The sequence below is a fragment of the Humulus lupulus genome, chromosome 8, assembly GCF_963169125.1.
Source record: "Humulus lupulus chromosome 8, drHumLupu1.1, whole genome shotgun sequence".
NCBI lineage: Eukaryota > Viridiplantae > Streptophyta > Magnoliopsida > Rosales > Cannabaceae > Humulus > Humulus lupulus.
The window spans coordinates 50,159,625-50,231,713 of record NC_084800.1 but is presented as its reverse complement, the minus strand read 5'-3'; the positions used below and the strand labels follow the sequence as shown (position 1 = coordinate 50,231,713).

Here is a 72,089-nt window from a genome sequence, read left to right as displayed (position 1 = left end):
CGCGGCCCATCAGGGGAGTTTTGACCAGAAATAGGTTTTTGACTTTGGGATGCTAGCCATAGGCCTCGGGATTGATCCTACTACCCGGTTAAGTGTGGATTGATGTCCCGGAGGCTAGATATTGGTTTGGGAAGCTATGTTGATCATTTTTATTGATGGTATTCTATATGTTTGGTTATGACTAGGTGACCGCTAAATGAATAAAAGTTGATCGTTCTCAAGGGTCGTTCTTTTAATCATTCTAGCTCGAATCTGAGGTAAGAAAACTGCACCCTATGTACATGTGACATGCATGACTATTCTTGATGCATGTTGGTTGGTTATTAAACATGACATGCATGGCTATGATTGGTGCATGTTGGATTGTTAAGCATAATGCATGTGATGTATGAGAAACATGTGATTAGGACATGCTTTGAGTACTGAGTATGATATTGTTTACAGCTTGTGCCTCTGGGTTTGTGCATGGTCCTAATTGTACTAGTAACTGATAACTAAGCATGTTGAATACCTTGTTTATGGATATTGAACATGTGATATATGTGTTTGGTGGCATGGCTTACTTGTGTATGGCACTGACTTATTAGTCAGAAGCGACAATGGTGTCGGATCCGTCTGTGAGGCTGTGAATTATTAGTTAAGCTCACAACGGGTTGAGCACTGGTCATGTTTCACTGGCCTAAGGGTCAGAAACGGCATAAGCTCGAGGACGTAGGGCCGAATGAAGATTAGATCTAATCGATATCAGCATTGAATGACTCCATGGCATTAATGCTGGACCGACCCTAAAGTCGATGAACTTGTAAGCGCTTGCCTGGTCTAAGACCAGATGTTCAGAGCCAGGACATAGGGCCCCGGTGACTGTTTGTCACATGGCTAGGGAACGTTGTTCCACAGTTACGACTCTAGAGTCGGGAGGAAGGTTATGTTGGTGACCAATCACCATGCACCTGTCCTGCTAAAGCTAGTGAGATGCTCACTTACTTATTAAGCCCTGGTGATCCTATCGTCACATGACTAAAGGGTGCTGTCCCCAGGTTATGACTCTATGGTCATGAGGAAGGTTATGTTGGTGACCATTCACCATACACCTATCCTGATTGAACTTATGAAAGGATAACTTATCAGTTAAGCCCTGGTGACCCTATCGTCACATGGCTAAAGGGAGCTGTACCCACTTTTGTGACTTTGGCTACTGTCACCTACCTGTTTTGGACTGATAGTCCTGAATGATTATAATGATAATTGTTGATATTAAATCATGCTTTATTGTGTTTTCTTGCTGGGCTTCGGCTCACGGGTGCTATGTGGTGCAGGTAAAGGCAAGAGAAAGCTGGACCATCCTTGAGTTGGAGAGCTTAGGTGATGACGTGTACATATGCAACTGCTCGTCCGCCACGACCGAGGTTTAAAGAGGAACTAGAGTTAAACCCTGTTTTGCCGCATAGAACGACCTGTTGTAAATATCTTTTTGTAATAGACTCTGAAATTATATTTTCGGGATCCCAACGTATATATTAGACGTTCTAGTGAAACGTTACTGTTGACGCCGTTTTTCGTCAAACAGTGAAAGAAGAGCACATAAACAATAGTTGATAATGACCAATTGAAATAAAACAATGTAAACACACGATTTTTACGTGGTTCAGCAGTTAAATCTGCCTAGTCCACGAGTCTTTGTTATTAAACTCAAGATTATCTCTAGGAATTCTTCAGGAATGAATTCTCCAGAGTTTTCTCTCAAGGATCAGAATTTCGGTCCTTTACAATGGTGCATGACCTCTCTATTTATAGAGAAGGCTGCAGAATACTATCCCACATATTTTGGGTAGTTACTCTTTTTGTATAAATAAAATAAATGGCTTTAAATGCCAATAATCAGATATAAAAGGAAACGTCCCCTGAAGACCAGGAGACGTATAACTGACCAAATAATATCCCACGATTCTAGGGGATTTACAATAATAAATGAGGATTACATCTCATATTTATAACACTTGTAGATATTCAAGGTGGTTATCGCGTATCTCTAAGGCTTTAGCTTCCCAGGTTTCCCGTCATCTATCGAGCTAGAAACATCTCCCGAGGCCACATGGCTTTCGAGATCGTACGTGCGTCGAGCTCGGGACCCCTGATCCGAAGTTGTCCCTGAAGATGAGTGTGTTCCCAGAGCTATCTTTCGAGATCATGAATACTTCGAGGTCACCATACTCGAGGTTGTCTATATCCTGCAAGCTCGACATACAATCCTGGAGCATGTTTCCAACCTTATGAGTCTACTTATTTGCGAATCCAACTTTCGAGGTCATAATTAACATAGCTCGAAATCTAGGTGTAACATCTTGCCCCCTCAAAAGTATTTGTTCGAATCCTAAGAGAAGGAAACTTTTGAACTACTTTCTTTGAGAACTGTACCGTCATACACTCTTGAAAATGGACACGCGTCAATTGGGTATTGCTCATTTTTGGTACTTGAGTACCTTGGAAACACGCCCACGATCGTCCGTCTGACACCTTTTCGGTGCCATCTTGTCATTGATCTCTGACCGTTGGATTTTGCAAGGATTTTGTTCAACGTTCCAGATTAATTCCTTTTTCCCACCTATATATACAAGACCCCACTCTTCCTCTTCTTTTTCACTTTTGTTCACCATAAGCAAGAAAGGAAGAAAAAAGAAAACCAGAGACCTTCCTAAAAAGCTTCTGCCCCGCGCATGTTTTCTCGGCCAAAGAAACAAAGAAATCTTGGTCTGTTCGAGTCAGTGAGTTCTTATTTGCTACCTCTTCTTCAATCGACAATCTCTCTGCCGTCGCCATTATTGTGTAAGTAAGCAATCTTTGTTTCCCATTTTGTCAGTTTTTATTCAAACTGTTCTTGCTGTGTATGTGTATATACTAGTTTACATCCTTAGCATAATACGATAGGAGGTTTTGATCCGATAGACTCTTATGCTTTTTAGACTTCCGTACTGGATTTACATCACTGGCTTATACCCAGCTTTCATATTTGAGTGAGGTTCCAATTTTCTGGATTTTGAAAAATTTTTAGGCGACATTTCTTGTACACTAAGTTTTCGGGTAAAAAACATGGGCCTTGATAAATGCACGAAACCCAAGGTTGCCTTTCCTGGTTAACCGCCACTTTCTTTTCCCTTGACTTTCGGGATTTTCAAAAAATTATCCACGCTCCTTTCTTTTTTCGTGGAACGCACGCCCTGACTCTTCAATAAGGGTCTTGATATTTAGCTTGTTTCGCTCCTAAACCCCGAGCTCGTAAGTTCGAGCTCGGAACTCTTGCATGCCTGGCCCTCACCATTTTTCCTTTCTCGCTAGATGTCACAGAATCTGGAAAGACGGTGGGGGTCGTTGCTGGCACTCCCTTACGAACCAAAATCTCCGAGCCCAGAATCGCTATTCGCCCGTAATCAACGTCGGATAAGGGAATACGAGCTTGCGCGCGAGCAAGAGGACATTCGAGCTCACTACCGCCGCCAGATTGATGAGGTCATAGAAGGGAAGATGAGAGTTCTTCGAGAGGCCCTCTATCCGGAATCCAATTTAGGACCTAGGCCGATTCCTCTCGATCCTTCGTTAAAGGTTACTGTCGCGTACCATCCGGGGGAGCTCAAATTCTCACTAATGGGGGAACCTTCCTCCTCGCAGCCGGGGAGAGAAATGTTTGAGGCCGAGCACTACTGGAGCTCGGTTACCACAACTAGCCAGATAAGTGACATCGTGGCTTTCCACGGCCTTAGCCTGTCAGGCTCCTTGAAGTGTCGACCTCCGGCCAACCATGAACGAAGCTGCTTCGCCCCTGGGGGCCGTGACGCCAGTGTGAAATACGCGGCCTGGAGCTAGGAACATATGAGGGCAGGAGCTCTATTGCCCTTGAAGTCTTTTTTCAAGGACTTCACGGATTTCGTTGGGTTGGCTCCGTTCCAACTCAACACCAACTCTTACAGGGTACTGTCTGCCCTGAGGTCCATATACCACGAGATGGGGTGGAAAGGACCTTCGCCTCAAGAGCTCTTGTATCTCTTTTGTCTGAAAAGTAACCCCTCCCGAGCTCGGGGAGGGGATGGCTTTTATTACCTTTCGAGCTATCCAAAGGAGAAGAAGGTCTTTGAAGATCTTCCTAATCATCTGCCCGATTTCAAAAGGGCCTTCTTCTGGACAAATGGTCTGTCCCCGTCTCGACACTATTCGTTCAGGCGGATTCGTAAGTATTCTTGTTATCTTTATTTCTATGCTCGTGACTTTAGCTCTTAGACCCGTACTTAGTAGAAATATGTTGTCTTTCAGCCAATTTTCAGCGTCCCACTCCCGACGATACAATGAAGGAGCACAGAGAGACCATGCACCAACTCCCATATGGCAGGAGGTCCCTCTTATACCTTCTACACGAGGATAAGCTCCGAAAGTGCAGACTTTTGGGGGAGGGCCAGTCCACCTTTGACTGGTCCAATATAAAATATGAAAACTGGGAGCAGGTGCCACGGCCCACAGGCGCCCTTCCTTCGAGGAGAGAAACGAGGCCACCACTTCCAGTTCGCCCAAGGAGCCCGCTGTCTGGGAATGAGGCTAATGATGAAGCCTCGAGCTCGGATTTGGACGAAGGTAAAGTCCTTCCTACCTCGAGAATGTGGTCCTCGACCTTACTAAAACACAGGCCCAATAGGTTAGCCTCGTGCCCACAGGATAGATACCACTTCTACATATGGAGTTGGGTAGATGACTGTGTCCATAGGTTTGATAGTGGGCTCGGGAAATACGACACCATGTACACCACAGACGAGATGTGGAACGGGATAGCCGTTCAGTATGGGACCAACGATTATAGGGACCTCTCGATGTTATCACCCACATATAGGGAAGGCACTCCCCCCGCCTCCTCTGAAGACGGGGGAATTTCATGGTCCCCAAGTTCGAGCTCGGGGGAGAGTTCCAGTTAGGTTTTTTCTTTACCTGGTTTCCCTCTCTTTCCAAACTTATTATCATTGTCTAACTTATTGGAACTGCGCAGGTGCCATGAATCCCGACCTCGACGCTGTGCTCTTTAGCAAATGGGGGAGCTGGCACCTAGAAGAGAAAACGTCCGAGAATACCACGGAGGTCCGACCGACCATCCAAGGTACCCAGACGCCACGAGACGACCCCCACGGCCCAGACTACTGCGAGCACAGCCAAGGAACTGACTGTCCAGGTTGATGCGTCTGGCTCGACCGCGCCCATCTCGCTACCTTCGACCGAAACTCATATAACAGTTGTTCGGCCTCCGAAGAAACCTTCTATCTCCAAGGTTCAGTTGCCGACGGCCTGAACTCATATTGAGGAGTTCGTGCTCGATGGCGCCGCTGGGACAGAAGGGGCTGTGCTCAGCTCGGATGTCCTTTCTCGAGTGGGTCAGAGCTTTTCTGGCTTCGACGCCGAACACTGGGACCTCGTGCACAAGGCCTCGGACTGCAATACTTTTTATGATAAGAGTATCGAACTCACCGCCGCGGTAGCCTTCGCAACTCTATTTTATATATTTGTGCCTCAGTTCGCAATTCTGATTCGTTCTTTGTGTTTCAGGCCCTTGTCGTTTCAGCACAGCTCAACTATAAATTGACCAACGAGGTGCAAACAAGCATGTCTCTGGCCCAGAAGTCGAAGGATCTCGAGCTTAAGATGGCTGACGAGCTCAAAGAATCGAAGTCTGAACTTGAAAAAATGAAGACCCGTCTCGAGGAGCTGGAGAAGTCGAATGCCGAGCTTGAGCAGGCGAAGACTTGTCTCGAGAAGGCCAATGCCAAGCTCGAAGAGGAGAAATCTGCCACCTTCGACTTCATGGAGAGCGAGAAGGCCCGCCTCTTGGACGAGTATAAGGAGCAGAAGGAGAAGGCGGTCGACCAAGCCATGTACAAACTTTGGGCTGATAATGCCGACTTTGATACCAGCTTCCTGGGCCCTCTCGAGGCCACATATGTTGAGCGGTGGAATGTCCGTCTTGAGGCAAGTGAAGCTGCTCGAGAGGCGGCTCAGAAGGATAGTCATGCTATTTGTCCTGGGGGGTCCGGTGCTACTGATGCTGAGAAGGCCAAGGAGACTCCTCTTCCTTAAATCTGATCTCGGGGAAATCATTTATTGGGGCTGCGTCCCCCTATTTTGTAACTATCTTAATTTATGCCCAAGGGGCTGATACAATTTCTTTAAATATTACTTACATGTGCTTTACATTTCTTGGCTCGAAATATTTTGCACATTTTTTATGGATGAATCATTTATGTTTATTTTTTCATACAAACATATCGTGGATTTAGGTTCGAAGCTCAATGCATTCATGCATAGTTTGTTCAAATTATCCGTTTCCGACCTCGTTATTTTTCAAAGTCGGGTATTACTTTAACCATGAACCCAAAATTACTTGTATGGTATGTAATGTAAATGATTTGGTTATATCTTTTTTTGTTTAGTCACTTTCACTCATCCTCAGTTTTTGTTCCGAGGTTAAGAGTTCGAAACTATTTTTCTTTAAGATATTCCAGCCTCGATCTCGACTTGTTTCGCAATAGGTTTAGGTTCCTACTTATCATCGATTAATTTTTTGGCTGGTTTGTTCCAAACCTGTTAAGTTTGCACATCTGGTTAACTCCAAACGTTTTAGGTTTTTGGTAGTTCGGTTATGTCAAAACTATCTAAGCTCGCATACTTGGTTATCTCCAAATACTTTATGTTTTTGATAATTCGGTTATGTCCAAACTATCTCAGCTCGTGTATTTGGTTATATCCAAATACTTTATATATTTTTGATAATTCGGTTATGTCCGAACTATCTAGGCTCGCGTACTTGGTTATCTCCAAATACTTTGTTTTTGATAATTCGGTTATGTCCGAACTATCTCAGCTCGTGTATTTGGTTATATCCAAATACTTTATATATTTTTGATAATTCGGATATGTCCGAACTATCTAGGCTCGCGTATTTGGTTATATCCAAATACTTTATATATATATTTTGCATATGTTATTTTATTTTTTAAGCTGATGGTATATGTACCAATGATGCCCCCTTAATATCCTATGAGTGTGACCATAGGTTATTAAATTAAGAGAGATTGCAAAAATGAAAAGAAATAACATATTTGAACGAAATGGAACTTTTATTTGATGACATTAAAAAAAAAATAAGCTAATACAAATAGAAACTCATGGTTATAGGCAACACTTTTCCTATACTACTGATAGTAAGGTCTAAGGTGTTCGCCATTCCATGCTCGCGGTACTAGGCTCCAGTCCAATCTCGCAAGTTTGTACACACCAGGTCGGATGACTGACTCTATCTGGTATGGTTCTTCCCAGTTCGGCCCGAGCACTCCAGCTGCCGGATCTCGAGTAGCCAAGAATACGCGTCTTAACACCAGATCTCCCATTCCGAATTTTTCGATCTCGAACCCTCTTGTTGAAATATCTGGTAGTTCGTTGCTGGTAGGCAGCATTTCTCAGCTGGGCCTCTTCTCTTTTTCCTTCGATCAAGTCTAAGGTTTCCTCGAGCTGAGTATGGTTTGAACTTTGGTCGTAGGTCTGAGTTCGGATCGTTGGGATTTCGACTTCTATGGGCAACATTGCCTCGCAGCCGTATGCTAGAGAGAACGGGGTATGTCATGTCGAGGTTCGAGCCGTTGTCCTGTATCCCCAAAGGACTTGGGGCAATTCTTCAGGCCACCGTCCCTTCGCTTCCTCCAACTTTTTCTTTAGTGAACTCTTGAGAGTTTTGTTCACAGCTTCGACCTGGCCATTCGCTTGAGGGTGGGCCACTGATGAAAAACTCTTTATTATACCGTTTTTCTCACAAAAATTGGTGAATAGGTCGCAATCGAACTGAGTTCCGTTGTCGGATACGATCTTCCTCGGTACTCCATATCGGCACACGATGCTCTTTACAACGAAATCAAGGATTTTCTTTGAAGTTATAGTTGCCAATGGTTCAGCCTCCGTCCATTTTGTGAAGTAATCCACGGTGACTACAGCATATTTTACTCCGCCTTTGCTAGTCGGGAGAGAGCCTATGAGGTCGATGCCCCATACTGCAAAAGGCCATGGGAACGTCAACATGGTCAGCTCGGATGGTGGAGCTCGGGGTATCGTGGCGAATCTCTGGCATTTGTCGCATTTCTTCACATACTCGAAAGAATCCACTTTAATGGTTGGCCAGAAATATCCCTGGCGTATGATCTTCTTGGACAGGCTGTGCCCCCCAGTGTGATCTCCGCAGAACCCTTCATGAATTTCTTCGATGATTTTCTTAGCCTCGGGAGGGGTTACGCACCTGAGTAACGGCATGGAATATCCCCTTTGGTACAGCCTTCCATCCAAAATTATGTAACGGGGAAGTTGGTACATCAACTTTCGAGCTTGGTTCCGATCTTTTGGAAGAACTCCATTTTCGAGATAATCAACTATCGGGGTCATCCAAGTCGGCTCTGTTTCGATCATACACACATCATCCTCTTCTGGCTCGTTTATGCTAGGTGATGATAGGTGTTCTATGGGTACAACATTCAGCTCTTCATTTTCGGTGGATGTGGCGAGTCGAGCTAAGGCATCTGCATTTAAGTTCCGTTCTCGGGGGACTTGTTCGATTGCATAAAACTCAAAATACTCTAATGCAGATTTTGCCTTCTCCAGGTAAGCTGCCATTCTTGTGCCTCGAGCCTGGTATTCTCCCAAGATTTGATTAACCACGAGTTGGGAGTCACTGTAGCAATGTATAGCTTTAGCCTTGAGCTCCTTTGCTATTCGTAGTCCCGCGAGTAGAGCCTCGTACTCGGCCTCATTATTCGATGCTTTAAAGCCAAACTTAAAGCGGAGTGAAATTTACTCCCTGCGGGGGTGATCAGAATAACCCCTGCCCCTGCTCCATTTTCATTTGACGAGCCGTCGACGTAAAGTTTCCATAGCTCGTGGGCCGTGGTTATTACCTCGTCGTCGGCTATTCCAGTACATTCCATTATAAAGTCCGCCAGTGCCTGTGCCTTAATGGTCGTCCTCGGGTGGTAGGTGATCTCGAACTATCCGAGCTCAACAGCCCATTTAAGAAGTCGACCTGACGCCTCTGGTTTGGATAGGACTTGCCTAAGTGGCTGATCAGTCAATACATGAATGGGATGTGCCTGAAAGTAAGGGCAGAGTTTACGGGATGAATGAACTAAACTGAGCGTGAGTTTCTCCATCAGTGGATACCTTGACTCTGCCCCCAGTAATCTTTTACTGATGTAGTAAACGGGTCTCTGCACCCTCTCTTCTTCTCGAATGAGCACTGCGCTTATCGCGTGCTTGGTGGTTGAGAGATATAGGTACAATACTGTTGGGGTTTTATGCCCTAATTAAAACCCAAATTCTTTGTAATCTCATTTTATTATTAATAAAAGAATAGAAATCATTTTTTGACTTGGTCAATTACTTTGCTTACATGTTTTATTTTCATGATTATTTGTTTAATATAAACTTCTATTAAATCCTGAGCATATAGCTAATCTTATTTATAGTGACGTAATTACAGTGGAATATAAATATGATTATATGTTCAAAATAAGTTAGTCCTAAGATTAGTCAGTGCACCGGATTTACACTGACTTTCCAATCTACGATATGATCTACTTACACATTACAGTGTTATGTTCTTTCCAGAACATTAGCAAAGTAGATAAGATCAGATGTATTTGTTACATCGGACAGGACCGATATTGACAGTTGATAAGATAACTAAACATACCGTTATTATCTATTCTAGTCATATCATATAGTTGACCATAGGTCAATTCAATCTCAATTCTGAGTGGTTAGTATTCTAACTGATTGTAATATTTGAGTTCTTTGACTTGTTCGTTACCAGCTTACCCTACGGACTAGCCCATACTTACATCTTGGGAACTCGGTAGTATAATTGAGTGGGAGTGTTAATCATAGATATGAACTTCTATAGCTTCTGATGAAGAAGTGAAACGATGGTTTCCTTTTAGTTTGGTTCAAGGTGTTAAATGATAGAGATCTCATTTCAGCAATTAAATTAGTTTACTGAAATATCATTTACAAGGAACTAAGTGTTTTAAGGATAAAATACAATGAGGGGTAAAACAGTATTTTAGTCCGATCTCATTGTAGACCGTCTATAGAGGATTGAGTGACAATTATGGTTGTAACAATGGATAATTAATAGCGTATCTATATTTGTTATAGAGCGTTCTATGAATTCAAGAGTGCAATTCCAAGTCTATAGTGGAGTCACGAGGAATTAATAAGTTAGTAAATTTATTTGTTAAATTTATGATAACTTATTGGAGCTTGATTTCATAGGCCCATGGTCCCCATTGTACCTTGGATAAAATCATCTAGATAGTCTCAATTAATTGATTTAATCATCAATTAGAATTATCAAAGTTGACCAGGTCAATTTTGGATATTTTCACAGAGTTGTGTAATTTTGAGAAGAAAAGAGAAATTATGGCAGATTTATTAATTAAGATAAATTGGTATCTAAATTAATAAATAAGTTTAAATCAAGGTTCAAATTATAAATAATTAATTTGATAAATGATTTAAATAATTATTTAATCAATTAAATCAATAGAAAATAATACAGGCCTTGATTTTAAGTCCAATGGGCTTATAATCAAATGAGAAATTTCACGGGCCTATAGCCCATGATAATTTCAACCTAGGGCTTCAAAATGGCTGTTATTTCATTGATTTTTTAATTAAATTAAATGGCCTAATTGAGTCTATAAAAGGAGTGCTTAGAGAGAATATTTAAGAGACGACAGATAAGTCACAAGTCAGATTTTCTGATAGCTTTATATTCTCTCTAAACACAAGTCATTTTCTAAGCCACTTTGTTATTTTCTCTTCTTCTCTCTATATCTATCTCATATATCTATCTCATGTGTTGAGAATTGCCCACACTAGTCTAGGTGGTTCTAAGGATACATTGGAAGATCGTGAAGAAAATAGAAGATCGGTTCAGTTTCTTGGTAATACTCTGCGACAGAGAGGATACAAGAGTTAAAGAAACTGAAGGAAGGACTCTTTAATTCCGCTGCATATACTGTAAGTATTATATTATTTGTTTCTCTTTGAATTTAATTTTAGAAACATGTTTTAGGCTATCTCGTATTAATTTGTTTAATATTATATATACATGAAAATAAATAAAGATCATGTATAAGCTTTTTCCAACAAATACTTCTCCCATTTCAGGTTTTGATAGGATGGGCGGTTCCGCTAGGTGCTTTTTGAGCTCCTGAAAGGCCAGCTCGCATTCCTCTGTCCATTCAAATTTCTTACCTCCTCTTAGTAAGTTGAAAAATGGAAGACCACGATCCGTAGATTTCGAGATGAATCTGCTTAGGGCTGCCATCCTGCCAGTCAGACTTTGGACATCCTTGTGCCTTCGAGGCGAGGGCATGTCAATCAGGGCCTTGATCTTGTCGGGATATGCCTCGATTCCACGGGAGTTCACAATAAAGCCCAGAAATTTTCCTGAAGATACCCCAAAAGTGCACTTCTAAGGATTTAGCTTCATGTTATACTTTCTGAGCACGCCGAAGCACTCTTCGAGGTCATCAACATGGTTCTTGTTGAGTTAAGACTTTACAAGCATGTCATCAACATAAACCTCCATGTTGTTCCCAATTTGTTCCGAAAACATCATGTTTACGAGCCGTTGGTATGTGGCTCCAGCATTCTTGAGCCCGAATGGCATGACATTATAACAATATAGGCCTTTATCCGTGATGAAGCTCGCATGTTCTTGGTCTGGGGCGTGCATGGGAATCTGGTTATATCTAGAATAGGCATCCATGAACGATATCAGGCCATGCCCCGCTATGGCATCCACGAGCTGGTCAATCCTTGGTAACGGAAAACAGTCTTTTGGGCAAGCTTTGTTGAGATCTGAGTAGTCAATGCAGGTTCTCCACGTCCCATTGGGCTTTGGGACTAACACCGGATTGGCTACCCAGTCAGGGTAAAAGGCGTCCCTAATGAAATGGTTTGCCTTTAACCTGTCAACCTCCTCCTTCAGTGCTTTCTTTCTGTTTTCGTCCAGCTGCCTTTGCTTTTGTTGCTTTGGGGGAAAGCTTTTGTCTATGTTTAGAGCATGGCTTGCTACATTCGGGCTTATCCCCACCATGTCGGAATGCGACCATGCGAAGACATCCTGGTTTTTCTTCAGAAAGCAAATTAATTGCTATTTTGTCTCATCTGGGAGGTGTTTCCCGACCTTCACCTTTCTCAAGGGTTTAGCTTCCTCGAGCTGAATTTCTTCGAGCTCCTCTAGAGGTTCGAGGTCAACTTTCTCCTCAATCCTCGGATCAATCTCCTCGTCGATTTCTAAGACCGTTCCATCTTTATTTTGTATGATAACGAGTGCCTAGGCGCTCGTTTGCTTCTTTCCCCTCAAAGAGATGCTATAGCACTCCCTCCCTGCCAGTTGGTCCCCTTTTAATGTCCCGACTCCGCTAGGAGTCGGGAACTTAAGGGCCAGATGCCTTACTGATGAAACTGCCCCCAGCCCGACCAGGGCGGGTCTCCCGAGCAGCACATTGTAGGCAGATGGCAAGTCTACCACCACGAACTCCATTATCTTGGTCACCGAGACTGGATAGTCTCCCAAGGTCACGGGGAGCTCAATGGATCCCATGCAGGCAGTTCCTTCTCCTGAAAAGCCGTACAAAGTAGTTGCACATGCCTTCAGGTCGCGAAGGGAGAGTCCCATTTTCTTGAGGGTTGCTTTGTAAAGAATGTTGACTGAGCTCCCATTATCTATGAGAACTCGGTGGACTCTTTTGTTGGCGAGCTGAAGAGTAATAACCAGCGGATCATGATGTGGGAATTGAACATGGGAGGCGTCCTCCTCAGTGAAGGTTATGGGTTGTGATTCAATCCTCTGGCTTTTAGGTGCCCTAGGTTCGGGTTCATAAGGAGACCCGTCCCCTGTCTTAAGCTCGTTAACATATCTCTTTTGGGCATTCCTGCCCCCTCCTGCGAGATGAGGCCCTCCCGAGATGGTTATTACGTCCTCTCCATCTATCGGGGGGGGGGGGGGGGGGGGCTGTCCTCTTCCTGAGATCAGGGGTTATTATTTTGTGTTGTCGGAGGCGCGGCTACTCTTTGGCTTGCGGCCGTCTGACCAGTATTCTGGTTTTTTACATACTGCCGGAAGTAACCTCTCGAGATCAACCCTTCGATCTCGTCCTTCAGTTGTCGACATTCATCAGTTGTGTGCCCGGTGTCTCTGTGGAACCAGCAATACTTATTGGAATCCCTCTTGGATTTTTGATTTCTCATTGGGTCTGGACGCCTGAAAGGGACCTGGTTTTCATTAGCCAGGTATATGTTTTCCCGAGACTCGTTGAGCTCGGTGTGCACTTTATACATGGAGAAATACCTCTCTCCTTTCTTTTTCTTTCCTCCCTCAGCTTCGGGATTACTTCCTTCGTTCTTTTTCCTCTTGGATGGGTTCTTCGAGGCAGGCTTTGGTGCCGCTGGGTCCGCCGAGGTTGAGGCAGATTTGATGTTTATCGTTGTAGTTTCGGACTGGGAGGTCGCTTTGAGCGTCGACCTCGCTTCCTCTACATTGACAAACCTCTGCGCTCGTCTGTTAAACTCGATTATTGACCTTACCGGTTTCCCTTGCATGTCGTCCCAAAGGGCACTTCCCGGTAATACGCCAGCTCGGATTGCCATTAGGTGTCCACTGTCATCCACATCCCGAGCTCGGGCTACTTCCAGATTGAATCTTGTTAAGTAACTCTTCAATGTTTCACCCGGTTGCTGCCGGACGTTAGTTAAGGTGGATGCTTCTGGTCTGACCCCTACCATTGCTCTGAACTGCTTCTTAAAGTCTTTAGACAACTGCTCCCACGAGGTTATTGAGTGTCTCTTGTACTTTTCAAACCAACTTTTGGCGGGTCCTGCCAATGATGTTGGAAACAACATGCACCTGAGCTCATAACCCACGTTACTGGCTCTCATGATAGTGTTGAACGTGCTCAGGTGACTACATGGATCGGTCTTTCCTTCAAACGTTGGGACGTGTGGAATCCGAAACCCTTGAGGAAATTGAGTGTCAGAAATATGGGGAGCAAACGGTTCGAGCTCCTCATCAGAGTCCTCATATCGACTCAATCCTCGTTCATTCTTCAAAAGCCTAAAGGCTCTTTCGAGCTGATCGATTCTTTCTTGGACTGGGTTAGTAGGAGGTGCTGTCTGGAATTGACTGTCATTGATCGTGATTCCAGGCTCGCGTCTCCGCGAGGGATCTCTACGCTTATTCAAGCGATCTCTCAGGTCCGGATTTGTTTGATCTCCATTCCCCTGATTCTGATTCAGATGATTGCGCAGGTCGGGACGATTCTTGCGATTTCTAGTATTCTTACGACCTCGGTCGTGTTTGCTGACGGACCTGGTCTCTCCGGATTCGTCACTGGTGAGACTCATTGCTCGGTTGTTTTGCGATGGATTCTTTCCACGTCGCCTCGTCTCCGCGGTGCGAGACCGAGACGTCTGGCTTCTCTCAGATGGAGCGCCTCTTCGCTCCTGGAAAGTCTCCCTGTTTCCTTGTCCATCCCCTGCACGCCCTTGATCCTGATCTCGAACAGGTTGAGCGTTTCTGCGGGGTGGCGAAGGATATCTTATGGGTGACGGAGGGAACTGTATAGGCGACGGTGGCTGCCACCCTTGTCGCGGCCTAGAGGGTCCAGAATTTGCCCGAGATGGGTCAGTCGCGTTCGGTGCGCTCCCAGGTACCTGAGTCCGAGCCTCTGCAGGGGTTCGGTTATTCTCAGTTCCTGCAGGCACTTCCACAGGCGGGTTAGGCGGGACCCGAGCTCGGGTACTCCTCTGGGGCCTAGGAGGAGCAGATGGCTCTGCTGGCGCCGAAGGTTGAGTCGGCCTCCTTGTGGCAGAATCCTTTCGTGGACGCCCACGGGGCCTCCGAGGAGGAACATGCACGTCCTTTGGAGGAGGGACTTGGTTTTCGCGCGGAGGCGGGGGCTGAGCCACCTGCGCCTCTGCAGCAATCCTAGTCAACTCCTCATTCCGTTTGTTGGCCTCTGCCAACAGCTGTTTCAACTGCCGGTTTTCCAGTTCTACAATAGGAACGTAACGCTCAGGATTGTAGTACATATCCTCATCCCTTGGTGGAGGCGGTGGTCCCTGGGAATCAGAAGACCCACTCCTCTCCTCAACATCCGGGTTCTCCATTGGTTGTTTTCCACGACGTCTTGGGTAATTTTCTTCAGGGGTGTTCTGATTGTTTGTGGCCATGATTTTCTCAGGGATGAATGCTTAAGGCTCTCAATGAAAGCACCAAACTGTTGACGCCGTTTTTCATCAAACAGTGAAAGAAGAGCACATAAACAATAGTTGATAATGGCCAATTGAAATAAAACAATGTAAACACACGATTTTTACGTGGTTCAGCAGTTAAATCTGCCTAGTCCACGAGTCTTTGTTATTAAACTCAAGATTATCTCTAGGAATTCTTTAGGAATGAATTCTCCAGAGTTTTCTCTCAAGGATCAGAATTTCGGTCCTTTACAATGGTGCATGGCCTCTCTATTTATAGAGAAGGCTGCATAATACTACCCCACATATTTTGGGTAGTTACTCTTTTTTTATAAATAAAATAAATGGCTTTAAATGCCAATAATCAGATATAAAAGGAAACGTCCCCTGAAGACCAGGAGACGTATAACTGACCAAATAATATCCCACGATTCTAGGAGATTTACAATAATAAATGAGGATTACATCTCATATTTATAACACTTGTAGATATTCAAGGTGGTTATCGCGTATCTCTAAGGCTTTAGCTTCCCAGGTTTCCCGTCATCTATCGAGCTAGAAACATCTCCCGAGGCCACATGGCTTTCGAGATCGTACGTGCGTCGAGCTCGGGACCCCTGATCCGAAGTCGTCCCTGAAGATGAGTGTGTTCCCGGAGCTATCTTTCGAGATCATGAATACTTCGAGGTCACCATACTCGAGGTTGTCTATATCCTGCAAGCTCGACATACAATCCTGGAGCATGTTTCCAACCTTATGAGTCTACTTATTTGCGAATCCAACTTTCGAGGTCATAATTAACATAGCTCGAAATCTGGGTGTAACAGTTACATCTTAACCAAAAATTTTAATCCCTAAACCGCTAATTATACTTAGTTCACGATTTTGGCCAAATGACTCGATTAGCGAGCTTAGCACTGTTTACAAGGCACACCGTAACGGTCCCTGGAGTTGGGGCGTTACAGTAAAAGTAACGTGCAATGCACGTTCACTTAATTTTGTTTAGAAAATATATTAATTTATTTTATTATGTTTTTTTTATTGTCATATAAATTTTAAATAAATAAACGATTTCATATATTATACAAGAATGACATAAACATATTTTTTAAAAAAATTATACCAAAATATTGTCTATAGTTTTAAAAAAATAAAAAATAAAATACTTTTTTAAAAATATAAAAAATAAAAAATTGTTAAACAAAGAATCCATTAGATACACACTTTTTATATATACTAGGTAGAAGCAACGTGCAATACATGCTTGTTTAGTTTAAAAGTTGTAAACATTGTCTATAATTTTAATAAAAATTGATTCACTGTTTTTTCAAGTATATATATATATAATAAAATGAATTATATTTCTATAGTATATATAAATAGTTGTATCAATAATCTCTACATATATGACATCTAAACACAATATTAATATAAATATATATTTATATGACTACATGACATATATATATAATACAATAATATTTAAAAAGAAATTAATATTAGAAATAAAATAATAATAGAAAAAATCATAATGTAAACAATAGAATACATGCATCAACTATTTTTAGTTTCTAATGTATCTTACAATGTCCTTTGGTGAATTTGATGAATAAAAATAGCTACAATCACTTGATAAAAAACAAACTATCACACAAATTTATAAGTAAAAAAGATATGTATGTCTTTATTATTTTTTTAAATAAATATGATTTAATTATTTAAATTATCATAAAATATCTTAAAAATATTTTATTTTAATTAATTAATTTATTTTTGTTTAAGTTTATGTTTATTTTTAGTTTTTGAATTTGGCAATGACAACAAAAAATTATATATTATATGCTTATTTATTTAAGTTTAAGCCATGTTTACAATCTACGTTAAATATAAGAACATTCTGTCAAATATAAGAATATTCCGGTAAAGTTAACGAAAAAAAACCGTTAAAATCAAGAATTTTCATTATCTTCAAATTTTTTTATTCTAGTTTATAAATTAAATATTTTTTTTCTAATTTTCTTTTAGAAAAAATATCTATGAATTTTTATACAATAAAATATTAAATAAATTCTAAATTAAAATTATGAATTTAAAAAGTTTATTGGATCAAATTTTAATTATTTAATTTAAAAAAATTTAAAACCAACAAAAAATTATATATATCATTTAATTAATGACTAGAAGAAGTCAAACAAGTAACTTCACATTAAAAAAACTAAAGAGCAAAATAAGAAATAATATATATTTATGTATTATTATACCATCACATATATGTTTGCATAAATAAAATAAGTTAAATGACAAAATAAATATTTAATAAAAGAATGAAAAATATAAAATTTAAATACATAAATATTTTTCGATTATAGTTTTAAAAATATAATTGATAGATTAATTTAAATATGTGATGAGAAATTATTATTCATTTATTTTTTTTTAGTTTATTAACTTTATTTAGATGATTTTTTTTTTCAATTTATTTACCTTATTTAAAAGATTTTCTGATTTAAAAAAAATCATTTATCATATTTAGATGACTTTAAAACTAATAATGTTAGAAAATAATAAAAAAATATTTAACTCTAACATAGTAGAATAATTTTTATTAAACTCACAATTATAATATATAAAGATAAAAAATTTAGTTTCATTTCCTATTTTATTGAAATTAAATTCTTGGTCATTCTTCTAAAAGAAAAAAGCAAAAATTACATTCTTCAATCTATTACTAAAATTACATAAACTTTTCATTCAAAACATTTCAAATCCAGAATGACAAGCGCAGGACCTACTTGCAACCAAACAGGGCCATATAGCAATCCATAATAAATAAATAATAAACCTCAAAACGACTTCGTTTTCGCTTCAAGGGTGACAGAATCATCAAACCGTTGATTTAGTTTGATTGCTGGGCCCATCACACCATAAACCAATCAAGTGCGTGCCACGTGTAAAAGAACGACTTAAAAGTCGACGTAATAAAAAGGCAAAGTACCTTCCCTTCTCTACTTCTTCTTCTTCTCACCCAACGCAACACGCCTAAGAAATCCCAAATTAATCCATACAGAGGGACCAAACCTAATCGCTCTCCACACTCTCTCTCTCCCTCTCATAATTCATAGATCCATTCCAATCCCATATTTTCTCCAAACCCTAAATTCCTTTTCTCTTCTCTCTGATAATTTCTGCCATCAATTTCGAGGTACGGATTATTCATATTGTGTAATTTTTTTTGTGAGATTTTGTAAAGGTTACGATCGTTGATCAACGGATCGATTGTGGATTTTTTAGGTTTCTTTTTGGGCGTTAATTTTGTTCTGTTGAAGATTGAAGAGGGTTGAATAAGCGCGGAGAATCAATCAACCATGTTGAATCGCCTTTTTGGAAAGCCTAAACAGGAAACCAATGCTCTAACCACGTTAGACAAGTTAAACGAGGTATAATTGGTTACTATTAAAAAATTCAGAATTCTATGTTTGTTTCATGAGTTTGGTAGTATGATTGGAGTTATATGATTGAAATTTTTGGTCGTGTATTACTCTGCAATGGCCTTTTGATTGGTTTGCGTGTGGGGTTACTCCACAATTTAGTGCTGGATGAATTAAATGATCAGTGTTTATTTTCTTGTGCTTTTATTGAGTTGTTACTGGGATTACTTGACTATTTAAAGAAGTAATTTTGAATCGTGGACTGCAAAACGTATTTACAATTAAGTATTTTTTCTGGCTACAATGGAAGACCGTTTGGTAAACATAGTGAGGGACAAAAATCAAGTAGAGGTTTTTTTATTCCACCTTGTTGCTTGCTTTTTAGTCATCAGTGTTGCATTTTCGGCAATCTTTTATCTACTTGAACCAAAGTCTCAACTTTTTTTTAAATCTTTTATGCAGACACTTGAAATGCTGGAGAAAAAAGAGAAAGTATTACTAAAAAAGGCTGGTGCAGAAGTTGAAAGAGCTAAAGAATTCACTAGAGCAAAGAACAAAAGGGGTAATGACGATGAAATGTGGTGATAAGTATTCTTTAGCATTTAGGTCGAGCATGATTTTCATGGTTAATGGACTGTTGTTTTTAAGTCCTAACTTGTGATCTTGTTACTTGCTAGTCCAGATTTACTCTGTGATTGATATAGATCGCATGACTAGACGTTTATTGACGTATTATGTTAGAGTCATTTGTACTGCAAGTAGAAAAATTTATCTATTTTCTTTTCTGGCTCTTGCTTTTCAACCTTGTTATTTTTTTGAGTAAGGAACTTCTATGTTGGTGGTAATATCCTCCATCTCTGCTTTCACCGTTAATTGAACTACCAAACACATCACACCGTCGTTTTGTTATTGTAATGAGTTAATGGATATATATGTCTATATATTTTAAAAATAATACTGTGTAGTGTTATGCCTAGTTCTGCTCAGTTTTATTTTTCAATTCACTTTTAATTTGTGAATGGGGATTCAATTTTATGTCCTGTTTGCGTATCTGCTTTCATTATTTTTTTTTGCCTATTCTTCATAGAAACCTCTACCGTTTGATTTGGATATTATACTTTTAAGCTTTTCATTATGGTGCAATTTTTTAGTTGTTTGTGGTTGGACTAACTCATGGTGCTGTTTACAGCGGCCATACAATGCTTAAAAAGGAAGAGGCTTTATGAACAGCAAATAGAGCAACTTGGAAATTTCCAGTTGCGTATTCATGATCAGGTGATCCTTGGGGTTTCATGAGCCTGATGGTTCCCACTCCTTCTAGAAGAATTTTAAGTTCTGTTTTGCTATGATGATTCATATTTGATGTCATTGTTGACGAACTATATATATATATATTTGCAGATGATAATGCTAGAAGGTGCAAAAGCCACTACCGAAACTGTTGATGCTTTGAGGACTGGTGCTGCTGCAATGAAAGCAATGCAGAAAGCAACGTATGTGGCACATTTTCTTTATTTGGTGCTTTGAATTTTAGAAACCCACTCTAATGATATGTATGCTGTATTTTCTGAACAGGAACATAGATGATGTGGACAAGACCATGGATGAGATTAATGAGCAGACCGAGAACATGAAACAGATCCAGGATGCATTGTCAGCTCCATTTGGTGCCGCAGCTGATTTTGATGAGGTCGTGATTTTCTCTAAGATTTCTTTCTTTAGCACAGTTTTGATCGTCATAGAGTATCTGCTGGTTAAATTTTCATTTTCTGTACTATTCTAGGCTTTATTAATTTGGATGCTGAAAAGTGTTGCATACTGTTATGATTGCAGGATGAACTGGAAGCTGAGCTTGAAGAGCTTGAAGGTGCTGAGTTGGAAGAGCAACTTCTCCAGCCTGCTACAACAGCTCCTGCTGCTCCAGTGCACGTCCCTGCTGGCCGGCAACCTGCTCGTCCTGTTCCTCAGAAGCGCACTGCTGAAGAAGATGAACTGGCTGCTTTGCAGGCTGAAATGGCTCTTTAATCAGGTCATTTATCAGTTGTATATGAGTTTACATTTCCATAACGGCATGTTTAGTGGGCTTTATCAGCTTGGGAACTTTTTTTCTTTGTCACTCGTTTGTCATCATTATATTTTCTTTTTAATGAGATTCCGAGCCTTAAAAGTTTAAAGTTTGTAATCTTCACAACACGTATTTACAACGAATTTTTCTTATATGTAGTTAGCATTATTTTTCCGTGGCAATAGTTTTTTGATCGTAGTTGCTTGGAGTGTTGCAGGTATTGCTGGGCACAATTAAAAAAGGCTATGTAAAGAAGTGGCCTGATTGTATAATGGAGATTTCTGCGCGTTTCAGGAAAAATCTAGATTTCCGTATGGGGTTGGGGCTATTGTTGAACAGATTCTTACACTTCTTATCACATATATGGAGATTGAATACTTGTTTTTACATGGTTGACTTAAGCCATAGACCAAACCAACTGCCTTATTTTGGTTTTCTGTGTCATATCTACCCTCGTTTTTTTTTTCCTTTTTTTTGGCCACTGCGTTGTCAATATTAATAATATATACTCTTCTCATTGCTTTTGTCATCTAAACATATTTAAGTTATTCTGGTTATTATAAGTTTGACCAGCTATATATATTAAAGAAGATTAATGTACAGTTGAATTTGGTTTATTATTTTAAAATATGTCAGTACTCAGTAATATCAATATATTCTCATAATCAAACAAATTATTGAAAGGAACAAGCCTACGAATCGAAAGTTTCATTTCATGTGTGGTCAAACTATGTACTGTTATTTTTATTCATAATTATTCTAATCATGAAGGAAAATAAGAACTCGTTTTAGTTAGCCAGTAGGATATACGTCCTCAAACAAGAACTAGTAGTGCAGGGTTTTTCTTTCTACATCAAATGAAACTTTAGATACTTGCCTTCTAATAATGGCTCTTCATGTGAAGCAGTGTCATTACTTATTCAAGAGCTTCTAGAGAAATTACATACATATTCAAGAGCTTCAAGAGAAATTACAAGAAATTACTAGTTTCATGTGCTGCGATGTCATTACTCAATCAAAAGTTTCTCTGAAAGTTCCAAGAGAAATTATAATTGCTGTGTGGATTTTACACTTCATTTTGTATTTTATATATTTTGTTCTTTCAAGTTTTTAACAAAGAAGATTGTTATGGTCCCACTTATATCAAACCTTTAGAGCAACGTTGATGGCTATAGCTTTGCCTGCCATTTCTTTATGTGGATCCCCCAAGTCAATAGAACATCAATTTTTCAACTCTGTTTTTGGCAAAGTTGCCCACAGTGGCAAACGATGCCATGTATTTTTCTTTTTAATTGTTACTAATTTCATAAAATATAATATTTGACATTTTCCCCAGTGCTGTCAATGTTGCCAGCGCAGGAGATGCCCTTACTTTTCAGTCTCTTTCTCTTTTGGTCATTGAGAGTTGTATCATTTCTACATTTTATTGATGTTTGGATGGACCTTTTTCAAGAATGTTCTTCGTTATTATGGTGAATGCTTGATATTTATTGTTCCAACAATTACCTATATCAGTGGCTAATTTTTTCGTTAGGACGATGTATGAAATATATGCTTCCTTTCTATTTTTTCATTGACGATTTGTACTTTTTTTGAATGAGGAATGCTAGATAGCCTGATTGATTTTTTTTTCACTGGCCAATTGTTAATACATGAAGAATGTGATGTAATTTTTTTTTTAAAGAAAGAGAAACAAAAAAAACCTCTCAAAATATTGAGAAGTTGACAAATCTAGAATTACAATATTTGTCACTCACACAAAATATATACAGCATAATATATTTTAGTACTCTTCTTTTATCTTTGGAGTTTGCTATTTCGTACATTAAATTTAAGCCATATGAAATTTCTTCCAAATTTTAATGACTTCATTTTGTGATAAATTTTGTTTAAAAATTGAATGTAAAAACTCAAGTGTCACCTTATTCATGTTAGGTGATAATAATTTGGATGCGAAAATAAAGATGTCAAGGTCCAAATAAATCGATTAATATACTTGGTATATCAAATTGATTATGTAAATCACTGTTGTATAGTATATTAATAAATATCTAGACATTCATTAAGAGGAAAAGTACATCTACTTTCATGACAAAAAATAAACCATTCCTTAAAGGCTCCAAATTTCAAACTATAAAACTCTAGATATCGGAGCAAACAAAATCTAGATAAAAATGCCTATTCTCAAACTTTACAGTTTAGATTTAGATTTTGTGTTTGTTATTGTTTACATTTTGATGAATATATTAATACAAATTAATATTCGTGAGTCAATTTTATCTTAACGATCTCCATTTCATTTATTGGGTAATCATATTTACTTTATATCATTAATCATGTTAATTGAATCACTCAACTCTGAAACTAAAAATTTAGTTTGTACATTAGTATATATCATTTTGTCTAGTTTTAATTAACCCAATTTAGTTATTAAGATTTTACTATAACTATCAAGTGATGAAGATGATGTGGACACTTGAACTCATTTCAATACAAGTATGCTTGAGCGTTAGAGTTAATTTGTAGGCATGCCGGGAATTATTGTTGCTAGAATTCCGATTTCAAATTCAAAACTTAGGCGAACTTTCAAGAATGCGAAATATTTGGTCACAACAGGAGTCATTTTTTAGCATTGGGGTTTAGGAACACGAGTATCGCTTTCTAAGTTGCAATGCAGGAGTTTTAAGCCAAAAAAAAAAGTGATAGTATGAAAATCATCTTAACAATTTCTGAATTTTAAAATATTTCTATAAAATACATTGGTTGGTAATGGTAACACAACTTTACATTCTTAAAACGTTTTTAAAAGAGGGGAAACTCTGGAAAGGCGAATAAAAATTGAATAAATTAGCTGGTCATTTTGGACCGTTAAGTGTTCACCATAGTAAAAGAAAAAAACCAGAACTTCTAAGCACGCGGATGATAAACACAATGAGCTGCTAGGTCAGTTCTTATCTTAAATTTAAGGTCGTCACTGGCAATTGAATTGACTGTGAGAAATAAAAATATTAAAGATGATAAGAATATAGGTGGCTTTTACAGCTGTGAAAACTAGCTTTTTCTTTCACAAAACCTTGTTTAGGAATGGTATCATAGGATTGAAGGGAATATATTCATAACCAATAAAGTATACTAGGTAAGAAAATGTGCAATAATGAATATCGATAACTCTCAAAATAAAAAGAGAATAGCCGTACAAAAAGAATTAACAGAGGATCGATAAACGGTAGATAAAAGTGGAACCGAGTAAAACATCATGATTGTAAGTGAAGCATTGAGATTAATTTAACAAATGTTTCTCAGTCCTCTCACTTTCTCTTAGAGAAAAAAAAAAGAAAAAAAGAAGAAAAAAAAATAGAGAACTCAGTGAATGATATAGGTGAGCAAGAGAGCTACCAGCATTAACCCATACGCAATTCCTTGATCAAGTGCCACCCCTGAAATTGAATATACCAATCACCAAAAACCCATTAGCGTTTTCCTAACCCAAAAAAAAGCCATCTTCCCAAACAAACAAATAGCTTTAAATAATTTTATTTAAAAAAAAGAAAGAAAGATAACGTTAGAGAGAAAGAAAACTGACCATCACTTGTAGGAGCAGGAGCTGGTGAGGCAGCAGAGTTCTGAGCACTAATAGAAGGAAGTAACAGAGCCATAGCAAGTGCTAAAGTTGCCATAACCAAGAACTGAACTCTGAACATCTCCATTATACAAGTTTCTAAAAGGAACCCTCCAAAACTTGACTTGACAAGACTTTTTTTTTTTTAAAAAAAAAAAGAATGGGAAAGGGATATTTTTTTTAAGAGAATAATCTTCTTAGGAGTGATCTCAGTAGCTCTGTTGAGGTTTTTATAAAAGGAAGAAGAGATAGAAAGACATGACCAATGACCAAGCCTGAGAGAATCTTTGTACAGAGCAAGGCCACTGTGTTTATAATTGCTGGTGACAAATGTGGGGTCTCAGGCCTGAATCTACGCCGTTAATTGGTGCCACGTGTTGGATAAGTAAATGCTGCACGTTGAAACTCCAGTTATTGTCTAGCTGTGTATTGGTGGACCTCCTCCAATAAATAGTGGATTCCCTTCTACTTCTCCCCCACATGCCTTGCTTGAAATATTATTATTATTACTGACTTCTCTGGTTTCTGCTGAGTTGTGGAATATCACCACTTTATGTTGTGTTTTTTCAATTTCAAATTTTTCTCTTATAAAGATACTAACCGTTGGCTTAGTCGTAGAAATCAACGTCGAAATATTAGACACGCCTCCACGATGGCAGTTCAGAAGCTTTGAATAGGGCAATTCCTATGTTTTAATAACAGCTGATTCCCAAGTAATTAAACTGAATTTATAGGTTCAGTGCAGTTGAAATTGAGAGATAAAAAGGTGAAATGAAAAATACTAATGAAATGTTGAGTGGGGTTTGGTAAGTAAAGTAAAAGACATTAAAAAAGATTTATTTTGTCATACGTTACGCACACCAAGACATTTATGTCACTCATCCGCCTTACCCCAACCCCATTTAAGAATTTAAAAGCTGGTATTTAAATTGAACCTGGTTGATTCATTTGATCATCATATATTCAGCGACCATTTCATGTCGCATTATTCTACAGCTGAAACGAATATATGCAAATCCAAAGCAGGTTTTACAAACAGGCTGTCTTGAAGTGTAAGAGGCTGCCAACAACTCTGGTAAAGACAAAACTGCATTACAATTTGAGGTGGCATTACTTGGTCTTTATATGTACGATAATTGCACCTAAAGCATGGCCTATATTGCACTTCAAACCTCTAATCGGTCACTGAGCTGAATGGAATTGATGACAACTCAAAGTAGTCGAAGTCGTCGGTTATTCCTACCTGCATTTTAGAGGCAAAACCTAAGACAAACGATGGAACTCGGGAATATAGATGAACAGCTTGATTGCTAAGTATGTTTATGCTAGACACTAAAAGATGTGTCTTAGGATCTGAACATTTCAAATTCAGATTTCAAAACTTATTAACTCTAATGATTCCAAAACTCAAGCACGGGATGCTTTAGCATTGGAATAGACCAAAAAATTGTTTGAGTTGAACTTTTTACAGATTTAAGCTTAACGGCAATATTAAATTTGGAGCACAACAAATATGAAGAGAACGATAAATTAGCTGATGTACCTCCTTGTACAAGTTGTCAAGCTCCTCTTTGGCCTGAGGGAAATTGTTTGAGCACCACTGGCGCAGTGTGAAGATGTTGTCTGCAGAGTTAAAGTCAGTAAGTATCAAAAAGAGAAAAGAATGTGACTAGATATTGAATTCCTGAACACAACATATTCTTAGTGGGAAAAACTGGGCTTAAAATTTGCTAAAAAGAAACAATGCATGAATTAAATACCTGTCCATCTGTTAGCTGCTGAATGAGCAACTTCAATTGCATTTCCTGCCGGTGTAATAACCACAATTAGTATGCATAACAAAGAAGCTATCTAGTATCAAGCATCAATTAACAGTATCTAGAGTTTAGGCCTAAGAAGAAAGTCTGAACTCATTGCTTCAAAGGCAGCTGGATCATTGTCCGCATATTGTTCCATTTCTTCCTAAAAATAATAACAAAATGCAATTAGAAACTCAAAGCAAAGTTAGAATCCTTGGCTGCATTAAGGAATGCCAAATCATTTAACAACCTTCAGCTCAGTATGCTTTTGCTGAATGGATTTCAACTCATTTAAAGCCTCCTCTCTTTCATCCTGGAAAATGCTAACATGTCAGACAAATAATAACCTAAGAGTTCATTTCTATAAACTAGTTCAAACCCTGGTAAGGCATATAGGGTCTTTAAGGATGCTCACAGATGCCTCTCGCCCCTTCTTTAACGATTCACACTGCTCAGCAAGTTCTGCAAACCGCTTCTTACTGCTATGAAGATCGAATTCAAGTTTGCGAGTTACATTTCTCAGCTGCCCAATGTTTCAATATCAGTACAAGTAAAATAAAGTAGTTACATGATTTATAAGGGCACCAAATTTACCTGATTTCCAGCACAGCTAGGAAGACTCCAAAAATACACCTGAAATTTTAAAAAAACTCACAATTAGAAAAAACTCCCAATATAAACAAGTTGTAAAATAGTTTCACATCAACAAGCAATTGTTGCTATCTGTTTTCTCTGCAGTGTCAACATAAACATAGAAGTCTCACTTAGTCTACTAAACAACAGCTTCAAGGTAAACTACCTAAATATCCAAAACTTTACAAACACATCAAACTTACAGAGGTTCCTATCTTGTCTTTTGAAACAAGATCATCGTCCACTAGACTTTGGACAACATCTTTCACGGACTGGGTAATCACACCTTTCTTTGGTCCTAATTTCTCAAGTTCCTTAAGCTGAAACCAACAATAAAATCAAGACCAGTCTTCCATTTTATTATGAAAACAAAGAAAAAAAAACTCAATGCGTTTTAAAAAAAAATCATATACTTCTTCGAGGAGATTGTTTATAAATTTATTATTAATATACCATGGTCATGAAATAACCAATAAGCAATTATAGAGCATTACATATATAAAATGGAATGCTCACAAGGAAGAAGTCTTGAGAATCGTAAAATATTTGAAGAATTTTCTCACGCTTCTCTTCCAGCGAAAGACCTCTTTTCTTCGACTGTAATAAAAACCAATAATTAAAATTATTAAGAAAAAATATTCTGAATGAATAAAACACTAAATTAAACTGTCGATACTTTATTAAATTATAAGAAAGCAAATAAAATGTAGATAATAAGTATGAAAAATCACTGAATCAACGACATCTAGAATCTAGATTAATATGAGTATAATAATTACTTAGAAGTCATCTAAGATTCAAAGCCATGTATCTTTTCATCAATCAAACAGAGCAGAAAACTAAAGATCGAGAATTAGGGTCCACGCCCCCATTTCCTCTTTAGTTTCTCTCATTTTCGCACATTTTCTCAGGAAACAAACGACGACAATATCCAAGCATTAGAATTACAATTAAAATGCATTTACTAACAAATACTGAAAATAAACAACAAACAATCCAGTGATCCACCGGAATACAAAAAAACAAAAACCTAAATTCAATTGAACTAAAAATATAAATAATTACAATCTACGAAAAATAATCATCGAGAGCTTTGATAAGAATTTACAAAAACTAATTTACCATTGAGGTGAGTTCAAACTCGAAAATCCGACCAGAGCTAGAGTGAGTTTTTTCTCTTCGTTTTTTTCTTTCGAGAATGAGCTTTTAGAGTTTTTAAGATCAGTGTCGAAGAAGCCTCCAGAGACTCGGTTTCTTTCTTTGGCGGGAAATTTATCTTTATTGATTCTATAAGATTATATTTGCACCGAAAAAGGTTTTAGTTCTTATTAACTTTATTAACTGCTCGTACTTTATCTTACCTTATATATTTTATAGAATAGTTGAAATAGACTCAATTTTAATTAATTTTTAATTAATGTTTTCTCAACTAAAATTATAAATAATTTATCAAAATAACAGTTCAAACCAAAAATAAAATAATTATACTTAAAAACTATATTATTATATTCAACTTTTTCTTTATTAAAATTGAGTTTAAGGTTCTATTTTAACAATTTTATAAAATATAAAGTCTAAAAAATAATTTATTAAAACACAGAGTCTAAATAAATAATAGGATAAAACACAAAATCAAAAAAAATATATATATATTGAACATGTTTTTTTGCCAATTAAAAACAATAGCAATTAAATGTATAATTTAGAAAGCAAATATCTAGTACATGAGTGACTTTTATTTGAAGTGGTTCAATTTCACATAGTTTTTTCATAAAAAAATTGAGTGGTTAATCTTAAGATATTACAATAAATAGATTTGAATTTAAAATACAATCTATACATTAAAATATAATAAATTGCATTCATTGTAGATAAAAATAGCATAATCTAAACCCCATAATTGTAGGGATTTCCTAACCGCATCTCCGTGTATCACTTTAACGCGTATTCGAGCCTATTTGTAACACCAACGCGTTTTCAAAGTTGCACAAAGCCTCGAGCTCATCATTTTAGTTATCGTTACCTCCTTATCTAATTAGCCTTTCGAACTCAACTTTCGAAGAAGACTTCCTTCTTTGGAGCTCAAATACCCGTGACGTGGCTCATTGGAACTTTATGATCATTTATTTAAGTATCGTATTGAATCTTGTTAATTCTGAACTTATTTCTTGCGAGTCTACATTTTGAGGCTATTTATTTATTCTTAAAATTTGAGTGTAATAATATATAGGCATCTCATTAATTATAAAAAATTAATTTTTAACACTTTTTTTTTCAATTTTTATTTATATTCTTTAATTTCTTTTTTGTCAATTTTAATTTCATAATTTAAAAAAAAAAGTATAATATTTTAGAAAAAAAACTGAAACTTTAACAATTTTTTTGTATATTTTTTATTTTAATTTTAATTTTATTTAAATATTTAAAATATATATTATTTATATGTATTTTTTAGAATATAAAAAAGAAAAAAATGTAGACATAAGTTGTTGAAAAAAAAATATTATCTATTAATTTTTAATAAAAATGAGGTGTGTTAATCAAATTTTGAGTTGGGATTTTTTCATAAATATGACTTTTTAGCTTTTAATATGCAAAAATATGGTAATTAAACATTTTTTGGTTTGTATGGACAAATTTAATTAAACAAAATCAGATTATGGAAAAAAAATATGACATAATAATAATTTTTTTACAAAAATATGGGAAAAAATTCTCCTAGAATACAAGTTTTAAAAAGTGATAAAATAATACTCCTAAAAGAAAGCCATATGTTTTAAAACTGATTAAAAAACTCTTATAAAATGTAATTTTCACCTAAATATAACATCTTTTCTCTCCAAATGATATCTAATTACTTAAAGTACCCCTCTTCTACTATCAAATTTTCAACATGACCGGATTTTGGAGATCTTTACGTGTTCTTATTATTTATCATATTTGGAATTAGCACGTTAAAGTCAAATATTCAAATCAATTCAAATACATACGTTCCCATTCTTTTGATCGATTAGTTTGATTTTTTCTAATTACAATTTGCAGAAGGCGAGATGGTTGACATTTTTTTTTATAAAGTTAGTATTTGATCATAATTATAATAATCGGGTTGTTTCTCATAAACTACTTTATATATGAAACGTGAGTTTTGTTGTCCTATCAAAGTCGTTAGGGTACAATATATTTTCAATTAAATGGGACCACTAACGAAATAATGCAAAGAAATTTTCTGGTTCGTCTCCCCTTTCCATCCCAAGCTTTCATATTTTAGATGTCAAAAAACTTGTCCTGGTGAAAATAGCAATAATAATTTAATAAACACGTTTCAATTTCATGATCCCTTTAAAGCACTGTAGTGTGAATATAATTAGATGATATAATTCAACTCATTATAATGTGGTATGATGTGTCTAACTAAGATATTATATATATGAATTTTAATCGACAACTAAGTATTACTAATTCTAATACTGTATCTAAGTCTGTATACGTAGAATAATTGTATATTATTTGTCGTGAGAAAAAATATATAATTAAAATAAACATGTCGGCCACTAATACAACTTTTGTTGACTTTGATTAAGAGCTATAGTTGTTCATTTCCTATTATAACTTTGGTGCCTTATAGGCTGATGATAAGATTAAAATGTTAGCTAAAAAAATAAGTACTAAGATGAAACGGACAAATGGAATCATGCTTAGAAACTTATACCCACCACCACCTACCCAATTCATCTATTCATGCTTTGAAAAATTCCTTGTGTGTTCAAGTAATCAATAATACATGTATTATTAAGTATATAAAATGTGTTTGATAACAACATTTGACCAAGTTTTACCATTGATTCGAATAAGCTGTGCATTTCATGTTTGTCTCTTGACAGTTTAGTTTCAGGCTTGATTTTTAGGCCAGGAAGATGATAGTGTTAATTGGCTACTTTCTACTACTTTCTGCAACTTTGGCTCAGGCGCAGCGTCAAATAGGTTAGTCTTTTTTGTTGTAACTTATTGTTCCTCAAATAGAATCAAAAGTAATGAAATAAGGTTATGTTAAAAGGAGTCGTAATGATTTTTATTGACTCGACAAGATGAAAGCTTTTTCTTCTAAGCTTTTTAATGGAAGACATTATGTTTGATGGTCTTGAAGTGTTGATTCTATTATTTTTTAGTCAAACTAATCATAGGTGTTTTCTTTTTCTTTTTCAATAATTAGGATACATAAGCATAGATTGTGGCTCTTTGGAGAATTTCTATGAAGACCCAGATACTGGGATAAATTATGTTTCAGATGGGACTTTCATAATGACAGGAGTAAACAAGAACATTTCCTCTGAATATCAATACCCAAATAATCCCAACCTGCCACTCCCTGTCTCAGATCTTCGGAGTTTTCCTCAAGGAAACAAGAACTGTTACTCCTTGAAACCTACAGTTGGAATTGGCGGTTTGAATTTGATCAGAGCCACCTTCTTATATGGTAACTATGATGGAAAAAACAAACCCCCAGAATTCGATCTTTATGTGGATGTCAATCTTTGGTTCACTGTGAAATTTAGAAATGCCTCTGAGGTAGTTACCACGGAGATAATCACCAGAGGAACATCAGATACCGTACACATTTGTCTTGTAAACAAAGGCTCTGGTACTCCTTTCATATCAGCCTTGGAGCTCAGACCCTTGAACAGTTCTGTATATGGTACCGAGTTTGGCACCAATGCGTCATTAGTACTCTTTCAAAGATTGGATATTGGAAAAACCAATGGAACAGGTCGATACCAAGATGACATGTATGATCGAATTTGGTCCTCCTACATGTCCACCAGTTGGGATTCAATCACAACTTCTGAAGAAGTCAATAACTATGAGAATGGTTATAGAGTGCCTTTAGAAGTAATCATGACTGCAGCCAGGCCACGGAATGATAGTGAAACTTTAGAGTTGAAGTGGAGTGCAACTGATTTTAGTTCTGAGTTTTATGTTTTTATGTGCTTTGCTGAATTGGAGAAACTTGGGAGAAACCAATCAAGAAAGTTTGATGTAACCTGGAATGGAAGTCCATTGTTTGGACCATTGGTTCCTCGTTACTTGTATGCAACGGTAGTGTCAAACTCAAAAGCCTTGGTGGGAAAAGAGCACCAGATTTCTATTCGTAAAACTAAGGATTCTACTCGTCCACCGATCCTTAATGCTTTTGAGATTTACATGGTCAAACAGAAGGATGAGTTGCCAACATTCTCAGGAGATGGTATGCACATGAATTCAAATCATGAATCACTAGTTTTCTAATAATGTCATAAGAAAAGACACTAGGGAGCATAATTCTAGCAGCAGACAATGAGTAGATATTGTATCCTGAACATTTAGTTTCACCTCATTTATGACTCAACAAATTCCATTAACTCTGACTTTGTGATATCATTATATACAGTTGATGCAATCGAAGATGTCAAAAGTGCATATCAAATTACCAAAAACTGGGTAGGTGATCCCTGTGGACCAAGGAATTTCTCTTGGGAAGGTTTAAAATGTAGTAACAATGCCTCATCTCCTCGGATTATTTCTTTGTGAGTAGTTCTTTGTGATCTCAGTAATATGATTAGTATATTCATTGTACCATCCATTTTTAACCATAGTACCATTTCTCTTCTATAGGAACTTGACCTCAAGCCGTTTGAGAGGGAATATAGCTTCATCCATATCCAAGCTCTCATTGCTAGAATTCTTGTAAGCAGTACTCATTTGGTTTCACAGCAAAATGTTGATATTATATACTAATAACTAACAACACCTCTTCTGCAGGGATCTGTCCAACAACAACTTAACTGGACCTATGCCCGAATTTCTGGAAAATCTGAAATCTCTCAAGTTATTGTAAGTTATTAACATGTTGAAACTCTGGTCATGTAATTAGGATAGCTCTAAGTACTTGTAGCTACAACAACAATTAGTCATTTTACAACTGATTTGCAGGAATTTGAAAGGCAACCAATTCTCTGGTGTTGTTCCTAAAGATCTTGTGGAAAGATCAAAGAATGGTTTACTCACTCTAAGGTAATATTGAAGAGAATAGCCTTTTCCCAACTGAGCATGATATGAGTTCAAATGTGACATATGGTCTAATTGTTTTCTTTCTTTTTCTTTGATTTCAGTGTGGATAATCGAAATCTTTGTAGCTCAGGTTCATGCAAAAAGAAGAAGAATATCGCTGTTCCAATAGCTGCATCATTGGCATCTGTTGCTTTCATCCTTATTGTACTGATTATCATACTGAAGAAAAAAAGAAAGAAAAAATCAGGTTTCATTCTTGTTCAATACTTCCTGTTTGTAAGCTGTTCATGAATATGAAGGAATATAATCATATATTAACTACTTTAAATTGACAAAGGTTGTTTCTGAATGTCTAAAAAACATAATGTGTCATACTTAACTGCAGACGCTGAAAACACTAAGAAAACAGGAAGAACCTTGGCACTAAAGAAGAGCCAGTATAATTATGATGAGGTTGTAGAGATTACAAACAACTTTGAAAAGGAAATTGGAAAGGGAGGATTTGGAGTTGTGTACCATGGCTATATGAAGGATGGCACACAAGTTGCAGTGAAGATATTGTCTCCATTGTCATCTCAAGGGCCTAGGGAGTTCCAAACAGAGGTTCTTGTTTTATTAATTTCGCCTCTTATTCAATGTTCAAATATAAGAGCTTTTCACTTGCCATGAGCAAGAAGCTGAACGTAGAGAAGAATGTATGTTTAGACTCGTTGGTAACAATTGCGATGAGTTTCTTATGACTGCAGGCAGAGCTCTTGATGAGAATACATCATAGAAACCTGGCCTCTTTTATTGGTTACTGTGACGAGGATGAAAATTTGGCGCTTATTTACGAGTACATGCCTAATGGCAACCTAAAAGAATGTCTTTCAGGTACTCCTCCATGCAAAAGTATTGATTTCTCACCCCTCTTATCCCATGTTATGACTAACAGAACCGAAAGAACATTTAAAAACTGTGTTGTGTTATGTTTGATGGTTGCAGATAAAAGTCTACATTTGAGTTGGGAAACCAGACTCCGCATCGCAGTTGATTCTGCACAAGGTTAGCTTAGCATACATAATTTCTATCAGAAAAACTAAGCCTTGAAAATTATAACATTCTTGTGTTAAGAATCTCTTGATTGATCTCTCTCCACAAGACTTTACAAGCTTTTCAACTCAACTTTCATTTCCAAAAGACTTGAAACCTATATCGGCTATGCAGTTCATATATATAGAACTCGTCTGCATACAGTCAGATTCTATTCAATGATTATTTTTCTAATATGATCTAATGACATTAATAAATATTTGTCTCACAGGACTAGAATACTTGCATCATGGATGCAAGCCAGCAATTGTACATAGAGATGTAAAGACAGCCAACATTCTCTTAGGAGAAAACTTGGATGCTAAAATAGCAGATTTTGGTCTTTCTAAAGTTTTTACTAGTGACAACAATGAAACTCAAGCGGACACAACAGTTATGGGCACAGCAGGATATCTTGACCCTGAGTATGTATTATGTCATGTACCAACATTTCCCTTGTTGTGAACAAATATATAGTCAGGAAAGTAATTAATGAGCATTGTTTGATCAATCCAGGTACTATCGTTCTCAAAAGCTAACTGAGAAAAGTGATGTTTATAGCTTTGGAGTGGTTCTATTAGAGCTTATAACAGGCCAACCGGCAATAATCAGAAGCGAAGAAAGAATCCACATAATACATTGGGTGAATTCTCTACTTGAAGAAGGTGATGTAACAAGTGTTATTGACCCAAGGCTGCAAGACAACTTTGATGTGAACTCTCTAAGAAAAGCCTTAGAAGTTGCTATGGCATGTACAGAATGCCACTCCGAAGATAGAGCCACAATGAGTTATGTTTTGGCAGAGCTTAAACAGTGTTTGGGGGTCGATGTTTCGAGGGAACAAGAAAGAACTCCGGCGGCACAAGGACAGAGATTAGTCTTTCATTCATATGCTAGTACACCTGAGATGTCTTCTGTTTATACTGATTCCATGAACATGGATTCTATGACAGCTCCATTGGCTAGGTAGTGAAAAGCCATCCCTTATTACATTGCATTGCTTAAGCTAATAAGAATAGCTGGTTGTAGTAATTTAAGTTTGTAATTTGTTTCTCTAGATAGATTTTTTGATGGTTACTTTTTTTTTCTTTTACTTGTACAAAAAAATAATTGTGAGTAATACTTCAAAAAATTTATTGATTATAGTTGAGAAACTAGAGAAAGAATTGAAAATTTAGAGAGAGATTGAGAATTGAGAAACTGTGCAGCACTAAATTCTTTATTGAATATGATGAGTTTATATATTGTCACAATAGAAGCTCATAGAAGGTTTGAGCAAAAAGTTGTTATAACAGATTCTGTTGTGAAACAGAATTGGACACGAAAATAAAATGTAACAAATTGAGTGAACCGAATTAACCAACTCTTGAGCTGGTATGTGAGTAGCTGATAGTTGAGTTAGGTATATCCATAATAGCCCCCCTCAAGCTATATTTGGAGGTATCCAAATGAAGCTTGTGGCACAAAAGTTGAAACCTAGGTGAGGAAATCGGCTTGGTGAAGATATCTGCAGGTTGTTCTTTAGAGGGTATGTATCGAACTTCTAGCTTTTTGTCAACAATCTAAGCTCTTACATAATGCACATCAAGTTGAATATGTTTGGTCCTTGAATGGAAAATAGGATTTAAGGCGAGAGATTGTGCTCCTTGGTTGTCACACCACATAATAGGAACACGATTTGAGAGATGAATGCCTAACTCTTTGAGTAAGGCATGAAGCCAAACTAGTTCAGTTGTTGCAGAAGCTAGAGCCCTATATTCAGACTCAACACTTGATCGCGAGACAACTTGTTGTTTGCGAGATGCCCAATTGATTAAGTTACCCCCAAGAAACAAGCAAAAACCACTTGTAGATTTTCTATCATCCAAGCTTGAAGCCCAATCCGCATCTGAGTAAGCCTCCAAGTTGAGAACCTAAGAAGGATTGAAGTGAAGGCCTAAATTAATGGTGCCTTTGATATATCTGAGGATGCGTTTACAAGTACGCAAATGATTAGTGGTTGGAGCCGTAAGGAACTCGCTCAGTCTATTCACAGAAAATGAGAGATCAGGTCTAGTAAGAGTGAGATATTGTAGTGCCCCAACTAAACTTTTATAGATTTCTGGGTTGTCAAAGGGAGGGATGTCATTGAGAAACAGCTTGTTTCCAAGAATAATAGGAGTGGGAACTTCTTTAGAGGCATCTAAGTTTGTCTTCGTAACCAACTCAGTGGCATAGCGTGATTGTGTTAAGTAGAGTCCAGCAGAGGTTCGAAGGGCTTTAAAACCAAGGAAGTAACTCACAGATTCAAGAGATTTGAGTGCAAACCGAGTGTGTAAATCTGAGATGAGTTTGGAAATCATATTGTTGTTTGCTCCATTAACGAGAATATCATCTACATACACACAAGTACAAAATGTGGAGAATGTTGATTGTGTTAGGGTTTTATGCCCAATTAAAACTTAATTTTTTTGTAATCTCGTTTTATTATCAATAAAATAATATAAATTAATTTTTGACTTGGTCAATCACTTTTATTTTCATAATTATTTGTTTAATATATTTTTTTATTAAATTTCGAGTATATAGCTAATCATATTTATAGTGACATAATGATAGTTAAATATAAATATGATTATATGTTCAAAATAAGTTAGTCCTAAGATTAGTTAGTGCACATGATTTATGCTGACTTGCCAATCTACGATATGATCTACTTATACATTGTAGTGTTATGTTCTTTCCAGAACATTAGCAAAGTAGATAAGACCGGATGTATTTGTTACATCGGACTGGACCGATATTGACAGTAGATAGAATAAGTAAACATACTGTTATTATCTATTCTAGTCATATCATATAGTTGACCATAGGTTAATTCAATCTCAATTTTGAGTGGTTAGTATTTTAACTGATTGTATTATTTGAGTTCTTTGACTTGTTCGTTACCAGCTTACCCTACGGACTAGCCCATACTTAGATCTTGCGAACTCGGTAGTATAATTGAGTGGGAGTGTCAATCATAGATATGAACATCTATAGCTTCCGATGAAGAAGTAAAACGATGGTTTCCTTTTAGTTTGGTTCAAGGTGTTAAATGATAGATATCTCATTTCAGTAATTAATATTAGTTTACTGAAATATCATTTACAAGGAATTAAGTGTTTTAAGGATAAAATACAATGAGATGTAAAACGGTATTTTAGTCACATCTCATTGTAGACCGTCTATAGAGGATTGAGCGATAATTATGGTTGTAACAATGGATAATTAATAACGTATCTGTATTGGTTATAAGGCGTTCTATGAATTCAAGAGTGCAATTCTGAGTCTTTAGTAGAGTCACGAGGAATTAATAAGTTAGTGAATTTATTTGTTAAATTTATGATTACTTATTGGGGCTTGATTTCATAGGTCCATGGTCCCCATTGTATTAGATAAAATCATCTAGATAGTCTCAATTAATTGATTTAATTATCAATTAAAATTATCAAAGTTGATCAGGTCAATTTTGGATAGTTTCATAGAGTTATACAATTTAGAGAAGAAAAGATATTTTAGGGAAGATTTATTAATTAATACAAATTGGTGTTTAAATTAATAAATAAGTTTAAGTCAAGATTCAAATTATAAATAATTAATTTGATAAATTATTTAACTAATTAAATCAATGGAAAATAATACATATCTTGATTTTAAGTCCAATGAGCTTATAATTAAATGAGAAATTTTACGGACCTAAAGCCTATTAAATTTTTGACTTAATGGTTGATATTAACTATTATTTTATTGATTTTTTAATTAAAATAATTGACCTAATTGAGCCTATAAAATGAATGCTAAGTGAGAGTTGAAAACATATGTTTGAGCATATAGAAAGACGATCTGACAGATGATCTGAAGATCTACTTTTGATGCTTTATGGTTTTAGACTCTCTCTACAGCACAAGTCCTTTTCTAAACCTCAATATTATCTTCTATTATTCTTCTCTTTGTATATATCTCATGTGTTGAGAATTGCTCATTTTAGTCTAGGTGATTCTAAGGATACTTTGGAAGACTGTGAAGAAAATTGAAGATCAGTTCAATTTCTTGGTGATACCCTGCGTCAGAAAGGATACAAGGGTTAGAGAAACTGAAGGAATGACTAATACATTTGTTTAACGCCCAAACGTGACTTCCACTTAGCGGTAATCGTAGTATAGATCAGGCTGTCGATTCCACAAGGAGGCAAGAAAATAAAGTTCATTAATAAATAAAGTTTAAGAGATAAATAATGTGAGGAAAATAGAACAAGTGATATTTTTGTTCTTTTTGAAATTCAAAGATTAAAAATAAAGATAGATTAAAATGTGATGTAACAATAGGTAACAAGTAAGAAGGATCAAGAATCACCAATATGCATACTTATTTATTTGGATCTTTGATTCACAAAAATTACACAAATGGATAGTTCACATCTCTTCTATTCATTTGAAAGATTTAACATTGAAGCACAAATATATTTCACAAAAATGTATTCAAGTGATTATTATTCTTTACCATGGAAAGATGAGATAAATCTTATGAGAAATCTAAAAATGACATTATACCATTGGCAATAATGCAATAAAAGATTGGACATAAAACCTAACACAAATATTACTTTTACCATTTATAAAATACATAGAAAGAGCATGATTAATTCTATATATATTTTAGCAAAAGTAAATATATATGGATGAGATGAAGAAAATGATAAAGATATTATCAATATTATTTTCACTAATTTGATAATACAGTGCATGACAAAATCTATATACTATTAGTAAACATAAATATAGATGATAAGATGAAGAAGTAGAGATGAAAGAAAATAAATCACTAAAATATATAAACTTTAAGCACGTGGTGAATCAAAAATACCAAACAAAGTCATAGTGCATATAAGATCTTCCTAACCTTCCTAAAAGGTTAGCCTATTATGCTAGATATTCTCATGAAATTCTAGAGAGAAAATATGAGACTAAAATTTGGTAGAGTTTTGCTACCTAAAAATTACATACAAAATGTGAAATAAGGATCCCTATTTATAGAGGGAGAAATGGACTAAAAAGAAATTAAACAACAATTTGAGGTTTACAAAATAAATCTGAAATATTAATAATAAAATATGATTTTGAAAAATCAAATCTTATTATAAATATTAACCTAGTTATTTTGGTGTATGGTCAAAATGCTCTTTTTCAAAAACACAAAAAAAGATGAGCTTTAAAGCTCAAAATGGCAATGTGCATGGCCCAAGGTGCATGAAAGGTTGGGCCAAAGGTGGCTGGTTGGGAACTGGTCCATTGACCCAGCCGAGCCAATGAGGGCACGCCACGTCAACAGGGGAGCTAAAGGAAGAGGGCTGCTGGCGTTGGGCTTGCTTCGGACTGGGCTTGTTGTGTTAGGTGAGGCATTGGCTGCTAGGGAGCATGGCTGAAGCTACGTTGGGCCTCAGCTTTGTTGGGCCACTGGAGGATGCAAGGAGGCTAACGTAGCTTTTTGCAGGGAGCTGCTGGAAGGCACGGGCAAAGGGCTGGGAAGGGAGCTGCTGGACAGGTGGCGCGCGGAGAGGCCGCTAGGTGGCGCGCTGGGGGAATGGAGATTCAGTGGGCCTGAGTCTTTGGGCCAAATTCTAGGCCTATTTTTGAGCTTCAAGAATGCCACTTTTCAATTATTTTCAAATTTATCTCTTATTTCTTCTTTCTTTTTCTCTATGCCAAAATGCACTTTAATTCCTACAAAATAACAATAAATTAAATTATAATCAAATATTTTCATTCATAAAATAAATTATATTAATTCGATGAAAATATTAATTAAACTTAATTTATTTTGGTTATTAAAACTCAATAAATATGCATTTTTCACTACTAATCAACATTCCGCTGCATATAATGTAAGTGTTCTTATCATTATTTCTGTTTGATTTCATTTATAGAAACATGTTCTAGGTTATCTTATATTAATGTGTTTAATATATGAATTACATGAAAATAATTAAGATCCTTTATAAGTTTTCCCAACAGATTGTTGATGTAGAAGAGGGAAGTTTCTGAGGTAGAACAAGTAAATCCCTATTCAACTAGAGCACTTTTTAACATGTCAAACCATGCTCTAGGTGCTTGTTTAAGCCCATAGAGTGCCTTATGCAACAAACACACATGAGTAGAACACTTTGAGTCATCGAAACCAGTAGGTTGTTTCATATAAACTTGTTCTTTTAGATGTCCATTTAGGAAAGCATTGTTGACATCAATTTGTTGTATGTCCTAACCATAAGTGACAGCCAAGGAAAATACCACGCGAAGAAGCTTTGACAACTGGACTAAACATATCTATGAAATCAAGTCCTGGTGTTTGCTGAAAGCCTTTGGTAAACACTTGGGCTTTAAACTTATCCAAGGAGCCATCTTGATAATATTTGGTTATGAAAATCCACTAACAGCTCACGATATTCATGTTGTCTTGAGCTGGTACTAAACTCCACGTTTGATTATTGATAAGAGCATGATATTCCTTCTCCATGGTAGCTTTCCAAGCAGAGATTTGAAGAGCTTTCTTTACTGAGGTGGGCTCTTCATATAGTTGCTGAGAAGAAGTGGCAGCTGTTGGAAATGTGCCCTGAAAGCATATGTAGTAGACATTGTTTTAATGAAATAAATAAATAAATTGAATTTGTTATGCATATATTTTATGGACTATATTATTCTGTGATAATATTATGTAAATATCAGGAAAATTCCTAAGTTCATATATGTGATCTCAAACACGTATTGGTATGGGAGGATTGTGTTTGAGATAAATGAACTTGAATAGTTTGCAGTAAAATAAAGTTATGGAATCTTTAAATTAATTACTGCAAGTACAGTCCACTAGTATTATGAATACATGTGATCTAGATCCGGATCACTAGTGTGGTAGGACACTTTAGTGGAGGTGCTTTATATATTAGAGAATATATAGAACTGGACCAAATATGTTTATTAATACCTAATTAAATACCGTTTCGAAGTATTAATTAAATATATCAACTGATGATCATATACAAATAGATCTTAATCCTGAAGTTACTATGAACTCCTGTTTATGTTATATGAGTTCTTTGATTCACTTGTTAGGGTCTGTCAGAATGATCAGGCTAGAAACTTTTGTTTTGGGAACTCATTAATGTAGATGGCTGGGAACATAGTATACAGATATGAAATTTATGCCTTCTCGCAAAAGATTGAATGATGGTTCTCTTAAGGGTTGACTTTTGGGACTGAAAAGTTATTGAGTTCAAATTCATAATTTAGTTATGAATTAACCTTCACTAGTAAAGTCAATAGTACTTAAGGAAACAAGACATAATTAAAAGGGTAAAACGGTAATTTTATTCCCGATTAATTTTGAACCATTATTAGAGGGTCAAGTTGTATGCAATAATTATATCATTGGACGCTTTATGATTATAAAGTACTCAGTAAAATAAAATGTCTATAATTACAAGAGTGCAGCCTCATATTTACAGTGGAATAATCATGAGATTAATAAATTAAGATTATTTAATAAAAGAGTTTAATTAATAATCTTAAATTTATTGGAGCTTTGAATTTTAGGTCCATAGGTCCCCATAGCGGCTCTATCAACACTATTCAAGGTAAGAGTGTTGATATGAAGTGAAAAATAGTTTAAATACATATTTAAGAAGAAATTGTTCTTCAGGCCAAATATGCAATTATATGATAATAGTGATTAATTAATTAATTACAAATTAGTTGTAGTTAACAAAATTAATTAATATTTAATTATTGTATAGTTTTCAAAATTAAATTAATTTCGAAATTTAATTAAATAATTAATTAATTATAATTTTTGAAATTATAATAAATTAAATATTTATTTTCGAAAATATTGGATTTAATTAATTGATAGAATTAATTAAATATCTTTATTTGAGTGGGAGATAATAATCTGATAAGTTCAAATTGGATTTGAATTTAAAAGATTAATATTTATTCAAATAATTAATTAAAAAGATAATTAATTTAAATTTGAATTAGTTATTAGGTTGTTAGTTCTTATCTGACAAAGTAGTTTGAATAAATAATTAAATAAAAATTGAAAAACCAACATCCCTAAAATTAGGGAGGCTACACGTGCACACACAGTACATGGACTGTGTGTGGCGTGTAGGGCAGTTTTCAGGGATAGGATTTTCATTTTCATTTATTTATTTAATTAATTAATTAATGGATAATTCAAAAATTGGTTTTTAGTTTTTTTTCATTAATTAATTAAAAAGTAAATTGTAAAATGGTTATAGATTTATTTTTTAAAATTTTAATATTTTCTTTTAAGTATGACTAATCAGAAAAAATATTCAGATAAGTGAGACAACTCAGTCTATTCGCCCTATAAAAAATAGAACGATAGTTTTCTCTCCCTGAAAATAAAGAACAAATTCTCAGGCCTATTATCTTGATCTCATGTGTTGAGTACATCAAGTAGAATCACAAATAAACTATCATGCATTCTCTAAGTGCCAACACACTTCTTGAGGTGTAGAGAACGCTTTGGATGATTTTGGTGTGAGTACGTGGGAGCGGCTTGGATAGGAAGATCGTTCTAAATACGAAAAGATAGCAATGACACTTGATAGGCTTCAAGAGGTATGAATTCTATCCTTAACTTGCTTATGATTAATGTATTTATATTAATGGATCCGCATATTCAAAGGTAGTTTAAATATGTTACAAAAAAATTTGTTGTACACTGGGCCAACCCCACCACCATTTCACTGTGTATTAGGAAACTCGTTCCTAACAGTAGAATGATACACTTTTGGTTTATGAATTCTTGATTTAGACCTCGTTTGCATAGGATGACCGTGGGGCAAGGGAGGCGGTTAGCGAGGTACTTCAGTAACTATAAATCTCTCAGTCAAATCATTAGCATATGTAGGTGAGTGATGAAATGAATCACTAGAATTTTCACTTACCTCGATTGTGTGAAGAACCTATTCTGAAGCATGTTCTTATGCAGGAGGCTGTTCAAGTGTATCAGCTGGTATATGAATTGATGTAGAAAGAGAGGCTTGGTCATTTGGATGGTGAGGTGAAGCTGATGGAGAATCAATATTAGGAGTTTGACTAGGAGTGTGTAACGCCCTGGATAACCAAGACCGTTACACTGTGTGTTTGAAACAGTGCAAGACTTGCCAATCAAGTCATTTAGTTTGAACTGTGTATCTATTGACACAAGGGGTTAGGTTAAATAGAATTTGATTATAAACGGTTAAACTTTATTGAAAACAGACGTTTATTATATGGGATCCCAAATCAGGGTTTAAATAACATAACCACAAAATTCTTAATTACAAATAATTGACCAAGCTACTCTAATGGCAAAATATACATTTTAGGTTCCCGTTCCTGTACAAATCCTTGACCGTGGCGGCCGAGCAGCTGACAATGTACACCTTGCCCCCAGAGCTCTCCAACCCATGGCCAACTTGCCTTACCTGCACCATGTAGCACCCGTGAGCCGAAGCCCAGCAAGAAAACATAATATCATAACATAGCAGTTATAGCAGCTAGACAATTCACAGAGCATAACCCAATAACCACAAAGCATTACTCAGTTCCTTCAAGCCATTAAGTCCATTCAAGACAACACACTAGTCAATAGCCAATAATCCAGCTCCAGATATTCATTGACTCATAGACAATATTCTACAACAGATATTCAGCACATACATTCAGATTCAAGATACAATCAATCACATAATACACTCTTATCACATAATATTCAGGGCCGACGACTTAGGCCGCACCCTCTATTTAACCCACTGACTCAGGCCCGCTTAAACCGAGCTCAGTGCATAATAAGCTATCCTCGGATACCAGTGTCCGAGCCGCGCCCTGTGCGCAAGTGTGGATTTCGGCACCCTTAGGCCGTTACCACATGTCCCCGTGGCATAATACCACCTTATGACATTCATACCATTATAGGGAACTCTTAGTCCCAACATATTCACATGGTGTATCACAATCACACAACAATATATTCAATTATAGGGAACACTTAGTTCCATCCTATCCACATACACAGGTGCAGTTTTCTTACCTTGATTCCAAATGCTTTAATTAGAGAGGACGGCCCCCGAGCATGATCCATTCCCGAGCCCTAGCTTATCACCTAGTCACAACCAAGATAATGAATTCCATTAATACTCGGATATAGGTTTCTGGTTATAAAACTAACTCCCGGGAAACCGAATCTCACCAAGCACGGTGGTGAAACAAATCCCGAGCACACTAGGCTACCTTCCCGTGCTTAAAACCCTCAAAAACCCATGTGTGTAACCAAGGGCTGCGGCCCCTGAAGCTTAGCCGCGGCCCTTCACCAAAACAGAGCCAACACCACACCTGAAGGGGACACGCGCCACGACCCTTGCTTTGGGCGCCGCGGCGCTTGCCTTTGACCGAGCCTTCTTGGCTCCTCTGCAAGCTAGGGTCGCAGCGCTCTAGAACAGAGCCGCGGCCCTTCCCGTCGAACCCAGAATTTCCACCATTTTCAACCTCCAAACCTTACCCAAAACCACCCCAAAGCTCCCTATTTCCATATCAATCATTCCCAACACTTTTAAGACAACTTTAACATCGTAATTCAACAGAAAACTAAGCTTAAAACTTATAGAAATCTCATCTTCAATTTCTGAAACCCAAGAACACAAACACCCAAAACCAACCAATCAAAACCTGAATTTAAACTTTTAAATCATGAATTAGAGTTTACCTCTTCCATTGAGCACCTTCTCTAAGCCAAACCCCAGCTAGTTCCCAAGCTTTCAGCTCAAATTCAACCTTAGATATCAAAGTTACAATTATCTCAACACCCAGCTAGAACTCAGATTTTTCTAACCAAAAGAAAGGAATTCACTGCTTACCTTAGTGCTGATTCAGTTCCTTGGATAACCCTTGAGTTAAACCTCAAAATCCCCTCTTTAATTCCCATAAATCCTTAGCTCAATCCCCTCAAAATCCCACTTGATTTTCTCTGTTTATTTCCCTTGTGCTTCCCTTGAGAGAGAGAAGAGAGAAGAGAGCTGAGATAGAAAAGGTCGGTTTATTGTGGTTCTAATGTTTTCTATTCTTAGTAAGTCTAACCTTATCATTTAGGTCAAGCCCAAGGCTCGGGGTGCCGGAACCGACCCCGAGACCAAAATGGTAAAATCTCCCATTATTCCCACCTAGACACCCTGACCTAAAATATATCTCCATATATTTATTTTCATAACCTGATAGTCTAATTAACTACCCGATACCTATAATATCCCTGACTTATCCAAAGTCAACTATTAAACCCCGTTGTGACTTTCCCGCTACTTGCTCCATAGGATCGCCTCGTGCCAATAGTTACAAATGCACACACCTGTACACGCATAGATATTTATCAACCTACCCACATAATAATGTGGTCTCAACAATTTATCACACACATTCACATTTATGCCCTTACCAGCCAAACAGGGCCCGCATACTTATTCAATACCCATTTCACGCTTTCTTACCATTAATTCTCTTAACCTCCAATTATGCCTTCCCGGCACACTAATCAAGGCTCTTAAGCCTTATTAGTAATTTTGGGTCGTTACAAAGTGAGTGAATTGAAACCAAGTGGAGGAAAAGGAAGAACAAATGCAGGTGCTAAAAGATTGTTTTTAAACTGATTTGAAGTGATGGAATCAGGTTTGAGGAACAAGGAAGTATAGGGAAAATCAAGTTCATTAAGGTTGACACTCCTAGCTATATAAATGTGATCACTTGGATGTAAGCATCTATAACCTTTATGAAACGGACTGTAACCAAGGAAGACACATTTGGAAGTTTTAAACTCGATTTTTTTTAATTGCAGAGTCGTAAGTACGGAAAGCATTGTAACGCCCTACTTCCTTAGAGTCGTTACTAAGTGAGTTTTGAACGTGCAATTAACTCGCTAATCGAGGTTTTAGGTTAAAAGTGTAGCTAAACTGTAATAAAAGTCACATAATTTGAAAACGTAATCATTCATTGAAATTATAAAGTGTTATACATTTGGGATCCCAAAATACTGTTTAGAAAAATATTTACAACTCAAAATATGATTAAAGTCGACTAAACGAAGAAATTAAGTTTAATACAAAACATCTCCCAAAAATACCCCTGGCCGTGGCAGCCAGGCGTGCCGAACATGTACACGCCACTTCACGCTCTTCGTACTCATATGATTGATCGACCTTTCCCTTGCCCTTACCTGCACTATAGAGCACCCGTGAGCCGAAGCCCAGCAGGAAAACTCCACACAAGAAATCAACATATGAACAACTATCAATCAGCATATAACAAAGCCGCCAACAGGATAAACACATAACGGTCATGCCGTCCCAAGCACTTTACCAGGCCCTGGGTTCGCGGTCTATACCGTGAGGATATCCCAGGTATCCAATAGGGGTCTCACCCTGGAAACTTGCACTCCGCGTGCTTAACGATGCTCCTAGCCCCTTGCCGTACTCGGCCTTGCCATTCTCGGCCTTCGTCGTTCCCGGCCCTTGCCGTTCTCGGCCTTCGCTATTCCCGGCCCTAGCCGTCCTCAGCCTTCACCATACATTTACAGATATGCAACACATAGCATAAACATAACAAATACTTAAACAAATACAAATATAAACAATAGGGCTACGCCCTGCATCAAAATCACATAGGGTCATGCCCTACAATTCAAACTATAGGGCCACGCCCTGCTCTACGAGTACAACCGTTTTCTTACCTGTGTCCCAAGCTTCCCGATCTCCGATATCCCGAGCACACTCCTCTAGTTTGAGCCTCGGTGAAAACCTAGTCACAACGTATCAACAACATCCATCCATCAAGTTCTAATCCATTAAATAACTTTGGGTTATAATTCTAGTCTCCGGGACCTTGAATTCTATCAATCCGGGTGATAAAATCCATCCCGAGCCTTAACTTTTGGATTCCCGAGCCTAAAACCTTCTTGGGGTCCAAAAACCCACTAAGCGCCGCAGCCCCAAGGTCTTGTGCCATGACCCACCTCAACCAGAAACCAGCCTCCCATTTCAGCCTATGCGCGCCGCGGCGCGCCCTTCTTCCTGGCCTCCCAAATGTTCTAGAGGGTCACGGCTCACCAAGAACAATGTCGTGGCCCGACCTTTCGAACCCAAAAAAATCCCCAATTTTCACAACTAAAACCAAGCCAATTTACCCCAAAATCAATCTAACAACCCAATTTAATCACAATAGAAGTACTAGAAGAGTCCCAGCAACACAACCTAACAAAAGCTAGCTTAAAACCTCATCAAATCCCAAGTTCAATCTTCAACTTCAAAGACTTAAGAAAGATAAAAATTCAGCCAATAATTACAGAATCTAAGGGTTAAAATCACAGTTCAAAGCTTACCTTATCCTCTGCTTGAATCCATAAGTTGAAACTGAGCTAATCCCCAAGTTTAGAGCCCAAATTCCTTGCTTAATCTTCAATTTTTCCCTTGGTAAGGTTTAGAGAAAAAATGGGGTTTGGGTCGGTTTACCAAGTTCTGAGTGTTTCCTAAGTTTTGTTTTACTTAGCCTAAGTCACCTAAGTTACCTCCAAGGCTCGGGGTACCAAAAACGCCCCAAGGGCAAAATGGTAAATGTCCCCGATATTCCCTCCTATACGTTCTAACTTCAAATATATCTCAAAATATTTATTTTCATAACCCGATAACCATATAAAATGTCTAATGCTCGAAATACCCCTGACTCGCCCCGAGTCGGGTTTCGGATCCCGTTGTGACTTCCTAGCTAAACCGCTCCCTAAGACTGTCTCGGATCGTGCATCTCAAATATATCACCACTCGCACGTGGTAAAGATCACAATAATCACAAATATTGCATTTATGCCCTCAACGAGCTAAAATTATAAACATGCCCCTAATAAACAAATGATGAACACATGCATATTTAATTCACCTAAACATGCATTCTAATCACATACTCATCAAATTCACATATTAAAATAATAAATCACTTATTGCCCTCCAGGCATGCTAATCAAGGCTCTAAGCCTTATTAGCAAATTTGGGATGCTACAACTATCCCCTCCTCAAAATTACCTGAATAACTCGGGATACCGCTCTCGCATATCTGATTTAAGTTCCCACATCGCCTCATCAACCTTGCTGTTCCTCCACAACACTTTCGCCAAGGCGATGGTCTTGCTCTGCAAGACTTTATCCTTCCGGTCAAGAACCTGAACCGGCTTCTCCTCATATGACAAATCCTAGTCCAGCTCCAAGTTCTCATAACTCAATACATGTGTTGAATCTGATATATACTTTCAGAGCATGGATACATGAAAGACATCATGAACCCCTGATAGAGTTGGAGGCATCGCCAATCTGTAAGCTATCTCTCCAACCCTTTCCAAAATCTCAAAGGGACCGACAAACCTAGGGCTCAACTTGCCCCAAACACCAAACCGTTTCACTCCTCTCAAGGGTGAAACCCTAAGGAACACATGGTCACCAACTTGAAACTCTACGCCCCTGTGTTTCAAGTCCACATAACTCTTCTGGCGACTCTGGGAGGCAAGCATTCGAGCTCTAGTCTTTTCAATCACCTCATTGGTCCTCTGAACCATCTCAGGACCTAAGTACCTCCTCTCACATGTCTCATCCCAATGGATAGGTGATCTGCACATCCTCCCAAATAGCATCTCATACGGAGCTACCCTGATAGTCACCTGATAACTGTTGTTGTATGAAAACTCAATAAATGGGAGATACTTACTCCAAGATCCCCCAAAATCCAATACACAAGCTCGTAACATATCCTCCAATATCTGAATCATCCTCTCAGACTGTCTATCCGTTTGAGGATGATAAGCGGTACTAAACTGCAACTGCGTGCCCATGGCCTTTTGCAGACTCTCCCAATACTTGAAGGTGAAGGTGGGGTCCCTGTCGAATACTATCAACCTCGGAGCCCCATGAAGTCGAACAATTTCCTTAACATACAGCTCGGCATACTGCTCCACAGTATAAATAGTCTTGACAGGTATAAAGTGGGTGGACTTGATATACCTATCCACAATCACCCACACTGAATCATGCTGTCCCACGGTCTTCGGCAAACCAACCACGAAGTCCATGGTGATATCCTTCCACTTCCACTCTGGATCCTTAGAGGCTGCAATAACCCTGCTGGCCTCTGATGTTCAACATTTACCTGCTGACAAGTTAAGTACTTAGGCACATAATCCACCACGTCCCTCTTCATTCCTGACCATCAATACAAGGCTCTCAAATCTTGGTACATCTTCGTCGTACCTGGATGTAAAGAATAGGGAGTGGTATGAGATTCATCCAAAATCTCTCAGCGGATATCAGAATCCATCGGAATACAGATCCGACCCTTGTACTTCAGTAGTCCTATCTCCGAGATAGAGAAGTCCTTAGTCGCTCCGACTAAGACCCTCTCTCTGTGCTCTCTCAACTGGGCATCCTCCCCCCGCGCTTCCTTAATCCTCTCAAGAAGTGTAGACTGAAGAGTGATGTTGGATAACTGATCAACCACCAACTCTATACCCGCTCTAGTCATCTCCTCAGCTAACTTATCAGATATCTGCCTCGAACTGAACAATTGTCCTGGGCCTTTCTGACTCAATGCATCAGCCACTACATTATCCCTCCTAGAATGGTATAGGATATCACAATCATAATCCTTTACCAATTCCAGCCACTGTCTCTGGCGCATATTCAGATCCTTCTGAGTAAAGAAGTACTTCAAACTCTTATGGTCGGTGTATATTTCGCACTTCTCACCGTACTGATAATGTCTCCAAACCTTGAGTGCAAATACCACCGCTGCTGTAACACCCCAAGTTGCTAATAAGGTTTAGGACCTTGATTAGCGTGCCTGGAGGGCAATAAGTGAATTAACATGATAATATATGAATTTGAATGAATATGTGATTAGAATGCATGTTTAGGTGGTATAAATATGCATGTGGACCCCGTTTGTATGTTAGGGGTAAATTGGTAATTTTAGCCCGCTGAGGGCATAGATGTGATAATTGTATTATGTGATTTGTACCACGTGAGTGTGGTGATATTAATGTGATGCACGTGCTGAGACGGTCTTAGGGAGCTAGTTAACTTAAAAGTCACAACGGGATTTTATATCCGGCTCGGGAGGAGCCTAGGGGTACTTTGGGAATTTCGTAAATTGATTTGAGAATTAGTGGTTAATGGTTAATGGTGATTGAGTAACTTGAGTAACCGTTAGTAACTACTGAGAGTAACAAGTTGTGATGGGAAAATGGTAGTATTGTAATATAGATGAAATGACAAAAGTACCCTTGAGCTTTAGTTAGGAAAGGATATTTATGGAAGGGTAGAATAGTCATTTGGCAAGGGATAGATAGCTTTAGCTGAAGGATTCACGTATAACACTTAGTTAGAAATTGGTTTATGCTGAAATTGAAGGAAAAGCTAGAGGAAAAGAGGAGAGGAAGAGGAAAACTGAATTCTTGAAACCTAGGAGAGAATTGAGGGAGTTTGAGGCAACCAAATTCGAATTTGAGCAAGGATTGATCAAAGGTAAGAATTTGAGCTCTGTCTTTGTTGAAATTAAGCTTGAATTTACAGAGATTAAGTGTGGGAACCTAAAGGAAATATGGCTGGTTTTACTTGGAAATTCAGTTAGGATAATCAAAAGGAAAGAGGCTTGAAGCTGGAATTGAGAAGAGTTCAAGCTGAGTTTTGATTGAGGTATGAATCCTTAGCATATTTAAATTTCGTACCTAGTGTGGTTTAAGATTTTGGAAGTATGGTTTGCAGTTTTTAAGCTTTGGATTATGTTTTAGAAGCCATGGTCTGAACTTCTAAAATTTGAAACTCAAGAATGGATTTTGAGTGTGATTGTGTAATTGAGTTTGTTTTTTATGTTTATAGGTTGTTAAAGGGTTCATTTGGGGTTTTAAATTGATTTTGGGGCTTAGGTACTTGTTTGGGTTGAATTGGGGTTGTTTTGGCTCGGGAAAAATGCAGGAGAAAACCCAGAAATCTGGGTTCGCGTAGGAGCGCCGCAGCCCTGTTCTTTGGTGCCGCGGCGCAGGCTTGCATCAGGATTAGGGATAGCCTTTGGGCGCCGCGGCCCTTGATGGGAGTGCCGTGGCCCTAGGCTATTTTTTTGACAGTCAAATTTTGCATTTTTAGGGCTTTTGCCGGGGGCTCGGGGGATGGTTCCAATACATTGTTTTCGAGAATTAGAGGTCCCGAGGGTGCGGGATTGGTTTCGGGAAGTGATTTTGGACTGGTTAGTATTAAAGGATGTTTTATATGTGTTGTGACTAGGTCTTCGGAGAGACTCGGGATAGAGGACCGTGCTCGCGGCTTTGGTGCATTGTAAAGCTCGGGATACAGGTAAGAAAGCTGTAGCACCCGTAGAGCAGGGCGTGGGCCCATAGGGTTGTTGCAGGGCACGACCCTAGATTACATTATTGCTAGGGTGTAGCTTTGATTGAATTATTATATGCTTGAATGTTGTTTAAGTATTCTATATGTGTGGATATAGTAGCATGAACGGCAAAGGAGCCGAGAACGGCGAGGGGCCGAGAACGACAGTGAGGCCGGGAATATCACTTAGCACATGGAGTGCTTATGGTTAGGGTGAGACCCCAATGGATACATGGGATATCCTTACGGTGTGGACCGAGAACCCAGGCTTTGGTAACGCTTCTGGGACGGCATGGCCGTATATGTGTTTAAATCTTATAGACTATCTGTTTATCTGTGGATAATCTGACATAATGGTTATATGTTATGCGTATGTTATGTGCTGTATGAGTTTTCTTGCTGGGCTTCGGCTCACGGGTGCTCTGTGTTGCAGGTAAGGGCAAAGAGAAAGTCAACCAGCCATGAGTACGGAGAGCGTGGGGGCGGCGCGTACATGCTTGGCCTGCCTGACTACTTTGGTTGGGGGTGTTTTTGAGAAATGGCTGTCCTAAACTATTGTTTGACAATTAGTCATCTGTAAATCTATTTTGAATTGTAAATGTTTTACAAACCTTATTTTGGGATCCCAAATGTTAAACTCTTAGAACTTTTAATGAGATAGAGTACTTCTAAAGATTACAGCCTTGACTTTTTGCTTAATCACACTTTTGTTCTAAAAACCTCGCCTAGCGAGTTAATTGCACATTTTAAACTCACTTAGTAACGGCTCTAAGGAAGTAGGTAGGGCGTTACAGCTGCCAACTCCAGATCATGCGTGGGATATCTCTTCTCGTACTCCTTTAGCTGTCTCGATGCATATGCTATCACCTTTCCGACTTGCATCAACACACACCCTAAACCCTGTCTGGAAGCATCACAGTAAACCACAAAATTCTCATTGTCTGTCGGTAGACTCAACACTAGGGCAGTGATCAGTCGCCTCTTCAATTCGTTGAAACTGTTCTCATACCTGTTTGATCACACATACTTAGACTTATTCCTCATCAATTTAGTCAACGGTGTGGCTATCCTGGAGAACCCCTTAACGAACCGCCGATAATACCTTGCCAATCCCAGAAAACTCCTAACTTTCGGAACACTGCTCGGTCTAGGCCAATCTCTCACTGCCTCAATCTTGCTTGGGTCAACCAGAATCCCCTCCTTACTGACAATATGGCCCAGAAACATGACTTGCGGTATCCAAAACTCATACTTGTTGAACTTAGCATATAACTTGTGCTCTCTCAACTGCTGCAATACCAGACGCAAATGATGCTCATGCTCTAACTCTGACTGGGAATACACTAGTATGTCATCAATAAACACAATCACGAACTTGTCCAAATAGTCCTTGAAAACTCTATTCATCATGTCCATAAAAGCTTCTGGGGCGTTGGTTAATCCAAAGGACATAACCAGGAATTCATAGTGTCCATATCTTGTGCGAAAGGCGGTATTTTGTATGTCCTCCTCTTTAATCCTTAACTGATGGTAACCTGACTGGAGATCAATCTTTAGAAAACACTGTCTTTCCTTGTAGCTGGTCAAACAAATCGTCAATCCTAGGTAATGGGTACTTGTTCTTAATGGTCAACTTGTTCAGCTCTCTGTAGTCAATAAACATTCTTAGAGATCCATCATTCTTCTTAACAAACAACACTGGAGCACCCCATGGCAAGAAACTCGGTCTGATGAACCCCAAATCCAATAACTCCTACAACTGAATCTTCAAATCCTTCAACTCTGCCAGAGCCATTCTATAAGGTATCCTAGCTACTAGCTCCACCCCTGGCGCCAACTTGATAACAAACCCGATCTCCCTCTGTGGTGGCAACCCTGGCAGGTCTGCTAGAAATAAATCTGGAAACTCACATACCAATCTGGTCTCACTTGGTCCAATCGACACAACCTTAGAGGTATCCACAATGTTTGGTAGGAGTCCAATGCAACCTTATTGCATTAGGTCTCTAGCCTTCAGTGCTGAAATCATAGGTACTCGCGGTCCGCTAATTGTCCCCACAAATACAAAGGGTACCTCCCCTTCTGGTTTAAAATTCACCATCCTGCGCTTGCATTCAATCGTCGCCCCATACTTCGATAACCAGTCCATCCCTAGGATCATATCGAAGTCATCCATGTCTAACTCAATCAGATAAACAAACAACTCCCTACCTTCTATCTCTACTGGCAATATTCTAATCCATCTCCTAGAGACTACCAGTTCCCCAGTTGGCAACAAAGTCTGAAAACCCCTAGCATACAAGTCACTAGGTCTACACAGCTGGTCTATCATTCTAGCAGAGACAAACGAATGAGTAGCCCTCAAATCAATCAATGCAGTATAAGAAGAACCAGCACTAGAAATCTGACCTGTCACAACCGAGGGGCTAGCCACAGCCTCAGTCTGAGTCAAGGTGAATACTCTGGCAGGAGCGAGACCGTTGCCCTGCTTCGGCTCCTCTTTCCTGGCTTGTGGGCAGTCCTTCTTCAGATGATTGATACTCCCATAGATAAAGCAGGCCCTGATCCTACATTCTCCTTGATGTCGTCTTCTGCACCGAGGACACACTAGGAATCTCCTCTAATTGTCACTTCCGCCCTGACGGCTGCTAAAAGCACCCCGTGCCCTCCTATCCGAGCTAGGAGGAGCAAAAGAATCTAGGGCATTTCTCTTTTGTTCACTGGGGCCACTACCCCGACTGGATCTAGTAAAAGGAGGCACCATCCTCGTGGCATCGCGCCTAGCAGCGCCCTCTCTCCATATTTGATCCTCGACCCCTTCAGCCGTAAGGGCCTTGTCCACTACCTGAGCATATGTAGTAGTCTCTGGATCCAAATTAATCTTAACATCACGGGCGATCATAACATTCAACCCCCATACGAACCTATCCTTTCTTGCCGCATCAGTTGGCTCCAAATCCGGTGTGAACTTCGCCAACCAGTTAAATCTCATGACATACTTAGTAATTGTCAACCAGTTCTGAGTCAGGTTGATAAACTCGTCAACCTTCACAGCTCGGACTGCAACACTGTAATATTTCTCGTTGAAAATGTTTCTGAACTCTTCCCAGGTCATAACTGCAATATTTCTTCTCTGAGTCACTACATCCCACCAGATGCAGGCATCCTCTTTGAACATGTGGCTGGCACAAGCTACCCTCTCATTCCCTTCCAATCTCATGAAATCCAGGATGGAGGAAGTCATATTCATCCCCTGCTCTTCCCACAGTGGGTCTGGTCCACCCTCAAAGGTGGGAGGATGCTGCTTCCTGAACCTCTCATACAAAGGTTCCCACCTATTTTCCATAAGAGGCTGAACCGGCACTGGCGCCACAGCCTGCTGAACTGGCAACCCAGTGGCGTGAGGAGGGGCCTGCTGCCTCAGCTATCAAAGTTCTTCCTCGGTTTGATGCAGTCCAGCTTCCATTTCAACAAACATCTGTTGCCAATTCTGTGGGGCAGATGGAGGGTTCTGACCCTGGTTGTCATCCTCGGCCCTACTATCGTAGAGTCTAGATGATTGTCAAGGCATCTCAACAATATGCATGCAATCAATGACGCCGCTCATCAGGCATGATAACATCATCCAAAACCACCTCCCAATTCACAATAGCCAACCATAAACTACAATCCACATAACACAAATAACATACAACACTCAAGGGGCTATGCCCTAGCATCATGTTGGGAATTGTGCCCTGAAAGTATATGTAGTAGACATTGTTTTATGAAATAAATAAATAAATTGAATTTGTTATGCATATATTTTATGGACTATATTATTCTGTGATAATATTATGTAAATATCAAAAAAATTCCTAAGTTCATATATGTGATCTCAAACACGTATTGGTGCATGAGGATTGTGTTTGAGATAAATGAACTTGAATAGTTCACAGTAAAATAAAGTTATAAAATCTTTAAATTAATTACTGCAAGTACGATCCACTAGTATTATGAATATATGTGATCTAGATCCGAATGACTAGTGTGGTAGGACACTTTAGTGGAGGTGCTTTATATATTAGAGAATATATAGAACTAGACCAGATATGTTTATTAATACTTAGTTAAATACCGTTTAGAAGTATTAATTAAATATATCAACTGATGATCATATACAAATAGATATTAATCCTGAAGTTATTATGAACTCTTATTTATGTTATATGAGTTCTTTGATTCACTTGTTAGGGTTTGTCAGAATGATCAGGCTAGAAACTTTTATTTTGGGAACTCATTAATGTAGATGGCTGGGGACATAGTATACAGATATGGAATCTATGCCTTATCGCAAGAGATTGAATAATGGTTCTCTTAAAGGTTGACTTTTGGGACTGAAAGGTTATTGAGCTCAAATTCATAATTTAGTTATGAATTAACCTTCATTAGTAAAGTCAATGGTACTTGAGGAAACAAGAGATAATTAAAAGGGTAAAACGGTAATTTTATTCCCGATTAATTATGAACCATTATTAGATGGTCAATTTGTATGCAATGATTATATCAATAGACGCTTTATAATTATAAATTACTCAGTAAAATGAAATGTCTATAATTACAAGAGTGCAGCCTCATATTTATAGTGGAATAATCATGAGATTAATAAATTAAGATTATTTAATTAAAGAGTTTAATTAATAATCTCAACTTTATTGGAGCTTGGAATTATAGGTCCATAGGTCCCCATAGCGGCTCTATCAACACTGTTCAAAAGTTGATATGAAGTGAAAAATAGTTTAAATACATATTTAAGAAGAAATTGTTCTTCAGGCCAAATATACAATTATATGATAATAGTGATTAATTAATTAATTACAAATTAGTTGTAGTTAACAAAATTAATTAATATTTAATTATTGTATAATTTTCGAAATTATATTAAATTATTAAATTATTTTCGAAATTTAATTAAATAATTAATTAATTATAATTTTCAAAATTATAATAAATTAAATATTTATTTTCGAAAATATTGAATTTAATTAATTGGTATAATTAATCAAATATCTTTATTTGAGTGAGAGATAATAATCTGATAAGTTCAAATTGAATTTGAATTAAAAATATTAATATTTATTCAAATAATTAATTACATTTGATAATTAGTTAAAAAAATATTTAATTTAAATTTGAATTAATTATCAAGTTGTTAGATCTTATCTGACAAAGTAGTTTGAATAAATAATTAAATAAAAATAGAAAAATCAAATATCCCTAAAAATAAGGGTGGTACATGTGCACACATAGTCGTGTACTGCTATTTTTTCAGGGATAGGATTTTCATTTTTATTTATTTAATTAAGTAATTAATGAATAATTTAAAAAAAAATAGTTTTTGGATATTTTCATTAATAAAATAATTAATTAATTAAAAGGTAAATTGTAAGTTGGTTACATATTTATTTATTTTTAATTTGAATATTTTCTTTTAAGTATGATTAATCAGAAAATATACAGATAACTCAGATATCTTAGACAACTAAGTCAGTTCACTCTATGAAAAATAGAACGATATTTTTCTCTCCCTGAAAAATAAAGAACCAATTCTTAGGCTTATTCTCTTGATCTCATGTGTTGAGTACATCAAGTAGAATCACAAATAAACTATCCTTCATTCTCTAAGTGCCCACACACTTCTTGAGGTGTAGAGAACGTTGTGGAAGATCTTGGTGTGACTACCTGGGAGCAGCTTGGATAGGAAGATCGTTCTTATTACGAAAAGATAGCAATGACACTTGATAGGCTTCAAGAGGTATGATTTCCATTCTTAACTTGCTTATGATTAATGTATGTATATTAATGGATCCACATACTTAAATGTAGTTTAAATATGTTACAAAAATTTTGTTGTGCACTGGGCAAACCCCACCACCATTCCGCTGCATATTAGGAAACTCGTTCCTACACATCCTGCATACGTTAACTCATTCATCATGCTCTATATAAAATAATCAGGCAAACAGGGCATTTAAACACATATTCAAGCAAATAATTCAATCATTACCAACCAACCCTAAGTCGAGCTTGTCACTGACAGCGAGCGTACATGTTCGGTCAATCTCTAGGAACCATAAACCTTGGCTCGCTCTGATACCAAGTTGTAACGCCCTACTTCCTTAGAGTCGTCACTAAGTGAGTTTTAAACATGCAATTAACTCGCTAGTCGAGGTTTTAGGTTAAAAGTGTAGCTAAATTGTAATAAAAGTCACATAATTTGAAAACATAATCATTCATTGAAATTATAAAGTGTTATACATTTGGAATCCAAAAATATTGTTTAGAAAAATATTTACAACTCAAAATATGATTAAAGTCGACTAAACGACGAAATTAAGTTTAATACAAAACATCTCCCAAAAATACCTCTGGCCGTGGCAGCCACGCAGGCCGAACATGTACACGCCGCTTCACGCTCTCCGTACTCATGGTTGATCGACCTTTCCCTTGCCCTTACCTGCACCATAGAGCACCCGTGAGCTGAAGCCCAACAAGAAAACTCCACACACGCAATCAACATATGAACAAGTATCAATCAACATACAACAAGGCCGCTAACATGCTAAACACATAACGGCCATGTCGTCCTAGGCGCTTTACCAGGCCCTGGGTTCACGGTCTACACCATGAGGATATCTCAAGTATCCAATAGGGGTCTCACTCTGGCAACTTGCACTCTGCGTGCTTAATGCTGCTCCGGCCCCTTGCCGTACTTGGCCTTCGTCGTTCCCGGCCCTAGCCGTCCTCAGCCTTCGCCATACATTTACAGATATGCAACACATATCATAAACTTAACAAATACTTAAACAAATGCAAATATAACACAATAGGGTTACGCCTTGCATCAAAATCACATAGGGTCGTGCCCTACAATACAAACTATAGGGCCACGCCCTGCTCTACGGGTACAACAGTTTTCTTACCTGTGTCCCAAGCTTCCTGAGCTCTGATATCCTGAGCACAGTCCTCTATTTCGAGCCTCACTGAAAACCTAGTCACAACGTATCAACAACATCCATCCATCAAGTTCTAATCCACTAAATAGCTTTGGGTTATAATTCTAGTCTCCGGGACCTTGAATTCTATCAATCCGGGTGATAAAATCCATCCCGAGCCTTAACTTTTGGATTCCCGAGCCTAAAACCTTCTTGGGGTCCAAAAACCCACTAAGCGTCGCAGCCCCAAGGCCTTGTGTCGTGGCCCACCTCAACGAGAAACCAGCCTCCCATTTCAGCCTATGCGCGCCGCGGTCCGCCCTTTTTCTTGGCCTCCTAAACGTTCTAGAGGGCCGCGGATCACCAAGAACAATGTCGCGGCCTGACCCTTCAAACCCAGAAAAATCCCCCATTTTCACAACTAAAACCAAGCCAATTTACCCCAAAATCAATCTAACAACCCAATTTAATCACCATTGAAGTTCTAGAATAGTCCCAGCAACACAACCTAACAAAAGCTAGCTTAAAACCTCATCAAATCCCAAGTTCAATGTTCAACTTCAAAGACTTAAGAAAGCTAAAAACTCAGCCAATAATTACAGAATCTAAGGGCTAAAATCACAGTTCAAAGCTTACCTTATCCTCTGCTTGAATCCATAAGTTGAAACTGAGCTAATCCCCAAGTTTAGAGCCCAAATTCCTTGCTTAATCTTCAATGTTTCCCTTGGTAAGGTTTAGAGAAAATAAGAGAGAGAAAAGGGGGTTTGGGTCGGTTTACCAAGTTCTGAGTGTTTCCTAAGTTTTGTTTTACTTAGCCTAAGTCACCTAAGTTACCTCCAAGGCTCGGGGTACGAAAAACGTCCCCGAGGGCAAAATGGTAAATTTCCCTGATATTCCCTCCTATACGTTCTAACTTCAAATATATCTCAAACTATTTATTTTCATAACCCGATAACCCAATAAAATGTAATGCCCGAAATACCCCAGACTCGCCATGAGTCGGGTTTCGGATCCCGTTGTGACTTCCTAGCTAAGCCGCTCCCTAGAACTGTCTCTAATCGTGCATCTCAAATATATCACCACTCGCACGTGGTAAAGATCACAATAATCACAAATATTGCATTTATGCCCTCAACGGGCTAAAATTACAAACATGCCCCTAATAACCAAATGGGGCCCACATGCATATTTAATTCACCTAAACATGCATTCTAATCACATACTCATCAAATTCACATATTAAAATAATAAATTACTTATTGCCCTCCATGCACGCTAATCAAGGCCCTAAGCCTTATTAGCAAATTTAGGACGTTACAAGCATGCACATCTAAAGACTTTTAGAAACTTATAGTCAGGAGTAATATTGTAGAGACACTCAAACGGTGACTTATATTGAAGAGTAATGGTAGGTAATCTATTGATTAAGTATACTACAGAAACAAAAGCATCCCACCAAAATAGAAGAGGTAACTTGGCTTAAGCTAAAAGAGTAAGTCCTATTTCGGTTACATGCCTATGTTTTCGTTCTACTCTTCCTTGTTGTTGATGAGTCTGAGGACAAGGGCGTTGAAAAATGATTCCTAATTTTTGAAGCGAAGGTTGTAAAGATCTATATTCCCCACCCTAGTCGATTTTAAGGCCTTTTATTAGTAATTCAAATTGTTTTTCGACAAGTGTTTTGTACTAGACAAAGATATTGTAGGCTTGAGACTTGAGTTTCATAGGATATATCCAAGAAAATCTAGTGTAATCATCAAATAAGATGTAGTATCTATAACCTTCGGGGGATATTAAGGACTTGGATGACCAAGTCAATTGTGCCATATATTGGCTACTGAACTCAAAGAATTACAGACAAAAAAAGTGGGGGATTTATTACAACTGTTAGCTTTTAAAGCTGAAGTAGTAGATGGCAGTTATGTATTGGTGTAGTAAGCTGAAGTAATAGAGAGCTGAGTTGAAGAAGAAGCAAATGTAGGAAGGACTAGCTGATACAACCTGTGCCTAAGCATTCCCTGAAGAAGAACTGCTTCATAACAAGATCCTTAACAAAGCACAAGTTAGAAGTAAACTCTATGGACACATTATTATCACAAGTGAATTTAGAAATGCTAATTAGATTTTTCTTAATCTCAGGAAAATGAAGAACTTTCCTAAGATGCATAGACCTAGTTGCAGCTATGTGAGCATCATCAACATGTTGAATAAAAAGTTTAGATCCATTACCTACAACCAGTTTTTCTTTGCCCTTGTAACTGGTTGGAGAAGTGAGATTGTTGGTGGTAGATGCAACATGATGAGAGGCACCACTGTCCATATACCAATGTGGATCTGCTACAGTGGCTGGTGAAACAACATTAGCTTGTGGAGCAGTCTTAGTAGACTCAGCTGCAGGTCCTGGAGAGGTGTTTTCACCTTGGTAACTGAGATCAAATATGTGGTAGCACTTCAAGGCTACATGGCTTGATTTGCCACAAACTTGACAAATTAGTCGATTAGAGTTGTTGAAGCCATGACTGCCATTGCTCTGGCCACCACGTCCACGATTGAAGGAGCCACGACCACTGTGAATCTGATTGTTAGAGTAGGGTGGTTGATATCCATATTTCTTGGATTAAGCAGCAAAATTTGCTCGTGGATTTTGCAGATCCATGGTTACAACAACATTCTGTTGTTCGATTCTCATCTTATGACTCTGTGATAACTCTACAAAATAGAGTTATTTTACCACTTTTTATGTGCTAATTGTTGCTTAATTCTTGAGTTTTTAATTGATCTATTAAGTTTTAAAGTAATTTTGATTTTATTGGGTTTATTTTGATTTTATATATTTTTGTGTGTTTTTTAGTTATTTTATTGTTAAATATTATAGTTAATTATTTGAATTATTATTGTTTAATTGGATGTAAAAAAATGTTGTATTATTGAACATAAATGTTAAATGTAAATTAAGTTTTAATTAATATTTTTATGGAACTTATGTTGTATATTTGATTATTGAAAATATTTAGTTTTAATTTAATTTATGTTTTTTTATAGGAAATATGTTGTATTTTTGGGCTCTTGAAAAGCAAGAAAAAGAAGGAAAAAAGTGTGGTAAAACTGAAAATTGGCCCAAGCCTCTTGCCCCTTCCTTCAGCCAAGCTCGAGCCCAAGCAACCAAGGCCCACGCAGATGCCCCAGCCAGCCCCAAACGAAGCCACCTGCTGCTGCTCCTGGGCTCGTCTGTCCAGCCCACGACCCAAGCCAGCCAGACCCATGTCAGCACCTCTTGGGCCTGCCTCCCTTCTTCCCAGCACCAGCCGAGGCCTTCCTCAGCTCACACCATACGCCTGCCTCCCCAGCCCAGCCAGCCTTCGGCCCAGCTCCCTTCAATAAACGCAGCCAGCCCACCAATGCCACCCTGCAGGCCCAACGCCCCATCACCCTTCCACAGCTGCCAACACCCACCAAAGCCACCCTTTTTTGAGCCCAACAAATACATTTTGTCCCCTTGTCCCTTTGTCCCTAAAATATAAATTTTTTACCCCACTTTCTTATAAATTTTACCCCAAAATCATCATTACACCCTAAAATTTACCCTTATTTGCCATATTATTATTAATTTAATTAAATTAATCAATTTAATTAATTTAAATTGATTATTTTAATACTCTCATTTTGGTTATAAATAGGGAATTTTCAAGACTATTTAGGAGTGCTTGGAGGAGATTTTACACTTAAATTTTTACACTTTCAATACCCTCCATTCTCTTCATCTTCTTCTTCTTTTTGGTTAATTTTCTATGTATTTTTAGAGGAATAATTTAAGGGTTTTCCTCCAAATTTTCCTAGTTATGTTTGTATTTTCTATTATAGTTATGAGTTTCTAATCTTTTTAAGATTATTAAGGTGATGATGAAACAATATATAACTAAATAATATTTATTTTGTATGTTGATTTCCCATTTGTGCAACAAAGTTTATGGATTTTTCTTTTTCAAGTATCTTCTTTAATCTTAAATATCATGTATTTTTTTATTGTTAGCACATATTTACACTTTATTTTTCATTAGTGCAAAATCATAATATTCTTTGATTAATGTGTACCATTAAAATTGTGCACATCAAATGCTTATAACAAAAATATTATGTTTTGCCTTATAAATAATATTCATTTATTTATTTGTTATTTCATTAAATTGATTCACATTAAATACTTTGAAATTATAATTTTAAAAGTGAAGATAAATCTTACAATTATATAATAATTTGTGCTTAAATAGAATATCTAATTTGAATAAGTGATGGTTTGAGTAATTTCTACTGTTACTAAAACTTGTGAATCAATGTACTTATAAATATTATTGAACTTATATTTTGTGGATTCTATCATCTTAATAATCTTTCGTCTACCATCTTGTTTACAATTATTAATTTAGTTATATATATTGTCTTTAATTTCTTTATTATTATCTTTTATTTTATTTTCATTATACAAAAATCTCATCAATCTTTGGAGCTAGGTTATAATTTATTAATTTTGATTTAAAATAGTTTTCTTTTTTTATTTTAGACAACTCCTTTGGGTTCGACTTCGTGCTTACACGAACACTATATTTCATACACGATTTGTGCGCTTGCGAGTTGTAAATTTTTAAAACATACCCGTTTTGGATCCATCACTCTGCAAGGTAAATTGTAACTTAGGCAGAGAAACACTCTCTCTCAACGTGAGATTCACCACTACATATTCGTACTCCGGACCTAGACTGCCCAAGATGTAAAGAACTAATTCCTCATCACTAATGGATTGACCTGTAGACATAAGAGCATCGACAATACACCTCATCTTGAGAACATACTCATGAATCGTAGTGGAACCTTTCTTTGTCATTTGGAGATGAGTTCTCAGTTGAAGAATTCGAGCTCAGGATGTATTAGAGAAGATCTGACTGAGTTCTTGCCACATTTGAGCAAATGAGTTGCATCGAGCAACATGTCCAAGCATGTTTTCAGAAATTGAATTGAGAAACCAGCTCATGAGAAACTGGTCAAGGCGCAGCCAGAAGCAGAACTCGAGATTCGGAACAAGAACATTGGGGTTAGCAGGATCAGGAATGGTTACCGGAGATCGAGGACGTTCACCGATGAGGAATCCTTCAAGATCATCCACTCGGACAAAAGGAATAACCTGTGACCTCCAATAAGGATAATTCGTGTGAGTAAGGCGAAGGTTTAGAGCCACCATGTGAGTTGGAATCACCATCGCCTGAGGAAGAACAACAGGAGCAGCAACCATCGGAGCTGGAGGAACAATCGCCGGAGGAACATCAATGTTCTGAGCAAGACGGTTGTTGGTAGAGTCACCGACTTGAGGAGTTGTTGTAGATGAAGTTTCCATGAGCGATTGTCGAAGGAATTTCAAGAAGAAGAAAAAATTTGAGAATCTGATACCAATTGAGAAACTAGAGAAAGAATTGAAACTTTAGAGAGAGATTGAGAATTGAGAAACTATACAGCACTAAATTCTTTATTGAATATGATGACTTTATATATTGTTACAATAGAAGGTTTGAGCAAAAGGTTGTTATAACAGATTCTGTTATGAAACTTGGACACGAAAATACAATGTAACAAATTGAGTTAACCGAATTAACGAACTCCTGAGCTGGTATGTGAGTAGCCGATAGCTGAGTTAGGGATATCCATAATAATTATTCTTTAGTTAGGGATGTCACTTGTTTTTTTATCAAATTAATTTATGATCACATCATCCGGGGTCAAGTGTATTTGGCAGACAAACCAACATGGTATGCATCATTATTTTGAGGACAAAAGCTCTATAGCTCAATCATTTAGGTTGAGAATTGTTATTTATCGTGAAATTTTACCATAATTACAAAATTAATTAAAATTTGTCTCATTTTGCGTTTTTTTTAAACTTTATAAATGTATAAAGAGATTAAATAAAGAACTTAACAAATTAAAAGTAAATAAATACCCGATACGAAATTTTATTTTATTTTAATTGTACTTTAAAAAAATTACATATTTAAATTGTAACATCTTATATATATATATTCATGTTTTAGAAAAAAGAAAAAATATTATTATTTGATTCTATCAAATTTACATTATATATGTTGGTATTTTACTTTTATAACCCTGCACAATTCTTTTAACACATTAAACACACTAAGGTCAAAACTGACCTTTGCCTTTATTTACGAAACCTTTTGTTTTATTAGGCTGCTTTTATTCTTGTTCCTTTACCTAATCGACTGAATTTCTTTGCAGAGAAGAAAGAGAAGAAAAAATTGAGAGAAAACCCTTTTACCCTCTCTGACCTAACCCAGATGAACACCGAAATATTCAACCACAAAACCCAGAAATAAACCCAGCAATCTCAAGCCCAAACACAAATCAGAGACAAATATATCAAGAGTAAGGGAAGAGAGATACAAACAGAGATTTATAGAGGTTCACCACCAAAATATTTGGGGCTACGTCCTCTTGAGCTCGCCTCAGAGATTGAGAGCTCCAAATCCACTAATCAATGGAGAAATTGTTACAACCAAGCAGTCAAGATCACGATTACAACATCATCAGGTACTCCCGTTCCTTTTTCCCCTTATTTCTCTATGTTTTCCCTTAAATCAGAAAACCCTATCACTCTTCTAATAATCTTCTCTCTTTTCTTTTACAGGAAAACCACTCTCAAAGCTCTCAAATTTCTCTGTGCATGAAGACAAACATGATGAGCCTCTTCTCTCTTTAGGTTACATGTATTTATAGGCTAAAGTAGAATAAAAGTTTCGGTTGTGATTTTCTTGGTCTTGAATAGCTTCTGAACTGTTTGTTGTTGAGCTGGCAAGAATTAGTTGTAACAATATTTTGCATGTAGTTCTAACAGAATACAGTTCATACTGAGGACTTGTATTTAACAAATTTCCACCCAAGTTCTCAGTATGAACCAGGAATCTGTTAGTGTAAATATCTCTGAGGGTCTTTACTCTTTCCTTGTCCTGGCTATCCTCCAATGTCGACCCCAAGCAAATTCAAGCAGAGCTTGAATTTGTGTAAGGTCACAATCTTAGTTCCCATGTCTGCTGGGTTCTCTTCTGTAGGTACCTTCTCTATTAGAACTTGTTCTTGAGTCACCTTTTCTCTGATGAAATGGTACTTAATCTCTACATGTTTTGTTCGGTCATGAAACGCAGGGTTCTTACATAAATGCATGCAACTTTGACTGTCTGTGTAGACTGTAGGTGTTCCACACTGTAGGTTAATCTCCTCCAATAGACCATGTATCCAAACAGCTTCTTTAATTGCCTCTGTCACTGCAATATATTCTGATTCAGTATAGGGCTACTACAGGCTGTAACTGAACCCTCCAGCTTATGCAATTTCCTCCTATAAGAAAATAGAATGCTGAAGTTGACCTTCTTTGATCTCTCGTCCCCTTCATAGTCTGCATCGCTGTACCCTTCCAATCTTAGAGCATAGTTCTGTTTCCTGTATGTGAGTCCAGTATCCATAGTTCCCAGTAGGTACCTTAGTGCCCACTTCATAGCTTCCCAGTGAGGTTTGCCCGGATTTGACATGTATTTGCTTAGTAAGCTCATAGCATAGGATAGATCAGGTCTAGTACACACCATTAGATACATTAGGGATCCTACTGCATTAGAATAAGGGACTCTGTTCATGTAATCTGCTTCTTCCTTTGTTTTGGGGCATTTTTCTTTAGACAGTTGATGTTGGCTGGTAATTGGTAGCTTAGTGATCTTAGCATTGTTCATAGAAAATTTATCTAAGATTTTTTGTATGTAGTCCTTCTGTCCAAGGTTCATCTTCCCTTTTTCTCTGTTTCTGCTTATTGTTATCCCAAGTATCCTAGTAGCTTTTCCCATATCCTTCATTTCAAACTCTGACCTTAATAATGTCTTGAGAGAGTCTATATTACTTCTGTCTTTGCTTATTAGAAGCATATCATCAACATAGAGTAACAAATAGGTAGCTTTTAGAATCTGAGTTTCTTTGAAATACATGCATGTGTCAAAATTACTCCTAGTGAATCCCTGTTTGGTCATAAAAACATTAAACTTCTTATTTCATTGTCTAGGTGACTGTTTTAGACCATATAGGGATTTTTCCAGCTTACAAACCATTTCTGAATTCCCTATTTTTACAAATCCTTTAGGTTGCTCCATATAAATCTCTTCATCTAATTCCCCATGTAAGAATGCAGTTGTGACATCCATTTGATCCACTTCTAGGTCAAACTGAGTAGATAGGGCCAACATAATCCTAATAGTCTTGTATTTTACAACCGGTGAGAATATTTCAGTAAAATCCACTCCCTCTTTCTGTGTAAAACCCTTTGCCACAAGTCTTGCCTTGTACCTTGTAGGTTCCCCTTCACTGTGTCCCTCCTTTAGCTCATACAGCCACTTGCAAGCTATTGTACTCTTACCTTTTGGTCTAGGCACCAATCTCCAAGTTTTGTTTTTCCTTAGAGAGTTCATTTCCTCTTCCATTGCTTTAATCCATAGCTTAGAATCCCTGCTTTGTACACCTTCCTCATAGGATTGTGGCTCGGTCATTCTAGATTCTAGTTCACTCATGAATGCATAGGCTAGATCTTCATTCCAAATATTAAAACTGTACTTTTTATTTGGCTTAGGTACCCTTCTTTCTCTGTCCCGAACTAGTTGATAATCAGTCACATTCTCATCTATAGCTCGGTCTGTTTCACTTGTGTCTACTTGATTTGTATCTTCTGCTTCAGCTGTGATTGTTTCCATCTGAGTTGGGCCTTGACTTTCATGGGTTTGGATAGGTTCCACCTGATTGATATCGGGTTCTGTAGTGATAGGTTCCACCTGAATAATGTATGGGTTGTGACTAGTAGTGTTTCCTGCAATGTTAGTATTCCTTTTTGTACCTGCATTTTGGTTAGAAATAGACATACAAGGAAATATATTTTCTTGAAACACTACATCTCTGCTAATCAAAGTTTTAAAACCAACATTTTCCTTATCCCATAGTCTATAGCCTTTAACACCTTCTGGGTATCCTAGGAATACACATTTTATGGCCCTAGGTTCAAGTTTACCTATACTTTGGTGAGCATAGGTTGCACAGACAAATACTCTTAGGTTAGACAGATCTGGGGGTTTTCCAGTCCACATTTCAACCCCAGGCAGTTGCCCAATAACTGGCACCGACACAGAAGGTGCCTCTGCAACGCTGGCCACCACAGGCACTTGCTGCTGTCTTAGGAGGCGAAGCTCCTCTCCCTGTTTTATCACTATAGCCTGCAAATCATTAAACATATGCTGCCAGTTTGCAGGTGCTGGCTGTGGAACCTGAGAATGGTCATTCTCTTGACCCTGACTGTTGTCATTATTCTGACCCTGACCACTCTGGCCAGCTGCAGTGCCTGTCTGTTCTGGGTTCATTCTGTCACTGATACCTTACTAAAACAATAATCAATACGGCCAGTCAGGTAGTAATAACTAAACCTCTTGCCGCCTTACGCTCCAAGAACAAACAGACAATAATCACATTCCACAGTCATTTAATATCCACAATCAGATACATGTTCATGGCATTCAGCACACAGCATGTATCGCATAATAACTTATAAACAACCATACTAATAAGCAGGCGCCAGCAATCTCAGTACTAATTAGCACACATTTACTGAAGATATAATATTTCAGGGCACAGGCTCAACATAGTATCTCATGCACACAGGTAAAGCATATATATCACATTTATACAATTATACATGTAACCACATAGATAGTTACCAAACCATGAGTCGAGCTTGACTTCGGTGATGTGTGTACATACCCAGCCAGTCTACAGGAACCCTAACCTTGGCATTGCTCTGATACCAAGTTGTAACGCCCTGGTTACCCCAGAACAGTTACGGTGAACAGTGAACCAGAAATTTGACCTGCTACCCGAGTCCTTTAGTTAAAAACGTGATCTAAGTGTTATTATTAGGTTAAGGTGAAAAACCAATAAAAAGGAAATGGTACATTCCATTAAGTAAATAAACTGCTCATGAGCCTTTCAAAATGTTTACAAGTAGTTCGTAATACAAAAGAGTCGCTACTGTTTCAAATTTACAGTCCCCGCCGGCCTAAGCGGCAAAAATAGGGTAAACCCCTAGTCCCTCTGAGAACTCCTTGACCGTGGAGGTCAAGCGGCCCAATATGTACACCACATCACCCAAGCTCCCACTCAGGGTTGGTTAAGATTTTCCTTTCCTTTACCTGCACCACATAGCACCCATGATCCAAGGCCCAGCAAGAAAACACAATAGAGCATGATTTAATATCAACAACGGTCATAATAACCATTCAGGACTATCAGTCCAAACAAATAGGTGACAATAGCCAAAAGTCACAATAATAAGCATCGCTCCCTTAAGCCATGTGACGATAGGGTCACCAGGGTTTAACTGATAAGCGATTCTTTCATAAGCTTGATCGGGACAGGTGCATGGTGATTGGTCACCAACATAACCTTCCTCTCGACCCTAGAGTCGAAGCTATGGACAACGTCCCCTAGCCATGTGACAAACGGTCACCGGGGTCATATACCTTGGCTATAGTCATCTGGTCGTAGACCAGGCAAGCGCTTATAAGTTCTTCGACCTTAGGGTCGGTCTCGCATTAATGCCATAGAGCCATTCAATGCGTGATCATCGACTTTAGAGTCGGTCCCTGACTAGTCAGTGTCTTAAACAGATAATCAGCGTTCACTAGCATTTAATATGCAATCCATGTCCACATATATCAACCAACGTGCCTCAATATCAAACCATGCATGTCATATACCTATACAGGGTGCAACTGTATTCATACATTGTTTTCTTACCTCTGGTTCGAGTGAGAATTATTATATGAACGACCCCTGAGAACGATCAACCTTTAAATTCCTTGACGGTCACCTGGTCATAACCAAATTATAGGATTCATCAATAAAAATGATAACTGAGGGTTCCCAAACCAAATCCTAGCCCCCGAGACATCAAATACTACCCAACCGGGCACTAGGTCCAACCCCGAGGCCTAAGGTTTGAATCCCCAAGCTAAAAACCACATTTTGACAAAATTGACCTTAAGGGCTGCAGCCCTCCTTGGCCATGCCGCGGCCCGCCCCCCAAACAGAGGCGCCCAAACTCAACTTCCTTCAAGGGCCGCGGCTCTCCCTGGCCATGCCGCGGCGCAACCTCCAGTTCAGCCAAAAATGACAGCTCGCACCACCAAACTTTCCCCTGTGTTTTCCTCTCAAACCAGCCCTACAAACCAACTCAAAACCTCCTCCAAACACTCATTAAAACCTCCATATAACACCCATAACCTCCCCTCATCAAAACCCAATCTAACCATCAATCAAAACCCCTTTAAATCCCAACTTCCAACAAGAATCAATGGCTGAGAATTCAAAGATAAAAACAGAGCATAACCTGAAACAAGTGACTAAAACTCTCCTTGAAACCAGTTTTGAACCTTCCTTTATAGCTAGACCAGGTCCACAACTTCAGCCCTTTGAATTCCTTGGTTGAATCCCCACTTAGAACTCAAAACCCCAATGAAGGAAAATGAGAAAGATAATGTACGGAAAAGAAGATGACAACCCCTGTTTTTGTTCTGTTTTAGTCTACCACTTTCTACAACCAACAGCCACCTAAGTCATATATATCCACCCTTAAATGACCAAAATACCCTTGTGTCACCTAAAGCCTCTAAAACCATTTCAAGGGTAAAATTGGTACTTTCCGCTTATCCCGTTAATCATAATTAACGCTTCCAAATTCCCGCTAATCTCAATATCCTCAAATACCAATAATTCATATCCCGTTACCCTAAAATCCCCGGTAACGCTATAATCATTAATATCACCCCGAGACTCACCCCGAGCCCCGAGCTCAAACCTGTTATGACCAAACCGATAAATCATGTTTAAAGATCGTCTCATGTCGAAATACCCGAACCAACCCACATTATAATGTGGTCTCACAATATATCATTAACACGCAAACAAATATTCAATTATACCCTCAATGGGCCAAATTACCAAAACACCCCTATAAACAAATGTGGACTCACATGCATGTATTTAACACCATATTATAATATAATTCTTATAAACATGCATAAACACATTTAATGGCATAATTAAACAGTTATGGCCCTCCACGCCTACTAATCCAGCCATTAAACCATAATAGGGAATCCGGGGAATTACAGAAATCTACCTTGCTTACTCTGTCTTTTCCAAGTAGTTGCTGGTCACTCATAATTTGTAGTCCTTTTTCACTTATGCGTCCAAGTCTTCTATGCCATAATACAACCTTTGAGTCTTCAGGTGAAACAGCCACTGTGTTGTTGCATTTGAGAATTGGCTCTCCAATTAGGTAGTATAGCCCCTCCTTTTTCTGTCCTTTCATAATCACCATTGAGCCTTTGCACAACTTCATTTTCCCTTCCTTAATCTTGCTCTCTATATTCAAATCATCAAGAACACTTAGTGAAATTAAGTTTCTAGAGAGTTTAGGGACATACCTCACTCCTGTGAGTGATCTAATCACTCCATCAAACATTTTAAAGCTTGTTGTCCCTGAACCTTCAATGGAGCAAAATTGGTCATTTCCTAGTACCACTTTTCCTCCTTGAGATTCCCTGAAATCAGACAAAAAATATTTGTTGTTAGTCATATGGAAAGTGCAACCAGAGTCTAAAATCCAGTCATCCTTAAATGTAGCAGCAACTACATATACTTCACCACTGTCATAGCCATCACTTAGGTTTGCATTGTGAAAATCTGACTTGTGTTTTGTTGTAAAATGATCTGAGTTGTTTGAATTTTCTTGTCCTTCAGATTTTCCTTTGTTTCTCTTTAAAAAATAGCAATCCCTCTTAAAATGACCTGGTTTGCCACAATGATAACAACCTTTAGGATCACTAGGGCCTCTTGACTGAGATCGATTCCTGTCATTACTGTGATGACCTTTGTAGTGACCCCTGCTCTGACTTCTTCCCCTGTTTTGCCATGGTTTCTTGTGAATTGGTCTACCTCTGCTTAGATTTACTTCTCCACTAGGGTTTCCTAATTTCTCTGTTTTCATTTCCAAATCTTTGGATTTAAGGGCTGAGATTACTTCTTCAAGTGTAATCTCAGTTCTTCCATATTTGATTGCAGTCTTGACTTCTCTATATGATTCTGGCAGAGTTTAATATGATTATGGCCTGGTTTTCATCACTCAGTGCTTCATTTTCCCCTGAGTTTGCAAGTTCAATATGCATCCTCAAGAATTCATCAAGATTTTTCTCTAGAGTCTTAGAGTGACTCATCTTATATCCAAAGATTCTCTCTTTTAAGAAAATCTTGTTTGTGAGTGATTTTTGTTGGAACTTGCTCCTCCAATTTCTTCCAGATTTTAGCTGGTGTTTCTTCTTTATCTACCAATCTTATTATTGCATCTGAAAGATTGAAGATAATGATCCCTATGGCTGTTTCTAGGTACTCTTCTTGCTGTATCTTTGTTGTACCCTCTGGCCATTCAATAGGATCTTCCAGTACCCTTAGCAGCTTCTGTTGAGCCAACAGTGATCTTATTTTCCTCCTCCAGATTCGGTAGT

General features: G+C 37.7%; 3 protein-coding genes across 5 annotated transcripts; 2 read left to right on the top strand and 1 right to left on the bottom strand.

Annotated features, from left to right (window-relative positions):
- Window positions 1-18,325: 18,325 nt before the first annotated feature.
- On the top strand, window positions 18,326-21,337 carry LOC133797160 (vacuolar protein sorting-associated protein 32 homolog 2). The gene is made up of 8 exons (XM_062234978.1): window positions 18,326-18,529; window positions 18,619-18,764; window positions 19,218-19,317; window positions 19,945-20,030; window positions 20,157-20,248; window positions 20,331-20,445; window positions 20,589-20,784; window positions 21,038-21,337. The coding sequence occupies exons 2-7, from the start codon at window positions 18,693-18,695 to the stop codon at window positions 20,778-20,780; spliced, it is 657 nt and encodes a 218-aa protein (XP_062090962.1). The 5' UTR covers window positions 18,326-18,529; window positions 18,619-18,692; the 3' UTR covers window positions 20,781-20,784; window positions 21,038-21,337.
- A 3,204-nt stretch (window positions 21,338-24,541) lies between these two features.
- LOC133797158 (meiotic nuclear division protein 1 homolog) lies at window positions 24,542-28,140 on the bottom strand. Of its 3 annotated transcripts, none has more exons than XR_009875618.1 (11): window positions 27,994-28,140; window positions 27,388-27,468; window positions 27,075-27,191; window positions 26,833-26,871; window positions 26,654-26,761; window positions 26,489-26,551; window positions 26,350-26,401; window positions 26,200-26,244; window positions 25,983-26,062; window positions 25,375-25,682; window positions 24,542-25,161 (listed from the first exon to the last, which is right to left on the bottom strand). XR_009875618.1 is itself a non-coding variant. In XM_062234977.1 (11 exons), exons 1-10 carry the CDS (start codon window positions 27,994-27,996, stop codon window positions 25,614-25,616), a joined length of 657 nt encoding a protein of 218 aa, XP_062090961.1. In that variant the 5' UTR covers window positions 27,997-28,140; the 3' UTR covers window positions 25,363-25,526; window positions 25,612-25,613. The 3 variants fall into 3 exon arrangements, 2 of the variants coding, with proteins under 2 accessions (XP_062090961.1, XP_062090960.1); XM_062234977.1 differs by lacking the exon at window positions 24,542-25,161 and having other exon boundaries at window positions 25,363-25,526; window positions 25,612-25,682; XM_062234976.1 differs by lacking the exon at window positions 24,542-25,161 and having other exon boundaries at window positions 25,363-25,511; window positions 25,612-25,682.
- A 2,397-nt stretch (window positions 28,141-30,537) lies between these two features.
- On the top strand, window positions 30,538-35,164 carry LOC133797157 (probable LRR receptor-like serine/threonine-protein kinase At4g29180). Its single transcript, XM_062234975.1, has 12 exons — window positions 30,538-30,852; window positions 31,082-32,113; window positions 32,297-32,432; window positions 32,521-32,592; window positions 32,668-32,739; window positions 32,839-32,919; window positions 33,018-33,163; window positions 33,302-33,519; window positions 33,663-33,789; window positions 33,901-33,960; window positions 34,220-34,412; window positions 34,504-35,164. Exons 1-12 carry the CDS (start codon window positions 30,786-30,788, stop codon window positions 34,955-34,957), a joined length of 2,658 nt encoding a protein of 885 aa, XP_062090959.1. The 5' UTR covers window positions 30,538-30,785; the 3' UTR covers window positions 34,958-35,164.
- The last annotated feature ends 36,925 nt before the right edge of the window (window positions 35,165-72,089 follow it).

What these genes read in the sequence shown, in the direction of transcription:
- LOC133797160 (XM_062234978.1), top strand. Translation starts at nt 18,693, where the DNA reads ATGTTGAATCGCCTTTTTGGAAAGCCTAAACAGGAAACCAATGCTCTA. An exon ending in AAAGCAATGCAGAAAGCAAC is followed by an intron (nt 20,249 to 20,330) that starts GTATGTGGCACA and finishes TTTTCTGAACAG; the next exon opens with GAACATAGATGATGTGGACA. An exon ending in CCGCAGCTGATTTTGATGAG is followed by an intron (nt 20,446 to 20,588) that starts GTCGTGATTTTC and finishes TTATGATTGCAG; the next exon opens with GATGAACTGGAAGCTGAGCT.
- LOC133797158 (XM_062234977.1), bottom strand. An exon ending in AGCTGCCTTTGAAGCAATGA is followed by an intron (nt 26,245 to 26,349) that starts GTTCAGACTTTC and finishes TTACACCGGCAG; the next exon opens with GAAATGCAATTGAAGTTGCT. An exon ending in TTGACAACTTGTACAAGGAG is followed by an intron (nt 25,683 to 25,982) that starts GTACATCAGCTA and finishes TCTAAAATGCAG; the next exon opens with GTAGGAATAACCGACGACTT.
- LOC133797157 (XM_062234975.1), top strand. Translation starts at nt 30,786, where the DNA reads ATGATAGTGTTAATTGGCTACTTTCTACTACTTTCTGCAACTTTGGCT. An exon ending in CTGAAATCTCTCAAGTTATT is followed by an intron (nt 32,740 to 32,838) that starts GTAAGTTATTAA and finishes ACTGATTTGCAG; the next exon opens with GAATTTGAAAGGCAACCAAT. An exon ending in AATGGTTTACTCACTCTAAG is followed by an intron (nt 32,920 to 33,017) that starts GTAATATTGAAG and finishes CTTTGATTTCAG; the next exon opens with TGTGGATAATCGAAATCTTT.